This window comes from Malurus melanocephalus, unplaced genomic scaffold (genome assembly GCF_030028575.1).
Source record: "Malurus melanocephalus ecotype Western Australia unplaced genomic scaffold, MMel_1.1 scaffold_758, whole genome shotgun sequence".
In the NCBI taxonomy this organism is placed as follows: Eukaryota; Metazoa; Chordata; class Aves; order Passeriformes; family Maluridae; genus Malurus; species Malurus melanocephalus.
The window spans coordinates 1-69692 of record NW_026623990.1 but is presented as its reverse complement, the minus strand read 5'-3'; the positions used below and the strand labels follow the sequence as shown (position 1 = coordinate 69692).

At 45.5% G+C, this 69692-nt stretch overlaps 5 protein-coding genes across 19 annotated transcripts in view; 2 read left to right on the top strand and 3 right to left on the bottom strand.

The window, feature by feature from the left end:
• The window catches only part of ARHGEF6 (Rac/Cdc42 guanine nucleotide exchange factor 6), a 36658-nt gene extending 18145 nt beyond the window's left edge, over window positions 1-18513 (top strand). For 2 of the 5 annotated variants that reach the window (XM_057384932.1, XM_057384931.1), the window contains 14 exons: window positions 1-84; window positions 752-847; window positions 1660-1782; window positions 3093-3231; window positions 5051-5110; window positions 7196-7342; window positions 8178-8264; window positions 9252-9330; window positions 10185-10318; window positions 10599-10724; window positions 13487-13507; window positions 14328-14421; window positions 15518-15607; window positions 16318-16455. The exon at window positions 1-84 is cut by the window's left edge and continues 11 nt beyond it. In XM_057384932.1, the coding sequence (XP_057240915.1) occupies window positions 1-84; window positions 752-847; window positions 1660-1782; window positions 3093-3231; window positions 5051-5110; window positions 7196-7342; window positions 8178-8264; window positions 9252-9330; window positions 10185-10318; window positions 10599-10724; window positions 13487-13507; window positions 14328-14421; window positions 15518-15607; window positions 16318-16421 (1384 nt within the window). In that variant the 3' untranslated portion in view covers window positions 16422-16455. Of the gene's footprint in view, window positions 85-751; window positions 848-1659; window positions 1783-3092; window positions 3232-5050; window positions 5111-7195; window positions 7343-8177; window positions 8265-9251; window positions 9331-10184; window positions 10319-10598; window positions 10725-13486; window positions 13508-14327; window positions 14422-15517; window positions 15608-16317; window positions 16458-17247; window positions 17303-18224 lie in introns of those variants that run through there. The other 3 variants (XM_057384933.1, XM_057384930.1, XM_057384929.1) reach the window with 3 other exon arrangements.
• Window positions 18514-24379: 5866 nt separating this feature from the next.
• Window positions 24380-40117, bottom strand: CD40LG (CD40 ligand). 3 transcript variants are annotated; one of them, XM_057384935.1, is made up of 7 exons: window positions 33724-40117; window positions 30307-32988; window positions 28759-28896; window positions 27523-27565; window positions 27170-27226; window positions 26845-26907; window positions 24380-24947 (listed from the first exon to the last, which is right to left on the bottom strand). In XM_057384935.1, exons 2-7 carry the CDS (start codon window positions 30457-30459, stop codon window positions 24580-24582), a joined length of 822 nt encoding a protein of 273 aa, XP_057240918.1. In that variant the 5' UTR covers window positions 30460-32988; window positions 33724-40117; the 3' UTR covers window positions 24380-24579. The 3 variants fall into 3 exon arrangements, with proteins under 3 accessions (XP_057240918.1, XP_057240919.1, XP_057240920.1); XM_057384936.1 differs by having other exon boundaries at window positions 28792-28896; XM_057384937.1 differs by lacking the exon at window positions 30307-32988.
• A 1146-nt stretch (window positions 40118-41263) lies between these two features.
• Window positions 41264-49879, bottom strand: VGLL1 (vestigial like family member 1). Of its 8 annotated transcripts, none has more exons than XM_057384941.1 (6): window positions 49662-49878; window positions 47080-47143; window positions 46305-46533; window positions 45280-45699; window positions 43121-43180; window positions 41264-42324 (listed from the first exon to the last, which is right to left on the bottom strand). In XM_057384941.1, the coding sequence occupies exons 3-6, from the start codon at window positions 46513-46515 to the stop codon at window positions 42260-42262; spliced, it is 756 nt and encodes a 251-aa protein (XP_057240924.1). In that variant the 5' UTR covers window positions 46516-46533; window positions 47080-47143; window positions 49662-49878; the 3' UTR covers window positions 41264-42259. The 8 variants fall into 8 exon arrangements, with proteins under 8 accessions (XP_057240924.1, XP_057240927.1, XP_057240929.1 ...); XM_057384944.1 differs by having other exon boundaries at window positions 42259-42482; window positions 49662-49876; XM_057384946.1 differs by having other exon boundaries at window positions 42259-42482; window positions 46329-46533; window positions 49662-49876.
• A 1387-nt stretch (window positions 49880-51266) lies between these two features.
• HTATSF1 (HIV-1 Tat specific factor 1) lies at window positions 51267-65566 on the bottom strand. Of its 2 annotated transcripts, none has more exons than XM_057384953.1 (9): window positions 65203-65566; window positions 61606-61810; window positions 61243-61290; window positions 59927-60081; window positions 58726-58889; window positions 57046-57145; window positions 56482-56571; window positions 56204-56341; window positions 51267-55829 (listed from the first exon to the last, which is right to left on the bottom strand). In XM_057384953.1, the coding sequence occupies exons 1-9, from the start codon at window positions 65371-65373 to the stop codon at window positions 55545-55547; spliced, it is 1356 nt and encodes a 451-aa protein (XP_057240936.1). In that variant the 5' UTR covers window positions 65374-65566; the 3' UTR covers window positions 51267-55544. The 2 variants fall into 2 exon arrangements, with proteins under 2 accessions (XP_057240936.1, XP_057240937.1); XM_057384954.1 differs by lacking the exon at window positions 65203-65566 and adding an exon at window positions 63331-63520.
• Window positions 65567-66690: 1124 nt separating this feature from the next.
• LOC130584762 (DNA-directed RNA polymerase III subunit RPC3-like) lies at window positions 66691-68432 on the top strand. The gene is made up of 6 exons (XM_057384956.1): window positions 66691-66915; window positions 67000-67150; window positions 67345-67446; window positions 67885-67934; window positions 68018-68167; window positions 68246-68432. The coding sequence occupies exons 1-6, from the start codon at window positions 66794-66796 to the stop codon at window positions 68325-68327; spliced, it is 657 nt and encodes a 218-aa protein (XP_057240939.1). The 5' UTR covers window positions 66691-66793; the 3' UTR covers window positions 68328-68432.
• The last annotated feature ends 1260 nt before the right edge of the window (window positions 68433-69692 follow it).

Below are 69692 nucleotides of genomic sequence, written 5' to 3'. Positions count from 1 at the left end.
TATTCTGGAAACAGAACGAGATTATGCGAAGGAACTACAGTCACTTCTGGGAACTTACTTAAGACCCCTCCAGTCTTATGATAAGTAAGATACAAGGGCATCTGAGGTGGAGGGAACACTGTGGGAGCCTTAGGGTGTCACAGAGAGAGGGCACATATTTAGACGTCAACCAGTCAGAGAGATGGGAGGCTGGTATCCTAAGGCCTTTGTATTTCAGTCATTTTTTCCTTCCCCAAAACTTAATGTGGGAAAATTTCTTGTGCTCTCAGCCTTGTAGGCAGCAAATGGCCCAAATGAGGGTGATATGAGAATGACTCTAGGGATGACAGCAACAAGCACATTAGCTTTGGAAACATCCAGCCTCACTCAAGGAACAAAGCAGCCCTTACCTATAGGACCTTTCTCCCATAGGGCAACCCACAGCTAGAATCCCTGAAGACAAAACTGTCTGTGTCTGCGCATACACCTCCCCACCCCTGGCTGAAATCCCATTTGTCTATGCCTAATAGACAGCTAAATATCTGAGGAGATTAGTGCAATTAAGTGATTAAAATGCAATTAAGATAATCTTTGGCAGCAGACATCTTCTCCAGGAGACTGGTCTGTAGCTCACAGATCATGAATTTTGTGTTCTCTCTGATGGAGAAGGAGTGATTCTTGGGTCTTTTTGGAAGAGCTGCTTACAAATACTAAAGGGGTGCTACTGAGAGCAGCTTCTCTTTGATGGTGACTGGTGATGTGACTCTTGTAGGCTCAGTGCTGGGGACATCGCGGCATTGCTGGGAAACATGGAAGAAATCTCTGCTTTTCAGCAAACACTGAACCAAGCTGTGGAAGAAGTTGCAAAGTAAGTTTGTGTCGTAGCACTGAGGTTGTTAAGCTTTCAAACTGTAGCTGAAATAATAGAAAGACATGTTCATCAAAGTTCCTCCTGGCTACTGTCTTAGGCTTGTTAAATATAGAAAAAATAACAGGATTGAGGAAAGATGGCAGGTAGCGCTTTGGCAGGAGGGAAGGGAGAAGGAACTCTGACATATCTGGTGTTAAGGCATCTGCTGAATGAGTGTCACTAGACCTGACACGAAAGTGTGCCTAACCCAAAGATGCAGACATACGCAGAGATCTGTCAGGCATGAAGATGGAAATTTCCAGGGAAAAGAGCAAATTATTAGAGGTGATAATTTCCTGCAGGGAGGCTGAGAGACTTGTTTAGCCTTAGCTAAGGTCTGAAAAGAGATGGAAAAAGACTGAATCTTGGGAATATATTCAGGCTGTGGCTTCTCTTTCTTTCTCCATCTTTTAATACTCATGGGCAGCCCAGAGAGTGGGACCTCCCCCTGCATTGCCTGTGGTTCTTTCCAGCACATTCTCATCCTCATCATCCCCGCTGCAGTTCTGCTGGTGGGACGGATCAGTCTGATCCCAAGCTGATAATGGGTTGTAATGCTCATTGCACACAGAAACCCAGACCCACCCGAGGATCTACATCCTCCTCCTCCCCAGGTGGCAGGTGTGGGTATTTTGCTCAGTGCTGCAGTTATGACCTGACTGCAGAATGTCCCTGTGCAGTGGGTGGTTCCTTGGCAGGTCCTTGAGAGTGCTGTAGCTGCAGAGTGCGGATTCAGAGGCTTAACATGGCCGGTGTGTTGGTGCCTGTAGGCTCCCCGAGAACCAGCAGCGTGTGGGAGGATGTTTCATGAACCTGATGCCCCAGTTCCACTCCCTGTACCTGACATACTGTGCTAACCATCCGTCAGCAGTGAACGTCCTCACACAGCACAGGTGAGTGATGGAGAAGGATTTTCAGACTCCTTAAAAAAAGTTAACATTTGTTATTAATAGGCATGGCTGTTGATCTGTGTTTTGACATTAGGGCATGGGGATTTCCTGCTGCTGAGAAATCTGCTGGGGCTTTGGGCTCTTCAGCAGAGCTTTTCAGCTTCAGCATGAAAACAGTTCACATTGCTTGTGCTCAGAGCTGATCTCACAGGTCTTTTTTGCACATACAGTTCTCCCACCTCGGGTCAAACAGGTAGACTCAGCTCTGGCAGTAGCATCTCCTGTGATTGTTGCTTGCTAAAGGACCCAGATACTGTTTCATACCTACTGCTCAAGTGCTCAGGCACTGACCGATGGGAGGGTGTTCCCCAGTAGCACCGTGGTGGGGAGCACAATGTTGCAGAAGGAGAAGGTCATTGAGTCACCCAGAGTTGCCCAGTTTATCAACTGAGCTTCTATTCAACCAAATGGTTGATTTTCAGGGTCACTGGTGGRTCACACTAACAACATCTTTCTTCAATGTGACCCACTTGAGTAGACACTTGAACTTGTGTGATATCCTGCTCAAGTGTAGCAAGCCAAAATGCTACCACTGTGTCATCTTTAATGCAGGCTAGCTGCCCTCCCTGCAGTGTTGGGTAAGCCAGGACCACATCCATACTGTTTAATACTGTTTAAGTCTTCCTATTCTGCGATGGGAATTCGCAATGTGTTTAATTACCTGCTGAAATCCAGCTTTAACTCAGTGTAACCAGGCTGGCTCCAACCAATGGCTCATTCATTTGATTCCTCAGTCTAATTGCTTTTCCAAAATCGGCCAAAGAATCAGCTTTGGCAAATGTACTGAGGCACACAAGGCATGTTTTCCAGAACAATGTACTTGCAAGCACCTGCATCACAGCTTCCAGCAGAGTCCCAGTGCATTGCTGCAGCCTCCTCCCACACAGCACCCGCCTCTCCAGCTCCCACCGCTGCCCCCCATCCAGCAGACACCTAGCCCTGTGTCACCTCTCTGTGCTGGGGGACCAGCTGCTGGCACCGATGCACCCCAGGGGCTGTTCATTCCAACACCTGTGGCCACACAGTATTCTCTCCCGTTTCCCAGATGAGCAGGGTCTTGCTTGGCTGGAAGCTCCCAGCGCCCTGGCTGCCCCGTGGGGTTGGTGGTGGTGGAGGTGCTCAGAGGGGAGTCTGTGCCGCCTTTAAAGAGGCCCAGCTCAGCAGAGCCCCAGCCATCAGGAGAGAGTGGGAGGCAGCAAAACACAGCCCTCAGCTCTGAGAGCTCTCCTTGTTGTTGTTGTCTCTATTTATAGTGATGAGCTGGAGAAGTTCATGGAGAGCCAGGGTGCGGCCAACCCAGGCATTCTCATCCTGACCACAAGCCTCAGCAAACCCTTCCTGAGGCTGGATAAATACGTGACACTGCTACAGGAGCTGGAGCGGCACATGGAGGTAGGTAGGGTGTGGGGCTGYTGGGCAGGCTGTGCCCCTTGATGCTGCCAGAGCTGCTCCCTGAGCTCCAAGAGACACCTCTGCCTCCTGGTATTTGAGCACCATGTGGCTAAAAGTACTTAGTATCTGTAAGGAGATGTCTTACGTCTTACGTCTTTGGGACATTATCCACTTTTCAGATTAAAAGTGAGAAAGCTGGAAGAATCTGAGGAATGTTGAGGAAAGGCATTGCCTGTTCTTCACCCCAGCCCTTCCTCAAAGATGAGCCATTTCCAGTACAAGTAAAAGAGTCTAGGGTCGAGCTGCAGCTGCAATTTATTTGCGCAGCCGGGAATAAATGTGTGTTTTTGTTATCATTTGATGAGATTCCTAAGCCTGGCCACTCACTCCTGTGGCTCACAGGCATCTCCTCACTCCTTGCTCCAGGGTTGTGCTCCTGGATGGAGGCAGAGCCAGCACTGACATCGGAGTGGAGAGCAAGTCCAAGGGAGCAGGGAGAACAACCAGGGGCAGAGAGGCTTCCTTGGCAAGGAGCAGGTTTGCTTCAGGACATTTCTTGCCCCAGGGACTGTAGAGATCTCTGCCACGGGAGCTCTGCTACTCGCTGCTGGTGCATTCCAGTTGTGGGAAGGCAAAACTCAGGGGTGATGCAAAGGGGTGAAGAGAACAGGAGTAACGGTCTGGTTTTAACCAAGTTTGCTTTTCCCCCTCTTCCAGTTTTAATTGTCAGTTAATTCACCACACTTAATCATGACCTGCAATCGAGCCAAAGGATTAAAACCTCTATGCTTGAACCAGGGGCATTCTTGCATAGGAGAGGGCACGACAGCCTGCAGGGTAGGCACACTCCAGACCTATCTATACCCTCTCACCTAGTTGAGCTGAGCTGCAGGGACTGAGCTGAGCCTGGCTTCAGCCACCGTGCCYGTGCAAGGACAATATGCTCTTAGCAGGATATATGGCGGTTCAGCAGTGGATCTGGGACACACATATCACTTATTTCTCTTAGTTTCTAAGATGAGTGTGGGTGTTCTGTTGCATGAATCAGTAGGGCTAAGGTTTAAGCTGCGATGCTGTGGGAAGAGGATGGCTGTATGCAGTGTGAATGTGTGCAGTGTGGATCTATAGCGCAGCATTCCCTGCACTGTTGCACAGCTGCTGAGGGGGCAGTTGTTCAGGACTGCCACTCGTCCCACATTCCAGATGAGCAATCCCAGGCTGCAGGGACAGCTCCATCACAGCCTAACCGTCTTATGATTTGCTTCCCATTAGGACCTGATGGTGAGGAGCAAGGCTGTAGGTCCATGAGAAAATTCTGGGAGAGTACTAGCATACAGCTGTGGTTGGAGATAAGGGGCACCTACTGTGCTTTTACGTGGCCCAAGAGCTCTCTGCTCAGACATGTCCTCCCTTAAAGGTGGAGGTGAAGCCCACACTGATGCTCGTTGGTTTCCATCCTTGATAGGGCAGTGGCTGCAATACCCGGCATATCAATGCAAGTTTCCTTCCTGAAGGTGCACCCTGCACCGCTGCCTGTTTTCATTGATTTGTTTTCAGTCCAATCATACCTGCTCTTGCTCTGGCCACTTTACACTCAATAAATTGGATCAGTGAATTGAAAAGCTGCCTTTAGCCATGCCATGTCAAAGTGGATGGTGGGAAAGGTAACTGGGGGACTTTGACTTCCTCCTGAAGCCCATGGTGCCTGTACCCTGGGCCCTGGGTGTCCTAGGACAATGGGTGATGCTCAGGAGTGGGTGATGCCTCGGGTGGGTGTTGCTTCTGCTGGTGGCTGAGGGATTTGCTCTCCCTTCACTAGGAGGCGCATGCGGATCATGAAGATGTTTTGAAAGCCGTCACATCCTTCAAGTCCCTTGTGGTAGGTGGCAATTCTTAAAATAGAGTACTCCATTTCTGGTCTACATTTCATGAAGAATGAGTCAAGCCTGACATTTGTCTCCTCATTAGAAAAAACGGTCTTTTGAAATGTAAATCATGGGTTACAAAGAATCTTTATTTCACATTTCAAGCCTGGAGCTGCCTCTCCGGCCGTGTGTTTTGGCAAATGCGCACTGTCTCTCTGGTCCCAGAGCAGAGATGGTGGTTCTCTGAGTTTCTCCTATATTGATGAAAGCCACATGTGGGCCGTGGTGGCAGCAGCGTCCCTTTATCTCCTGTTGCCTCCATTCCCTAATCATTTGCCACCTGAAACTAGACCGCCTCTTGCTCACTGAGAAGAAGGTTAGCATGGCTGTAACTGACTCAAATGCTGGTGCCACTGGGAAGTTCCCCTCTGTGCCCATAGAGTAACTCTTGGTTTTGGTCCACGGACCACATTCCAGTAATTTGTGGCTCCACGTGCCATGGCTGTCAGTGGGGAATGGAGAGAAGGAATGAATAACAAGCTTATTTCTGTGAGCTCTGTCACCTGCACGCCTCAAAGTCCTGCTGCACTGAGATGTAATAGAAGGGGAACAGCCTTCCATGAGCACAAAGGTTTTACCTAGAAAAACTTTCTTGGGTTATTTAAAAAGCTGTAGTCTTTCTTGCTTTGTAGCTACTAAGAACCTTTCACTGTAACCACTCCAGATATGGTCCAGCTTCCTTCCTTTAGCACAACAGATGCAAGTTTTCAGTGTTTATCAGCGCAGATAAAAGATGGGGAGGAGAAAGTTCATAGAAAACAGGAAAGGGTGATTATGTTGCATTTACTTAGAAACTCAGCGCCCTTTCCATTTATTCTGGTAGTTAATAGGGACATAACTCAGTTAAATTATAAGGTGTCATTAATCTTTAGGAAATCTCTTAAGTGCTGGATGGTTTTACTTGAAATGTGTACTTGGGTGATGAGTAATTTAATGTCATCATGATACGACTCATGAGGTTCATTGTGGATTTGAGGTAAGACAGGCAGAGGACCCTTGTGATGGCTGCTTGGTCGCGTTATAGGACCAGGAAGGCTCATGAGCAAAGGCAGGGAGGGACCGCAGAGCTGCCATTATTCACAGTGGTGCCTCTGCACAGACTGTGATGAACTCCTGTGGATTTTACTTGGAATTTTATCCTCAGACACTTGGGGATTCAGACACTTGGGGAGCCATCAAAACATATAACAATTGTAGAACCAGAGCAACCCACCACAGTTTGGTTCAAATGCATATGGTTTCAGACTAGACCCAAGGCAGCCTCTCTTTTTGAAGAGCTAGATAGCCAAAGAGTTGGAAAGGAGGTAAAGCTCTATCAGAAAAAAAGGGTTTGGAAAAAAAACAAGTAGTTGGTGAAAATTTAGCCCTGTTTTGACTTTGGCACAGTTTTCCCTCTTGTCAGAGGGGTCAGTTTAAGCAAGTTTTGCTTGGGTTTGCAGGACTGTCTTTGTTCAGTCAGTGTAGCCCTCTCTTGCTGAGAGCTAATGAAGGGCTGGTTGCTCTGTGGAGCTTCTCTAGTCCTCAGCCGCCCAGCAGTGATGCAGTCTTTTCAATTACAGCACTTTCAGAAGATTCTTTTTTGTGCTGCTCTACAGCACCACCCAGTCCTCCTTTTGGGTTTGCAGACTTTGGTTAGAAAATATCCACCATCTGATTTGTGGGGGTTTTGTGGTGGTACAACTCCACTGTTTGGAAAAAATGGGCAAAATGCCTCTAAGCAGTAGCAAAATTAGAGACATTTAACTGCAGCTGTCTTGGTTTAGAAAATATGACCCTGTACTTTCAGAGGTAGGGCTGGTTTGCAAAGAAAAGTTTTCTCAGTGCTATTTGCAATTTCTTTGACATTTGAATGTAATCATTACTTCATAAATCCCTAGGGTGTGGTGTTTTTAACAAAGGTGGTGCAATAGATCCAAAGCAGGCTCTCCTGACACGACCAGCCCTGAGCCCACAGGGCTGTGTGAGTATTTTTGGTGAAAGTGATATGGTTTGGGTTGGCTCTTGTCCTTCAGCTAACAAAGCTCTGCTGTGATTCCCAGTCTCAATGCCAGGAGCTGAGGAAGAGGAAACAACTCGAGCTGCAAATCCTTTCTGAATCCATCCAGTGCTGGGAAGGAGAGGACATAAAAACAATGGGAAACATCATCTACATGTCCCAGGTTATGGTGCAGTGTGGGGGAAGTGAGGTGAGCGTGGTGTTCCTTCTTCTTGTCAAAGACCTCATGTCCACATACCTGCTTGCTTCTGGGATAAGTGATGCAAGGCAGCAGCTCCTCTCCTTCCAGGCCACAAACTGATGACAAATAATGCTGATAAATTATTTTATGTGGGGAAAAGCTGTGCAATGGGACTGTGCATGTCTTTGGAGGGAGTCAGGCACCCAGTAGGCTTAGCTTCAGATCTTTGGTGACACACTTTTAGAGCAAAATAATTATCTCAGTGTCATACAGCACATTAATTTTCCTCTTTCTCTCCTGTAACTTACTCTGAGAAAAGTGCAGCGCAGGGGCTGCTGTGATGCCTCACCTCAGAGCTGACCATGCTTCGGAACTAACTGGAGAGATTCCGTGCTATTGGTCCTAATGCATCACACCAGTGCCTGCCATAGACCTTCCCCAGTGGTGCTGAAGCCATGTGTGCTGCATGCTTGGTGTGGGAAAGTGCCTGTTAGCACTGGATTGCTTGCTGTAGCAACTTTTTCCTGGGAAGGGAAGATCTGTAAAACGAACCTGTGCAGCATCTTATCCCAAAAGTCTTTCTTGTTTATGATGTGAGATGCTGGGGGACATAAGGCCTTCTGAGGCACTCTGCAATGATTCGCATAGGATTAGCAGGGTGCAGACAGAAATTTGTGCAGGGAAAACTGGTACCTAAATGAGATGCTGTAAAGAAAAAAACCGAAATAGTTGGTTTGGGATGATCTCACAGGCTGTGATTCCAGCTGCAATACATTCAGTTTGCTAGAGGCAGGTGCTTGTGATGCATTGCAGACTGGATTAACTTAAATTCTTATCCCCTCAGGAAAAAGAGGAGCGGTATTTCTTGTTATTTTCCAATGTTTTGCTGATGCTGTCTGCAAGCCCACGGATGAGTGGGTTCATCTATCAGGTAGGCATGCTTAATTTGAAGTTGCAAGGTGTTTGGTGTAAAAAAGGAAATCAGATAGCTCTTATCAAATTCAAATCCTCTGCATCCTTCAAACTGTCTGTTGTGATGCAAACGCCCCAGGCTGGGAACCAGGGCTTGGCTTTACCATATGCCAAGATAGTCAATGCCTTTGTCCTGATAATTGGTCAAGCAGTATTTCGTAAGTGAATGTTGTGAAATTGGAAAAAAATGAAGAAAAACCTCAAAACCTGTTGTTCTACCTGCTGTTCTTGAGATGTGGGTGTGTAAGGTGTCCTGACCCAGCTGTAGAGTTTTGACCAGCCTGCTGGCTCTCAATCTTGTGTAGTCTCTAGAAAATACTTATAATGCCCATTGCAAAGAGCTCAAAAATTCCACTCCATGAGGTACTACATATAACTCTGCATTTCTTGTGTTTCACCTTTTCCCATATCTTCCAATGGCTGGAATCAGGCTGTTGAGCGCTTGGCCTTTCTCCTGCTGTCTGAAACCATCAGTACTGCCAGGAAAAGGATGCTCTTGTTCTGGTGTGTTATTTGCCATAGCAAAGGAGATGAGAAAGATTTGGGAAAGATTTGACTGGATTTTCTGACTTGACCCACCGTTGGGAGTAAGATGAGTAGGCAATTTCACATGCAAATCAGAGGGACAGGGAAGGCTTTCAGAAAAAACAGGGGAAGTTGATCCTTCTGACTTGACTGTAAAAGGGGTTTGCACCTACTGAAGGGAAAGGGCAGCCGATGAGCCAGGGATGACTCAGTTGTTATGGGAACCTCATCTCTGGAGTTTGACCTAGTTGTGCAGGGAGATCTAGATCCATAAACTAAAGGAAACTCTTCCTGCAGTCTGAAGCCTTTACAAATTAATTTTAAATGGCCATTCCCAAAGAGAAAGGAATCAGCCAAAACAAGCAGAACAGCACCTGCTGGGAAGCAGATGCAGACACTGACTGCTTTTCAATTCTCCCAGGGAAAGCTGCCTTTGACAGGAATGACGCTGACAAAGCTGGAAGATGCCGAAGGGAGTGAGCACATGTTTGAAATTGCAGGTCAGTGGGACGCCTGCCTGGGGATGTCCTTCCAGTCCAAACGGCAGTTGCTGCTGGAAGTCCCCTAACCCCTTGCCGTAATCTCCCTCCTGCTCTTTTACCGTGTGTTGTGTGAGCTTTGAGTGCCTCTGTTCTGTTTGAGGCAATCTCCTCCCAGTGCCCTGGAGCTCTGCCTCTGTCTGCCGTTGGAGAGTGTAGTGTTTCATATGGGACAACTCTCCTGCTCCAGTAGCACTGCTCTGCACTGGTGTAGTCTGTCTGCATCTAGTGGCTATCCCTTGTACCTCTGAACACCTCGTTTAATGACTGATTAATGGTTCTGGTCATCAGGGAGCTTTCCTAGATTTCTCCCTTCAATTTATCTCATTACTTGCACAGTCATTTCATACTCACTGCCTGGGCTGCACTGCAGCAGTTTGTGCTGGTGGTATTAGGTGGCAGGATCCTGTTAATCATGGAAATGTTGTGTTTAATGACTTTTAACATTAAATAATCCTCACACATTCATCTCACCAGTTCCCTTACCATTTCTTGCAGCTCCCGTACTGTCAGTGGTTGCCCTGAGCAAGATGGGCAGCCACATCATCATTGTAGATGTGCTGCCTAGGGACRTGGTTCAGTGGTGCACCTTGCATTACAGAGTTAATGGTTGATCTTTATGATCTTAGATGTCCTTTCCAACCTTAGTGATTCCATTATTCTCTTTCTGTCTCTGCCCTGGCCTTTTTGCAGCCACTGGACTGTTCAAACTGAGGGATTGCTTCTGGCTGTGCTGAGCTGAGCTCAGCTCACCCTGTGTTTCCTCCTGAGTCTCTACCACTTGCTAAAGACATTTATTTAACCCTCTGCCACAGGGAACATGATGGAGCGGATCACTGTGTCCTGCAGCACCAGCCAGGACTTGCATGAATGGCTTGACCACTTACAAAGGCTGACCAAAGGGATGTGCAGCACCATCTCCAAAACACAGTCCTGGAGCCCTCATTCAGTAAGTGTCACCTCTTGGTCTCTGCTGCCTGGGTTCCTTGCTGCTGCCTGAGCTCTGTGTTTTGGCAGTGCACCCTGACACTGAGGTAACCTGGCAGCTGAAAGACACATCCTGCAGTTTGGTTTGTAACCATGTTGTTTTGTACCATTGTACATATATCCTGTTCTATTTTTGTCGCAACTTAGACATGTCAATGTCTCAATGCTTGCCCATACCTCTCYACTTCTCTACGTTGTTTGGTGGTTAACAGTCTTGGTTTGCTTCTCATCTATTTTCTCAGACATTTAGTTCAGCTGGGCAGATCCGTGGCCCTCTGGAACCCCCCAAAATCCTCAAGCCCTGGAGCTTGAGCTGCCTCCGTCCTGCTCCTCCACTCAGACCGTCAGCAGCACTGAGTTACAAAGAGGTAATCATCCCACCTGCCTGTGCTGGACCCTGATTTCACACAATCCCTGGACTTTGTGTCCAGGTTTCATATCCCATAGTGAGGGCACAGAAATGTAGGTTCTTGGGGATGTTGAGAGAAATTACTCTGTCAGCTTGGCCCCAATCCTGCCATCAATGTTGATTACCGTGCTGGGCTTCWTTGTTACAAGGGACTCGAGTACATGTATTTACAGTGTGGATGTTTGCTGTTGGCTGCTGTAGCCAGCACCCTCAGCTGCTGGATGTCACCAGTCCCACATCTGGGTGTCTCACTGAGCCTTGTCCTTTGGCAGTGCCATGGTGGAGCTGCCTCCTCTCCTCCTCCTGCCTTGGTCTGAGCTGTGGAGGGGTGCCTGCTCCCTGCTGGGATGTGTTCCAGCTCCAGCTGTAGCAGCAGCTCAGTGTTACTGGACTGAGAAGCAATACTGCACCACAAGGAAGAGGCAAAAGGCCTGCCCACGTTTCTTGTGTCTCCCACACTGTTTTGGTGGCTGGAGCAGGATGTGGGGCTTGACCCTCCTTTGCCACTCCCCAGAGTGTTACACAGCAAGGTCCTGCTGGGAGGCTGCAGTCCAAGGGATGGCTTCTCCTGCAGGAACCCCTGCCTATGAGTTGGGAGGTGGTGTGGGAAAAACCAAATAGAGCCCGGCTCTGACTCTCACCCTGCACCGCAACTGCAGTGCTCTCCATCCTTACCTCATGTTAAACTTTTCGGATTACTCACCAGTAACTCAGGTAACGTTCCCCTTTCTGAGTGAGCGCTCTGGATCTGAGTCAGGTGCATTTCTTGGTACAGCAGCCCTGGGCATGTCACTGCCCCAGTGGAGATGGGGACAGGGAAGGGGCTTGGACCCCCTCAGCTCTCCCAGCACACAGGGATGGAGAGTGTGGCAGCTGGCAGGACTGTGGGTCTGCTGGTCCAGGTAGAGATTATATGTAACCTCACTGCATCTTCTTCCATTTATTTCTTAAAATTTGTAAAATAATGCTGTTCAGTTGGGAATTAAATTGTTTAAATACCAACTGAGCAGACTGAAAATGACCCATAATCTTTGCATGTTCCAAGTCCTTAGTGGAGGCTAAATAATTTCTTACCTGCATGGTGAATTAGAAATATAGGTAGAGGCTTGAGGTAGAAGAGATGTTGCTGTGTGAAAAGCCACAGACTGAATGAACTCATTAATACCGCGGTYCTTTTCAGTTTCTTGTCCCCTGCCATGCGTAACAGGAATGAAACTCTCTTTGCCAAAACCAGAGGAGAAATTTTTGCCACTGAGGCTTAGCCCGCAAGTCCTGTGCAGTGGGATGCTGGATGGTATCCTGTGAGGTGTCAGAGGACCAAAATGTGGTTTCCATGGGAACAAGCTGTGCTGACTGTGTTGGTAGAAACCCAAGGCCAACCTGTCCAGCAAAGCTGGGCAGGCAAAACCTGGTACCTGGTCAATCCAGTCTGAGCCTGGAAGAGACTCATGGACTCAAGCCTGCGATGACAGATTGAAAATAAATTTGATTTTTGGCCCAAGCAGATCCACATCTGCCTCATCCCTCACTCTGGGATGCTTAATCACTAAACAGAATCTCTATTTCACAGAATTTCGGGGKTTTTTTTGTTTAAAGTAGAGCACAAAATATACAATGCTAACAGCTCCATGCAAGCACCTTCCTATAATGAAGATATAATGAAGGAATACAAATTTCAAAAGTTATTTGTTGGGAAGCGAATGGGAGAGTTTGAGTAAAAGAAATTTTCAGACATTCAGTGTTACTTGTCTTCTCATAGTGTAGGACGGGGTGGCACAGTCTTGTGCGTTTCCTTGTCCCCAGCTGGTCTCAGGAAACCCCAGACCCTGCTTGTGTACCACACCTCACTCTTGTTATTTCCATTGAAATTGGGTCATTTTTTCCTGTTGTGTTTCCAATAATCATTTGAAATGACAGAATATGTAAGTTCTGTGGGTAAAGCGCTGTGTCCAAATTCTGTTTAGCGAAGGGGAAAAGGTTTACAGATCATTTCTTCTAGTACTTCTTTTTTTTTTTTTTTTTAAACTGGCTTCTTTGCATTAGGGGAAAAGGTTTATAACATCAGAGTTCAGGATTTTGCTGGGCAGACCTGCAGGAGAGCCAAGTGGCTCCTTTATTAAGCATCCTAGAGATGGGATCCAAGGATGGGACCCTCCACAGGGTGTGTCGTGAGCTCCTGGACCCTGCCAGTGGAGCAGGGAGGTGTTGCAGCACTGATGCGTGACATGGTCAGCAGCAAGGATGACAGGTCCCCTTTGAGAAGATGGAGCCCTGGGAAATTGTCACGAGGGTGGGCAGGGTGTCGTAGCATCCTGACTGGGCTGGGTTGTGGCCCTCAGGACCAGTGTTGTGCACAGAGCCCAAGTGCTCCCCAGGGCTTGGATGGAGCCAGGCATATGGGGCTCCTGCAGTTGCAAGCACCCATTGAGGCAACCAGCATCCACAGACACCCACTTACTAACTGAGGAGGCATGTTGTCTGTGTGTTTAGAGTGTATTAATGCCCACTCACCCTGCATCTCACATGTAAATTTTCAATTTTGCATGACATGGTGCTCCTTTGCATGTTGATAGTGTTTTAAAACCAGTATGGAGGATGTGCTGCATTAATCACAGGACTAACTTTGAAATGTATTTCAAAATTATGGGTTTAATGGACTCGGTTGATAAAAATCATCAGTCTCTCACACCCATCTTCTCTTTCTTTGCATATTCATTGTAGAGGATGTCTTATATCTTAAAGGTAAGGGTAGATACATCTCTTCGGATTGTCATGGCACAGAATGCTTGTTCCTATTCATGCTTTTTGTGCTTGCTTGACCCTAATTTTGCCTCTCCATATCAGTAAGTTATTATGAGAGTCAGCAGCAATTGGCAAATATACTTTGAGATTACTCTCAGAAAGGATTTAGTATTATGTCACCTAAAACCTCCTGGCATGCCTTTTCTCCTGCTTTAAATCCTTGTTGCATTTAACCTACTAATACACTAATTCTCTCCAAATCAGCAAGACTTGCAACTGCATGAAGGAGATAAAAGCTTGTGTTCCTTACTCATTGAGTCATAGCAAACACTAACTTTGTGTGTGTTTGTCTGTTTTGTGTGTATATGTGTGTGTGTGATTTATACTCTCAAATTGTCGGCATTTAGAAGCAGAGATATTTGCCAACTCTTTCATATTAGAAATCAAGTCAATGGAATAAACCACATTTTCGGGTTTTCTAGCACAGATCACAGAGTTTGTAAGCAGACTAAAATGCTATGAATGTATTTGAATTCTTTGGCTAAAGGATTTTAGAGAAGAGTTGAATTTACTAGAGGATCCTGTCCTGGCCCAAAGCTGCAGGTGGAATTTCCACTGCCGTTCCAGGGAGCAGTGGGCCACAACCGGCACATGTGAAGKGCAAAACACATAATTTTCCCCACGTTTGTCATTGTCTGCTTTCTAGTTCTTTAATGTGCTGTGTGTAGCATGGGTAGCTGCACCAAGCAACACCATGTGTTGMTCCCCGCTCCCAGCTGCCTTTGTTTCTGGCTAAACACAAGAGTCTGTTTCTCTGCAGGATTCCAGCAAAAGTCCAAAAACAATGAAGAAGTTTCTTCCAAAAAGGAAAACTGAGAGAAAACCATCCGATGAAGAGTTTGTTATTCGGAAAAGTAAGTGTTGTCCAGAGAAGCTTTGGCTGCCCCATCCCTGGGAGTGTCCAAGGCCAGGTTGGACAGGGCGTGGAACAACCTGGGATAGTGGAAGGTGTCCCTGCCCATGGCAGAGATTGGGACTAGATGATCTATAAAGTCCTTTCCAACCTTAACCATTCTGTGATTCTATTTTTCTTTCATTTCTGGAGATTTCTGCATTCTCAGTGATCTTCATGGGACTATGAGAATGCCCTTTCTTGCAGTGCAGGATGTGACAGGATGCTCCCACTGTGAGCCTGTGTGCTCCTGAGCATGGGAGGCTTCTGGAAGTGCACCGGTCCTTAGCCTCTCTCAGATCCCTCCTCCCATCCCAGTTATGACTGCCAGACATACCACCACCCTCCTCAAGATTGCTAGTTCACGGTCGTGGGTTGTGGGTGGTCTTATTCTGGGTATGAAGCCAAGGAACTATTTCCAAGTAGTTAAAAACTGCATTAAACTGCACTTCAACGGTCACCAAAATATGTCTGACAGCTGGGAAAAACCCTTACCTGGCCATGCCCAGCAAGTCCTAGGACAGTTTCCATGGGGAATTAGGAAACAAAAAGGTCCCCATCCCAGCAGGGGTGTTCACCTGCAAAGAGGGGTATCCTGACAGCTCCCTAAAGCCCTCTTGGCACACTCCTCAGAGGCTTTACTCAAAAGGCCACGGTCAAGCTGCTGTGCACAGCTCCATGGTTAACTCACTCCCTTGAGAAGATGACATTGAGCAGAGGCTGGAAATAAACACTTCATGTTTCCAAGTGTTGCTCTGGTACCAGACCCCCCACACAAGGGCTGTTTTTCCTGCACATCTCCTGGTGCTGCCTGCACCCAAAGTAAGGCATCCCCCCCTGAGTTTTGCCAAGTTGAGCTTTCACACCGTTTGGTTATGGTGCTCAATGCCACAAATGCCAGAAAATGAAAAGGACCTCGAAAGGGATTGGATAAAGTCCCACTGACAGTCAGCCAAAGAAACAACACGGTCTCTTAAGGGGCCTGTGAGCAAAGACTGATTGAGACAAGACCAGAGTACCTTGCTTTTGTGGCAGCTATTGTTTGCAATGTCTTATAGGTACTGCTGCGCTGGAGGAGGATGCTCAGATCCTGAAGGTGATCGAGGCATACTGTACTGGGGCAGGCTTCCAGCAAGCTCTCAGCTCAGGTGGGCACACAAGCACATTATTTAGCTCATACTCTGCCCATAACACTGATAACCCCTCTGGGAAAAAAACCAGATGTTGCATCATACAGCGCCAAGACTCATGCTGGGAAACTGTGGGGTGTTCAATCTTCRAGATAAGGTAGCTTCATCTGCCTAGTGGTTTAGTTGCCATTGTTTTTCTTCTAAACACAGAGCGAAGCAGGTAGGAGGGCAGATGAGACACTTCTATTTCACCAGTGATTACCTGATGGTAATCTCAGGTTGCTTGTAGCTTTAGAAAGGAAGTGTGAATATTATCTCTCAATCAGCTGTGTGTTTAGGAGCAACCTGCCTCATAAGAACCTATCTAAGATCTTCAGGTCTGGAAATATAACTATTTATCATTGCTAGTGAGATGTCAAATGAAATCACTGAACTATCAAATAATGGTACATAGAAAAAAAAGGGAGCTCATGGTTCTTCAGGGAGCTCTTGACCCTATTTGAATGGTTTCATTTATAAGTCATGATGTAACTATAGATGCAATGAGTGCTCTTGAAAATTTTCCACTTGCTGCTTTTGCTCTGGGTTAGTGGGACGTAGCCGACATCCCTAGACAGCCCCAGGCTGWTGGTGGAGCGGGAAGAGTGAGAACTTCTGTCTCTGGAGTAGCATGGGCACCAGGAAAGATTGCCCCTTTTTTCCCCCTGATGAATAATTCTTGTACCCAGGCTCCCGTAAAGACTCCATCCCCCAAGTCCTTCTTCCTGAGGAAGAGAAAATCATCATAGAGGAAACGCGAAGCAATGGCCAGTTGGTCACAGAGGAAAAGTAAGTGTGGCTGCTCTCCACTTCCAGATAGACCCCTGTGTTACTTTTTGGAAGGGAGTTGAAAACCAATGCCCTCTCCTGCTGTGTCCCCACAGAGGAGTGGGGCTGGTGTCACTGACTGCTGCCTTAGTTTCTGGCAAATAGCCACCAGATGATTTCAGCTGCTATTTTGTTCCTATTAAGGACAAAGCCGCCTTTCCTGTTGCCCTGACATGACTGTATCCCTCTGGGAGTCTGGATCCCCAGTTTATGCCTTATCCAGATGTAGCTAATGGGGTCAGCAAGGACAGAACCAAACAAGTGGCTCTTATTTTTTTAACTACTGATGTACTGGCTGCTGCTGCCCACAGGAGCCTGTCTGGCACCTGCCTGTGAATGCTCCCAGCCTGTTCTGTAACTTCCTCATCTGGATGTGTGATGTGCTGAACCTCTCCCTTTTCAACCCAATCAGTGCATTCCTTTCATGTTTGATTTTTTGCAGCACAACCTCAAGGAATCAAGGCTGCCTCACAAAAGATATTCAGGCATTTTCACCTTTAAAGTCATTGTTATTTATTGCCACAGCAGAAACGAGGAAGCCAAAGCCACAGACTTTTGCGATAGCTTAAAGCAGGACAGGTGTTGAGGTTTGATAAAACAGCCCTGGGTTTTGGACCAGTGGCCTATGAATGCTCCTGGGCTGTGTTTCCAGAGTCCCCTCACAGACAACAGCCTGATGCTTGGGAAGCAGAGTCTGGATGCCACTTTCCTGTCAGCACCTCCCATGCTGTTTTCCTGCACACCAACACTTCTTAGTCCTTTTAATTTTTTTTTTTAATTTCTCTTTTTAGGAGTCTTGTTGACACAGTTTATGCACTGAAAGATGAAGTCAAAGAACTGAAGCAGGTAATTTGGTTGGGTTTGTGCTGGCAGTTGAGTGAAAGCCAACCAGCCTGTGTTGCATCATCTTCAGCTGGTCATTGCCCAGGAAAAGTCTTGCTGATGCTGGTCCAATCCTGCAAATTCCTGGATGAGCAGTAGTTTTCTTCTGGTTTACTTCCCTGAATCACAGAATCATAGAATCTTGAAGTTTTGAAAAGACCTCTGAGATCATGGAGTCCAACTGTCAACCCAGCGCAACCATCATATTCACTACTAAAACATGTTCTGAAGTGCCATTCCCACACATTCTATGAACACTCCCAGGGATGATGACTCCACCACTTCCCTGGGCAGACTGTTCCAGTGTTTCACAACCCTTTCCATGAAGAAATTTTTCCTGATTTCCAATATAAACCTTCCCTGGCCCAGTTGGAAATAACTTCCTCTCATCCTTCATGCCTGAGTGCCAGAGCCAGCAAGAGGAAAGGAGTAGTTGGTCTTTGTGGTAACATGAAACTTTCCCCCTATTCCAAGAGCTCTTCTAACTTGTCTGTTCATTTTGTAGTGTTCTGATGGACATTAGCTCTTGTAGACTCAGAGGAAATATGTCCTCTTCCCTTCAGTCCCAAGTCTGGAGGTGGGAGAAACCGTCCCAGGAGAACAGGGTCCTTCAACCCAAGCTAAAATTAGGTTTCCAGGAGGACGTTTCTGCTTGCTCAGTCGGGGAACTTATGTGCAGGTCTGTGAGGTAGTAAGGTTCTGTTTGGATTACTTGTGGTCTGATCCACTTACGTGCATTCATCTTCACTGGCACTTATCAAATGTCCCTGATATTTCATCACTTCTGAGGCGATGCGCACATGGCATCACATGCATGGGAGTATCTCACTGCATAAAGTGCATGCACATTAACGGCCTCTTTATTCCTTTACTTTTCACCTTGCAGGAAAACAAAAGGATGAAGCAGTGTTTGGAAGAAGAACTTAAATCTAGGAAGGACTTGGAGAAGCTGGTGAGAAGGCTGCTGAAGCAGACGGACGAGTGTGGCAGGGAGGACACAGGGCGCAAGTCGTCTCTGATTGCCTGAATTCATGGATAATCTGCTGGCAGTGGTGTGTGACCTCAGGTGTTTTTTTGGGGAGTGGAACTTGATCCTTTGCCTCTTCTTGCTCCTTATTTTGTTGGTTTGGGGAACTTTCTTACCAAAAAAAAAAAAGAAAAAAAAAAGAGAAAAATAATAGTTTTTCTTCCATCCAATAAGGAAGTAAAGCAGAAACAATCAATCACAACTGCACCAATAAACAAGCGGTCCATGATTCACAATTCATCTGCAGCAACTAATACCTCATCGTACCTGCTACTAGGAGCAAACACAAACTCTGCTAAGTGATTGCTGCAGGTTTGAGCAGCAGTTTCCTAGAAGAAGCTTAAGCACTTTTTAATGCTTTCATTCTTCCCAAAAGCACTGGCACCTATTTATTGAATGAAAACATTATTGAGGTGGCATTGAGCAGAAACCAAAAAAAACGTTATGCTCCTCTTTTTAGAAAATCACAACTGGGGAAGCTTTTCCCATCCACCTTCTTTTTCCCCATTAGTTGACTGTAGCGAACTAGAGCCCAGCGATACTGTGGTTCCTGTGTGGCCTTGATACTGATTAAAATGTGCAATTAGCATGAATACATTTGAACTCCTTGGGGAAGCCAGATCTGGAGCACCTGTCAGAGAGTATGGGAAGGTATTTTGCACAGTGCTGCCTCCTTACAACTCATGATTARCACAATCATGGGGGGGGCTGTTCTGCCCCCCATGCCGTTTTTTATGCATGATGTAGAATTCCTACCCCCTGCTTTATTTTCACATCGTGAAAGGTATCTTAGGAGATTATAGTTTTGCTGTGTTTCCTCTTGCAGGACATGCTTTTCTCTGTATGAAATGTAAACACTGCTTGACAACAAAAAACAACCCCAAATGTGCTGGTCCCCTGCTCCCATCTGCCCGTGGTAGGCTCTCATTCCCAAAGGCTGGGAATGTAGCCAGCAGCAACTTCTCCCCACTTTACCCCAAATGTGCTTTCTGCTAGGGTAAAGGAACTTTCTCTTGGGATAGGGAAGGTATTTATGCTTTGACAAGAGGTGAAGCACTCCTGGGGCAAGGATATGCAACATCCTAGCAGATCCCTGCACAGCTCCTCAAACACAGCACACAGGCAACATGCATATGTATCAGCTCTCCTTATCTTATTTGGTGTTATAGCCTAGTTTAGAACTGATGTTTTCCTTCCTTCCTTAACAACATTATAAAAAACCCTTTCTGTTAAAGTAAATGATAAATATTATTTATCTCACAGGGCAGCATGATCCCAGGGTGTGCAGGAGCACCACAACTCATTACAGTCACATCATTACATTGGCCATGAAGGCCATAAGAGAGGCAATAATCACAAATCCCTCCTTGCCATTAAAATTTATCCAGTATATAGAAAATGGTGTTTAGGGAAATGTAGACTCAAGGTGTGTAATAAGAAACCATCTTGAAGTTATTTCTAGGGCAAAACAGAGTTCTGACTACATTTACCCTCCCCAGAGCATCTCAGCTGGATGGCAGCCCCCCACACCCCTGCCCAGTCACAGCTGGGTGGTTTGGTCAGCTGGGCCCTGCTGTGCTTGTGAATTATTTTCCAGGAGCAGGACCTTTGCTGCACACTCTGCTGCGCTGGGAGTCCATGCCCAGACCCCTTGGYACTGCCCAGCCCTGCTGCCTGCCCAAAGCTGGGCTGGGGACCAGGCTGGTGACATGCCGAGCAAAGCAAGGGCCAGGGACGCTCCAGGAAGGGGGTAGAAATGTGTCCTCGCTTCCCCCAGGCTCTGTTGAAACCCGTGCTGTGTACATATGCATGTTTGTGAGATGTAATGTGATGGAGGGCACACTGGGACTTTTTGGATCAAGCATTTGTTAAGAGCTAGAAGCCAAAAAAAGACAAGAAAATAAAATAAAAAGGAAAAGAAGCCATGCCAGATGGACAGCAATGTTTCCATACTTACTTTGTTTACAGTGCTTTGTAAATAGGTTCCAGTGAGTCTGTCTTTAGATGGATGTTGTATCAGCTGCCTTCCAGTTTATCTTTGTCATGTAGGTTTATTTACTGTAACTACTTATGCAAGCTCAACTTTTCTAACATGTTTTTATTTTGAACAGTTTTTTAATTGACATTTTCAACAAATAAAGAAGGATAAAAGTCACTTCTTAGTCCTTGGTGCTGCTTCCTTTTTTTTTCTGCCATGAAAGCGAAGCCAGTGCTTGCTGTGGGCATTACTGATTTGCTCAAAATGCTGTGGCAGCATAATCCCTCTCTAATTGACTGGTGGGAATACTCCTGTGAATGGTGGTGCTGGTGCTTGAGCTGTTGCAGGCCAAGAGCTCCTGATCCCAGGGCAGGCGATACATTTCCATCCCTCGAGTCCCACACACACTCTGTTCACAGGGATGCTGTATGGAGAGCAGGCTGCAGTGCTGCACCAGGCAGTTACTGTAGATAAAAGTAACTTCCTGCCTGTTTGAGATTTTTTTTTTTTTAGTTAGTGTGTGGTTTTTTTTCTGGCAATTAGGTGTGGTGACAGGATTTCCTCTGGTCTATCACTTGGACGGACAAGACCTCTCCTGCAGGCTGGGGTTTTTTTTACCTCTTTGTTAGAGACATACTACAGTCTCAGCCCACAGCAGATGTGGAGGATTGAGGGCAGGAGGGCCGGACCGTGCTCTCTCTCCCCAAGCACAGCACTCAGAGCAGGAAAAATAAAAGAGAAAAAAGAAACACTGGCCATGGGTGCTCATGGAAAAACACTGAAGTCCTAAACTGCCAGAGAGTAGGTTTAAATGGATATTGGGGAAAAACTCTTCCCTGTGAGAGTGGTGAGGCCCTGGMACAGGTTGCCCAGGGAAGCTGCGACTGCTCCATCCCTGGAAGAGTGTATATATACATATATATATATATATACTTATACATATATACACACACACACACACACACACACACACACTCATATCTCTACAAATATATATATGTATGCATACATATGGTTGAGGTTTTTTTTTTTCAGTGAGCTTAGTGTGTCTTGAACCTTGCAAACACCTCTCCCAGCAGATGACTGTGCTGCTGCTTGCTCCTGCCACTGCTCATCCATGACCCCCTGTGCCACTTCTGCTGATATGTTCCACAAACTCATCACCTTCTCAACCCCTTCTTAACTCAGAAAGAACAAAAATCAGTTTGGAAACCATAAAATCCACAGCCTGAGGACTGGCATAGGGGCCTCACGTCAAGGGAAAATCAGTGTATTGATGACCTTTAAACTTTCCATGGGGAGAGGAAACTGTGCCAGCAACAGGCAGGGTTGAGGAAGAAGGCTGCAGCTGGATGGCAGCAACTGTATCTTATCCCCTCCCACACACCACCTCTCCTCTGAATCCCACGGGCTATTTTTGGCAAGTGAAGAAATAGAGGCAAGAAACAAAAGCCCTGAAAAAGGCAGCAGTGTAGGCAGGGAACAGGGTTGGTCAAGCAGCCCATGGGCAGGGGAGGTGACAGTTGGCATCTGCTGCCCTTGCTGCAGAATGTATGGACCTGTTTTATGACTATTTTTCTTATCTTTCATTGTTTTTCCCAACCATGCAATTTACAGCTCCTGGACCCCTGCTCAGTGATTTGGGCTGGGGGTCACAGCCCAGTCCAAGGTCTCCTGCAGGTCCTCCTGGCCACTGAGACTGGCGGCTACAGGGGGCTCCGAAGTGTGCCCTTATGACTGTTGCTCCTTGCCCATGATGAGCAGTTTTTCCACTCCTGGAAGTTTTCGGCTGCACACACGCTCCTCACAGCTCGCTCCTCCCCATCCACTTGCCCCCAGCTTCTTCCCCCATCTCAGACAATGCCAGTTTGCACCGTCTTTGGTTTCTCCTGTGGCTTCCACCCACACTCCCACTGTGACCGAATACCTCCGCCTCCCCTGTGGAGGTTTATAGCTCTTCAGGCGGGCCAGCACTGCCTCAAGAAATCTGGTCCACAGGGCTGGCTGTGTTTCAGCAGCAGCAGGGATGTGGTTGGACCCACACCACCACAGGGGACAATGGGACGGAGCAGCTGCCCAGCCCCACAAACTGCATGAGCAGCATCCATCCCTCTGCTCCAAAGCAGAAACATCACTGCAGGCTCCATGACCTTACGACAGACAGGAATAATACTCTTTCAGTCAGGTGTCCTAAATCCCCACCCCTCGGCTCCACAGTTGTTCCAGGGGACTTCAGTCCCAGTGTGTCACTGCCCTCCCATGGCAGGGGCTCCCTGCTTCTTTCTCCTGCCAAAATGTCCTCAATGCTGGCCTGACCCTGGAACCCCAACACATCTCAAGGAGCACAGTGGAATGGCTGCCTCTGGAAGTTTCTGGGATGGGCTGTCCCACAGACTCCCAGTGCCATCTCACTGCCCTCTCAGACCCCAAGCAGAATCCTGTGAAATCTCAATCTGGGGCTGGCAAGAGTGAGTGGTGTTCAAAACATACAGAGCCACTGTGTCTTAATTGATAAATTGTATTAACTGTGGAGTGATCAGAGGAAGAAACCCCATACTGTGGAAGGGGAAACCGCAAACATTAACATATGCTGCAAAATACAGCTACAGCCTTGCACAGTCTTCTGGCACACATCTCTCTGRTTAAAAATATAAGATGGGTTTGGGTAAATAGTCTTTATACAAGATGACAGACAGAAATGGTCCATCCTCTGAAAAAGTTGGACAGTTTTGGAGAACAACCAGAAAATAATTATTAAATTATAGTGGAACCAGACTCTAAGCTCTGCTGACTTTGGAGGGGACTGTGGTGGGCACCTAGCACTGCAATGGCCTGTAACAAAGACTGTCCCTTCTGTCCCACCAGTGATGACATTCAGGCACTGTGTTAGGACCAGACCTACAGCCTCCAGCACAACAAAGCCTAAAGACTATCCAAATCTGGAAGCACTTCCATTTGCAAACTTGTTGGCTTCGAAAATTATTTCTAAACTTTGGCACTCTGACAATTGTGACCTGTGTAACCAAAAACCCCAGGCTTGTCACTTGTGTCATCTAAATGCTTTAAAAAWATGTTGTATCAGCATCCTCGTGCTCTGTTCACCTTCCCTGCAGGCCAAGCTGGAGAACAGGGCTGGGAAGACCCTGTGTGCAGTGTCACCCAGGTACCCCCTGCCCAAGAGGGCTTCTGCCCATCTGCACCATCCTGCGGTCCCGGAGCTCCAGGTAAAGTGCCACTGTGGACCCATCTTCACTGACGTCAGTCAGAAGAAACTCTACGCATGTGTCCTGGAGGGAAAATACAGGTAGTCCTACCACTCCCATGCTTTCTTGGTCCTCCTTGGGTAAGATGGGGTCTCTGGAGAAGATGCAGGCCCAATTTTGATGGCGGTACCCAGCGCCCCTTCCACAGGGGAGTGAAACTGTGCACGGACAAAGTTCCTCTTGCCTGCAGAGGCAGGAGGACAGTCTGGTGAGCASATTCAGGTCATCAAGAGCAGACCACCACTGGTGTCCTACCCTTTCTCTGTCTTGAAATCGGCAGTCCTCCCTCAGCCACCAATCAACCCTCTGGTGCGGGGTGATTGTCACCAAGTATGAACTCAGCCAAGGCAGTGCCACCCTGAAGAAGCTGGTTGAGTTTCACAGACAGAYGTGGATGGAAAAAAGGGGTTTCTCTGCATACAGCAGACAGTTGCAGTGGCAACATTGCCTCACCAACAGCTGCCGTGTAAAGGCAGTGCTGGGCTTCCTGATTCCTTTAGAGATGTTCCTAAGCCTTTTTATGTTTTTCCATTGATGTTGTCTGTAAGCAGATTGGTGCTGGAGATGCGAACGAACCCTAGCTTGACTGAAGTACTCTGAGCCATCCTACATTTCTAGGAAAGAAATGTTCATGGTAGAGTTTGGTAAACAAGGCTCTTGTGACATAACAGGGACATTGACCCTGCCAGGAATGGGGGATATGGTAGACCCGGACACATAACACCAGCATGTACCTAATCACTAGCTGTGTAAGAAAAAAATCTGAGAGCAAATTTTTGAAGCAAAACAGCTTCAAATTTTGTTTCATTTTTGTTCTCAAGAACCCTTGGGCCTCATTAATAAATAACAAAATATACAAATTAAGAAAGAAGAAAAACAGAGAGGCAGAGGAACATAAATAAGGTAAACAGGGAAAGGCACTTTGCTCCAGAAAGTTTGGTTGGATTCTCAGCTCAAGACAGTCCTTTTCTCACTACAGCTTGAAGATGCCAAAGTAGGTGTTGCCATGGCTGTATTTCACTTTTGTGGAGTCTGTCACATTGACAAAGACCATGTCACCTTCCCGAAGGCTGAAGACACCTCCCACCCGGATGGACTGGAGTTCACAGAGGGACTTCAAGGTGCTCGGTGTCTTTTGTCCCTTCAGCAAGAGCCGGTCCTCTTCCTTGGGAATATGCAAATAAATATAGAGGGTGAAGGGTGCCAAAGACACTTCCTTGGTGCAGAAGCTGACTTGGGAGTAGATGTAGTAGAGCCCTGCTTCCTCCACCTTCAGTTTCCCCTCCTTGTTGGATATCAAGCTGTTTGTGGGGCCATACATCGTCTCCTTCCACTCCAGCACTGTAGGGAGAGAGCAGGGCAGGTGAGCTGGGAGAAGAATTCCAGTTTGGCAGGCTGATTTGGGGGATCACCCTACAGACATCTAGTCTCACAGCCTCTGTCTGTCTGTGGGGTGCAGGTGGCAGGGTATGGAGCCCAGGATACCATCCCCACCCTGTAGGAACAGGGAGCCCTTTCCCAAGGCCAAGGCAGGTTTAACCCACTGTCACTGGCTTGGTCACCCTTGAATTGATATGTGAGTGGAGGAGCATTTAGCTTCCCTCATCCAGCCCAGTGGAAATGTTCAGGGAGGAAGATTGCCTGCGTTTACCGCAGCAGGCCAAACACTGTGTTACTTCCATTTGCTGGCTCCGTGGATTTTAGTGGGACACCCTCCAGGTCCTCAGACCACTACCAAAATATGCTGCAACTCGGCTTTTCAGAGCCTCCCATCCCAGTTTTTTCCCAGCTGGGGGCTGCCTTTCCTCCACGGTCCTTCCACCACTTGGCCTCTGGAGATGGTGATACTTTACCAAGGAAGCAAAGCACAAAAATAAACATCCCACAATTGCTATCCCCGCCTGGGTGCAAGGCAGCAAGGGCTTTGTACTCTGAGTGCTGCTTCCCACTGCCAGGACCATGGGCCACACAGTTCAGGTGCTGCCGTGGATTTTGGGACACTTTTGGTGTCATCGGAGTAGCTCACAGAGTTGGTGCACATAAGCTAATTCAGAGACCTGGAAACCATGGCTGTAGGGGCTGAGCTCAGCTATGACCTCTGGAATGTGGACCTCTGCTTTTCCCAGTCTACAGAAACATCTGCAAGGGTAGCCACAGGGAGCAACCTGGATCCATGGGGAATAATGGGTTTGACCGCCCCAGCCCAGAAACACTGTGCCATGGGTGGTCCTCCTMCCATGGGAGCCACACAGCCCATGGGCCCCGACCAAGCATCCCACAGGGACATTTTGCTACAGAGGGCTGAGTCCCAGGCATCTGCTGCTCTGTGGATCCTGCTTTATACGTTCAACAAGTGCTTGAGCAGAGAGTTTTTAAAATGCAACTTGTTTCACACTTCTTTGATCTTATCTAACACTAAGCTTTCCACAGGTAGACTGAGCTCTGGGTGAAGTGCTGCGTCAGAGATGGTAAGAGCAGTTGCCGGTTACTGTCAGTTACTCCAGAATAAAATCAGAAGTGCTCAGATTGTGAAATCCTTGCCAGATGGAGTGACAGACCTTGCAAGCTCATACTCACTTCAGTAATCCTTGCTCTTGTGGGATGTCCTTCAGCTAAGGTTATGCTGGGGGACAGAGCAGCAAGAGAAGCCAGTCGATACTGAGGGATGCACAAATGCAAAAGGACTCAGGTATATCTCTCAAACTTAATGTGGCCATAGCTGTGAATAGTTGCAAGTGGACTAAATTTGGAGCCACCTATGTTGCTATTGGCGGTAAAGCTCTCAGCCAGCCCATATCGCTGTCAGGATCACTATGGGTGAGAAGAGGATTAAATCAACAGAAGCAAATGTGAGCAGAGCCATCCTGCAGCAGCCATCACAGCAAGACATGGCCAGGAGAGCAAAATGTTCCATTTTAAGAACAAAAGTGGGACCTTGTTTTCTTTAAATACAAAGATAAAAAAAAACACTGGAAAGATTAAGGCACTGTGGTGCATTTCTACGAAGGCACATACAGGGCTACTGAGGACAGTGGGGATGTGTGAACCCCTTGCGGCACAGGTGCATGTGAGCATGTGGCCACCGGGAGGTTTGCTGTGTTTTGGGGACACATTTTCATGTTGGCATTATTCAGTCCCTGCTCCTGCCCTCAGAGAGCCACAGGGCAGGATTGGGAATGCACACTACTGTGTCTCTCTGACTCCCTGGTCGAGACTGGACCGAGTGAGTCTGCCTTACCTGAGCCTGCCTTGTTGCTCTGCTGACCTGCCAGGTGGACTGCGATCGGCTGCCTCTTCTCTGCTGCAATTTAGAAAGGACAGTGGTAATGATGCCTTGGCACCCACTGTCCCCTCAGCGTTCCTCTGCAGGGACTGCCGCAACTCCTGCCCTTGATGTTTCTCTACAGGCCAAGACACCATCTCCCAATTCCACCCCCAGCCCCGAGTGAGGCAGGACATTGCCTCTACTCAGCAAAGACCTGAGGGTTCCTCTGAGGTGAAACCTCTGATGGAGGCCACCTTATTCGCTGTTGGAACAGGACTTGGATGTGTCCACACCTCACCTGCCACAGACGTCTCATTCTTGTGCAGCAAACTGGGGTGCTCATGGTGCTCAGGACCTGAGGTGCAAAAAGGCCACAGATTTAATTTTGGTTTGATTTCAATGACTTGAGACATTGGGGCACCCAGAACTGCCTGCCCTGGGGAGAGAGCCATGCTAAGTGTCCCCCTCTGCCAGCCCACACCCAGCACAGTCCTACCCCCATGGGGATGCTTCAAGCCCCAATCCATCCCCTGCCTCCATGCCATGCCCTGAGACAATCACGGTCTGTTGAAGGAAGCTTCTTCCCAGGCCAAGGAACTCCTCCTGCCCAAGCGAGCCATGAGTGTGCACTGATTACATCAGGAAACTCACCTCTCTGCATTTCAAACTTGGGCTGCTCCTTTAGGGCTCCATCCTGTAACAATAGCAAAAATATCCAGGGTGTTTTTCAAAATCAATGATTTTGAAAGCTTCTATATAAAAGATGCTCTGGTCACTGCTGGGGTTGGTGATATTTGTCTCCAACAGCACTGTCAGCTCTTGACAGAGGGTACCTGAAACCAGCAAGCTCCTCCAGCCCCTTACCAAGCCTCACACGTGACCATGGGCTGTTTGTAGCACAGAATTTGTGGGGTTTATGATTTTAGGTTTTATTCAATAAAAAATTATGTGAAGGGTAAATTTATTGAAAAAAATACGATAAACAAAAAAAAAAAAAAATCTCCTCTTCCTATGGGAGAGCCACGCTGCAAGCGCTGCCGACCCACATCCCTGTCCTGCAGTGGAGGTTTTCAGGACTTCTGAGCCAGGCCTACCTCATAATATTTGGTGGTCCGTTGGCTACTGTTGCAAACCTGAAGGTTTAGCTGAAGCAGGTTTAGCTGAGGCATTTGTTGTCATCAAGCAGTGCCAATGAGGAAGAAATGTTGCTCYCATGTCTACTCTGGCCAGCACAGCCACTCCTAAACAATTAATTCAGGGCTGAGCAGGATGAGAGCCACTCATCCCTGTTTGGGATCAGTCACACCAGGAAGATGTTCCAATGCGAATTGGCTCTTCTGCACTCAAATGTGAGAAGCCACTGCTCCCACTGGAGATGCCATCCCTGAGTCCATGGAGCAGCATTTGCGCAGTACGCTCATGCTCCTCCTCCCTGGTTGCCAGGAGCACTGTTTCCTGGCCAAAGCTTTGCACTGTCATTGACACCTGGGTAAACTGTATAGAAAAGTGTCACGAGCACACTCACAGCCACCCAGCACAGGACTGGAGCAAGGTGCCAGACAGCAGAAAATCAACACTTTTCAGATCAAGATCAGGGAGCAGGGCCAAGGTGGCTGCAGTTCCATCTTGCCCACAACAAACCCCAAACATACATGTTGCAGCCGGATGTGCTCTGATCATCAGCAATTTAGGAAAAAAAAATGGACAAGATTTTTCAATTATATCAATATAGTGTAAAAAGAATATGGTATTAAAAATAGCACGTGTTACACAGCCCTAAAGTAAAGGGCAGCCATGGTTTTAAAAAAAAACTTGGGGTGAAGGTCTGTGTGCCTGGGAGCCCCTCTTCCACATTAGTGGCATCTTCATGCACCCGACAGCACATACCTCACACTGGATGTTCTGGAAGCCCTTTAATACCTTTTCGCAGTCCAATAATGTYGACTTGTGACCTTCTGCTGTCTGACATTTCTGTACTTTCTTCAGGAAGATATAATCTTCATTTAAGCTCAGCACCTCTTCCATCTGCCCACAGAGGAGAGAAGGGAGGGTGAATGGGATGTTAGTAGGAACCTTGCAACAGCAGGCGGCAGAGCCATGCTGCATTCTTGCCAGCAATAAATCCTGCCTGAGAAGCTCAGGGATGAGCTGGGGAGACAACTTGTGGGTAGCAAGAGCTCCCACCAGGCACACAGCACAGCATCTGTGCCCTCATCCACTGGGAATTGAACCCATGGAACTCATCCTGACTGACAACATTAGCTGAGAGGAGGATTGCTCAGGATATATTTACTATCACCTTGATAATTAATTTAAAAGTCCTTCTCTGACTTTTCCTAAAGGCACAGAAATCCCAGTGGGTGGCTCAGGGTCTCAGGGTTTGCAGCTCCTTTCCGAATGGTCCCAACAGGGACCTGCGATGTTCACTCAGTCCCTCACTGTCCTGCCCACAAAGAGGGGCTTTAAATTCTTGTGCTCGGTTATTGACTGAAAGTGCTGCCACGAAAACAAAATGACGTGTGGGAGGGGGCTGAATTGTGTCAAGAGCTTCAGAATACAAAAAAAAAAAAAAATCAGAAAGCCATTAAGAATGTAATTAAATGCATCCAAATACTGATTTTTAAATTTATACCCCTTTGTTTTTTCATTCTTTTTTTCATTGTAAAAACAAAACATTCAGTTAAATGGTAGAAAGAAAGCGCAGCCATGACATGAGGGGACACAGCCCAGCAGAGCTCTCAGCACAGGCAGCACTAGGATGCGGAGGGTCAGGTTTGAAGCCCTGCCACAAGCTCTGAAAGCAACTGAAATTCTAGTGCCACCTGTGACTGCATTTCAGCTGCCTCCGATCCTCTGCCATGGCCCCTGCAGTCACATTTCCCTCTGCTGGGAAAGAAATGTCTATTCACTCTTTAACCTCATGCTGCAACCTCCATGCAGCAAAGACCCCCTTCCAACTCTCTAACATTAAAGACCCTCTTGCTCAAGATTGCTTTTCCAGTCACTGAAACACTGAAAAAAATTATCATTTCTAGACCTTTTATCCTCTCAGTTAGTGTCAGAGTGCTACTAAATGCTATGAAATCAGAAAAACCACCACCAAGCCTAAAATAGCCACTTGAGTGTCTAAACCACACCCTCTTGTCCTCAGACTGGCCATCAGCTACCAGGTTTATTCTTAATGTCTCTTCTCAATTGACCATTCTCTTCTTGCTAGCAAAGGGAACAGATCTCTCCTCTTGTATACATCTCTGTGGCAAATTAAAGCAGAAATGAGAACACAGGTGTGATAAACGTTACTGCTGCCTCCATCCAGTGGTCAACACCATCTTCGGTCATGTTTACCCTCTTGCTGAGCAGATCTCACCAAAGCTGAAGTCAAAGCAAGTCAGCAATCAAGCAGAGACAGAGACAGTCTTCACTCTCTCCACTTACCTTATCCATCTTCATGTGAAGATACAAACAGAACAGCACAGTCCCAATGGTCTGCACTACAACAAATACAGCGAGGAAGCCCATGAATATTTTCATGGTGCCAGATGTGCTGCTGATGGCACGGGGTGCCTCAGGGCCATAAGGTTCATTCATCCTTCACGCACGTTGCTGGGGCTCTTCCAAATGCACTGCTTGCAAGTACCATGAAAACTGCTGCACGAGCACCTYCTGCTCAAGGGATACAGGGTATAGCAACCTACACTTCCTGGAAAAAGCTTTTCGCAGTGGGTAGSTTTGTTCACTACTGTCTCCCACAACAACAACAAAAATTTGCTTAGACTTTCTTCTCTGTTAAACTTCCATACTTTTTCCTACTGTTCTTGCAGAAACAGAGAGAGGTTTTTATTTCATATATTCATATTTGCCCTTGAATCACTCCAAAATATTCCATGGTGGGTTTTTTTACTGCTGTGGATGAAAGTTTTGTGGCAAGTTGTCTTAAAATAAATGAAGACTGAATCCAGGTGCAGAGCTGTTCAGCAGTACTGTGGGCTGCCAGGGGCTGGGAAGCACTGAGAAAATTGGTTGCTCGTCAAAAGGGGAAGAAAAGCTTTTTGCTCTTTGTTTTCTTTAAGGATGATTTTGCAGTGAAGATGCTTGGCTGAGGAAGGTTGGATATGCTGGTTTCTGCTTTCCCTTGTACTCCCCATGGGTTACCTCTGCCTGAGCAGGCTAGACATCTGGGAGAAAAGACTGTCTGTACAGACACTGTAACCTTGGTCCTCAGCAGACAGTGGGACTTTGGGCTCCGTGTTTGGACATCAGTTTGGGGACACAAGTTTTTAGCAGTTTTCTTGGTACCTTAGTGAGATGCTCACGCTGCACCCAAGGGCACAAACCATCTCAGACCCTGCCTCACTTTTCCCTGTTGCCTGTTTCTATGTATCCAGGCACGAAAATAGCTGTTGGGAATGCCAGACACTCCTGCCAGTTTCTGACCTCCCAGCATCACTGCTGTACAACTTTGAGAAACCCATGTCCCCTCTACACCCTGACCCCTCTTGATCTGGCTGCAGGGAGGTGAGGTCTTGCCCCCCAGCTCTTCAGGCATCCAACAGTCATGAGTACATGTGACACTGCTAAATAATATATGGTAAATAGCAAGGGTCCTCATTGTTTGCAACAGGGGACAGACCTCTTTTTCCTCATGTAAAGAGAATAAATTTGGGGGTTCATTGGGGTACAGAGGAGAAAGGCCGCAAGGCTGTATTGAAGAGGGCTGGGGCACTGGTTTAAAGGCATCATCGACCACCATGTAGAATTGTTTTGAAAATGGTGTGTTAGAGGAGATGCTCCTATCAGATGTGCACACAGCCAATACAGCTGAGGCAGGGGACTACTGAGCAGGTGCTGCTCACCAGCTGGGGGTCTCCTCAGCATCTCAGGGCTTTGGACTTTGTCCCTTAGGCTTGCAGGGGACCAAGCCCACACACAGCCTGGGGTCACTGCCAAGTGCCTGATTTTATTCCTTTTGTTCTTAAAATTGTCATGAACTTTGGAGAGGCCAAAACTGGCTTCCTCTCAGGCATCTGGTGTGACATCAAGCTCCTACACAGTGTCCCTATCATAGCAAGCTTGCCACAGGCAAAAAGACATTTGAATACTCCCAAGAACACCCCAGACAGCTGAGGGCCATGGCACCACAGTGGGGAGCAGCACTAGCTCCCCAGAGTCCTCATGACATGCCTTAGCCTCATCACATTCACCAGCATTTTCCAGGGTTCTTCAGAGTTTCCTCTAAATGTAATACATCTGGGGTAAGTCACTACATGAGAAACAAAATGACATGACAAGTCGTCATTTAATACGGTTCCTGAATGCGTTGGGACAGAGGCAGCCAATGACGTGTGAAACCACAGCTCTGAGTGTTGCAGTTTTTGCACAGCTATTCCTGAGCCCTGGCTTTCTGCAGCAGACAAAACCTCTTCAAAGCCATTTTTGTATAGTCACCTACTTCATTGAAATGAGAAGCACCTGTAGGAAATGCTGAAAAGCCCAAGTACATCACTGGTCCCACAGCGTGCACCTTGGTGAAGAGGCTGGAGCCTTGGGCGGGCAGACAGGTTTATTGAGGAGGGTGGAGAGAGGCTCCAGTTTGGGTATCCAGCACAAAACATGATCAAAGAGTTGGCCAGCTTGTGCTGCAAGCCAGGAAATTGGGTTCCTCTTCGGCAGCATCCTGGTAGTAGAAACCAGGTGGAAAATATGACAGTGGGGATCCTGGCAGTGTTTTTGTCATCGGCAGCTCCTCTTCAGGAAACCATTGCTCCACATCAGCAGTCCAGTCCCTCGTTGCTGTGGCTGGCAGGGAGCAGCCCTCCCTTGGGAGCCATGCACCCTGCAGCACCTGGTCCTGAGGCTTCTCTGGCTCAAGCTGGATCACCATGGCTGCTCTGCCTGAAGCATTGGATCAGAGAGGAGGTACTGACCAAGTCCTGTGGAAGGCAGAGCCCCAGTGGGCCGTTCTGGCACCGCTGCTGTTCAGAGTCAGGCAACCCAGGAGGAAAGATCTGCTTCAGGGTGTGTGGGGTTGTTGGCCCCTCAGGACATGCTCTGTTGCCACCTCATTTCTTCACATGGATAGTAGAGATGGGGTGATGCACATCCCTGACTGTTTGGATGCTGTAGGAACATGAGGGAGCAGAGCAGAGTGGGGAACAGTCTTTAGGAAAGTGGGGAGTGATCCAGAGAGATGAGGGGTGAGGAAGAGAGGACCCAACACCAGAAGGAAGAGTCTGCCATCATAGGACAATCCCAGGGGAGATGAAATCACATCTTCACCTGGTGGCGAGCCCATAACCAAGAAACCAACTGGGTTTTCTTTCACCTCCCACCAAACTCTCTGAATGTAACCATGCCCACCTGCTTGGGAACCCAAACTGGCACAGTTCCTCCAGCCAGATAACCCTTGGGTGACATGATAGGAAAATGTGATCCATCGCTTGCATTGGATCAACCAATACCAACCCCTAGTTGTGGTATTTCCGCTGATCAGCAAATTGTCTCCACTTCTACTTGGGGCTCTGAGTCTTGCTTACTGAGAAAATATCCGGTTCCCTGCCCCTGTGATCTGTCAAAGATGCTGGGAGCATCTCTGAAGGCAGCAAGGTGAAAGCTGCTGAGAAGAGAGTGATTTTTTCGTTTTTTTTTTAATGCTCGCTGTGGTTTCTTGACTAACTTTTTAAAATGTGCTGCTTGCCCCATATGCTCTTTACAATTAACAGAAGCTGGGTGTTGTGCAGTGCTAAGAACAATACACTCAAGAAAGATTTTATTCTGAGTCAGAAAAGGGGTTTGCCTGCAATACTGTGGGAGGGATGCAGAAAGGAACCTATGAGAGAAACCTAAATTAAATACCTTTAGCACAGGGCCAGGCGCAGAAGGGAAATTTGAACTTTTCCACCATTTGCTTCGTCGCTTCTTTAGATTTTTCGTTCTCCTGTATCCTCTGAGCTTTCACATCTTCAAAGCAACCCTGTCATCAGAGAGCAAAAGAGAACAGACATAGCCAAAACACAGAACGCCAGCACATGGAGAAGGAAAGGTTATGTTGCAGTTTCTGTTTGTTATCTGCCTCAGTACAAATAAGAGAAAGTTCTTGGAGTCCAGAGCAGTGAAAAGCAGTTTCAGGGCGACGAACATGTCAACACTTTTGAAAGTTGCATCCCCCTGTTGAAGAGAAGAGAATATGGTGACCACCATGGTGACAACGGCAGGCAGCAGCCCCATTGCCAACATGGTCCTCAACTGTGAAGATCAGCAAAAGTTCCAAGCACGAGCAGATGTGAACACACGTGGTCCCAGCAAGTAGATCAGATCAGATGTACAGTGCCATCTCCACTGCACTTTCCCTGCAGATGTGAGGGGATACCCAGCCCTCCAGACATCTTCTCTGCCACTCCCCAGAGCAGCAAAGAACAATGGTAAAGAGCAGCAGGGGGTAGTAGCACTGGGGTGCTGCTGTCCCTCTGAACGACCTTGCTGCAGGGGTCACTGTCGCCTGTGCTACCTTCTCTCCTTACCCCTTCACCTCTCTGCCCTTCCGTATGACCCACAGTTGCACCCCCAAGCCAGGCTTTACCGCAGGGGACTGAGGTGGATGGAGAGCAGGGAACAGCAAAGAAACAAGCCTCAGTGACTGTGCAGAGGATGAGGGGCCCCTAAGGGCACGTGGCTTTCGTGCCACATGTGGGTGATGTGGATCACAGCCTTGCTGTGTTGAGCCACAGAGAGCACCTGGCCTCGAAACTGCTGATGCTGAGCTTTGCTAAAGCTGTGAAACCACAAATGGCACTAGAAACTTCTTACTGTGAAGGCTGCACCTACTTCTCCCAAATTCCTAAAAATAGATTCCAGTGTGGGGAGGCCCACGGTGCTGGCCCTGCAAAACAAGCCCCTCTTGCCTGAGTCACGGCGGAAGGGAGCAGAACACCCCGTGCCTCCCCCTACTCTCGCTCAAGTGTCGAAAACTGCGCGGAGTTAGGGGGTGGGGAGTTGCTGCGCCCATCAAAACCGCAGCGAACCGCCCCGGCGAGGCTCTGCCCTTTCCCTTTGTGAAAAGAGAGGGGAGGAGTGGGGGAAAGCAAAACCCGGGCAGACTGCAGGGTTGACGATGCCAGCGCTGCCTCCCACGGCGCGGAGGGATGGATGGGTGGGTGGGGAGGGTCCTAGCATCACCTTTACAACTCTCCTTCCTCCCTGCTTGCCCCTTCGGGACAAAAAGGCAGGCGGGACTGCGTGCTTAGCATCAGTGTGGGGGACAAACAAAACGAAGCCCTCGGGAGGAGAGGGAGGATGCTCCCGTTCCTCCCCCCGCTGTGGGGCTGAGCCCTTGGCAGCCGCGACTTCAACTGGCTCCAAGCACTTGCTGGGCTCCACAAAGAAGCCTCACCACTACCCAGCCTTGCCACAGCAGCGCCACCTCAGCTCCCAGCACCCCACCAGAGTCCCTGGCCACCCTGTGGGATATGCCCATGCCCGCAGACAGCGGGCACAGCATTGGATGCGCCAGTTCAGCATTCCTCTCTGACCTTTTCAACACAGAGGATATACATTTCCAAGACGTGGCTCCAGCCCGGGTGAGTCACAGCCCACAAGGTTGTGACATGCAACCAGGGCATCTCCAGGAAGAAGCTGCAACACCGGCTCCTGTGTCCTGCTGATGCTGGAAGCAAACCCACCGCAGTTTTTACTCACCAGTAGCTCTTACTGGCAGACACAGAGTGCTTCTCGGAGCTCACTGCATATTTACAGAGGCTGAGAGACCACAGCTCATCTCACATTCACCACGGGGGTCAGTATGCAGCCAGGCAATGCCCACACAGAGCCCTGCGCTTGATCCCTCTCCCACCACACTGAGGCTGCAACGGGCTGGTGGCTGGAACCTCCTGAATGTRTCAGCTGCTTCATACTTGCCAGAGCTTTCCCAAAAAATATGTTAAATTTGTGTAGAAAAACCAGAAAAACACAGCTTGTTCAAGCACTCTGTTTTAGGAGATGATGAGGCTGAAAACCATACAAAATTAAGATGATTATCCACATGCAGGTCCCCCAGAATGAAGTCACACCAGAGGAACAAGTTTCTCGTGGAGAAGGAGAAGACTCCTGCAAACGTATCTCATGCTTAATAAATCAGACACAGAGCCACGGGCCTCATGAGTGGGTGCTACTTATGGGTCCAGGGGACAGATCACCACATCAAATTGCAGGGCCAATGGGATTTCAGCTTCTTTGCTGGTGCCCAGGCTCATCTAGAGACCCCAGCAACACTTCCCTACACGCACTAAGAACCACCATGCTCTTACTTTGGCTGATGATACCGTAGCCTGATGAGGAGCCATCTTTGTGGTTTCTTGGTCCCATGCCCCCACCACCAAAAAAACAGACTGAGCAAAACCAGGACACCACCCGGGGATACACAGATGCTTTTCAGGACACACATTTTTTCTTTCCAGAGAAGCTCCTTATAAGCCCAGGCTATTGGACACATTTCTCTTCACTCTCTTGAGTGAGTCACCAAACCTCAGAGGTTGTAATTCCTTTTAGCAGAAAAGCAACCTTATTGTAAAGTGGAAAATCTTTGGCTTAAAACCCTGTGCACATCTGGAGGGAAGTAGTACGTAGAGGTGATGCAGTCAGAGAGGCTTGAATGCTGGAATGGCCACTTGCTGCAAAACACAGTGAAAGGGAAACCTCGAATACACTGTTCAGGGAAAATACTGCTGGCCTTAAGCCTAAAGACAGGGGAAAAAAGACTATTTCTCCCCAGTGTTCAGGGAGGGGAAGACAATCATTCAACAATCACCATTTTGCTGAGCCACAAGAAAATCTACCCACATAAGTATTGTGTTGTCATCTSTGACAGTAACTGGGAGAACCATACCGGAAACCAGGTTCAGCAGCGGAAGAGAAAGGATAGCAAACCTAGAGCACATCCCAGTCGGTTTCCTCAGCATCAGCCTCCTTACACTCCCCTGCAGGCCACGAGCCAGCCAGCATGTGGATCCTGTTTGCCTTTGGGATATGGTCATATAGCTGGAGAGATCTGGAAGGCAGGACACTCACTTTCTCCTGCTGTCCGTGTCAGGTTGCTTATGATAMCTCAGAGAAGTCAGCTGGTCTCAATTTCATCGCTGGTGAAATGAGGCATCTCTGTTGCCAGGACGGCTAAAGATCGAGAGATATAAGCAGCCAAGTAGATTCCGTGTATATAGAAAAAAATCACCATGCCAGCTCTAATCCGCAGAGCAATATGATTTCAGAGTGGATTTTATCTCAAAGTAAGGTTGCAGGATAAGCAAAACCCTTTATTTTCCCCAGATGAGTCTGTTTTGGACATGCTGGTAATTGCAGAGTGATACCCAAGCACTTACCTCAAGACTTCTTCATCTTACTTTTCTCCCCTGTCTTGTTGAGTGGTTGGGTGGGCATCTGGCAGCCAAGTTCAACCCACCACAATGTCCCAGCCCTCCCACAAGCTATCCGTAACTTCCCGCTGTGCAATGCAGCCTCCGAGGATCATCACTGCCCTTTCCGGCTTCCTTACCCACAAACTCACCCTAATTTTCCAAGAACTGAGCTGAATCACTAGAGCTACTAATGATGTCGTGCAGTGCTGCTTCTCAGTGCTGCCACAAGCGCACTGTAAAGCTCTGTTGCAGTGACACATGATGCAGAGAGTGTCTCTAAGTCACAGCCTGGATGCGGTGCAGGAAGACAAATTTCCCCCAAATTCCTTTCACAACATGCAGCATGCAGCCTCTGGTGTGGTTGTTTGGGTCTTTGAAAAAAGGACGCAGGCAGGTTTTTTTTAAGTTTTGCAGGCCAAGAAAATAATAGAACTGAAAGTGGGTTTACACCACAGTGCCCAGCCGTGTAAAACTACCAGGAGCCACAAAACCAGGCAATTACACAATATCCTTCTAGTTTTTACCAGGTTCATTTTTCCAAGCACTGGCTGCTGCTTAAAGCAGCCTCAGAAGACTTTAGGCAGAAAGGACCTCTTGGTCTGCAACAGCCAGAAAACCCACTGAGCTTGTCCTAGAGGGTAAAAGTACGTGATTCAGGTCTCTAAGGATGAGCCTCAGTCTTCAAATAATCCTGAAAGTGCTTTGTACAAACTCGGAGCTCTCACATCACTTTCCTTCACTTATCTGAGATTACAGGGGCAGGATGCAAAGCAAGTTTTCCACCCTGCATGGTGAAGATGAACAGGCATCTTCCAGAATAGAACTTGAGGTTCAAGGTGTCTAGAAAGGACTATATGTGAAGGCCAGGTCAGATTGACAGCAGGCATCGGACATCTCTAAGACAAACTATGTCCTTTTAGCYAATTTCAGGAGCTGCCAAGCACTATTCCCACTGAAATCCAGACCAGGTTCTCCAGGTTCTCTTTGGTCATGGCTAAAGACACTATCACACAGCAAAGAAGTGGATAACCACACCTTGTTCTAAGCAGACTTACCAACACCCTGAGATATCCCTCTCCAGGCTTGGGAAGAAGTGCGATTTACAATCCCTTTGCACAGACGGGAACGTGCCACAGGGTGGGGACCCATCTTGCATGGTACTTGAGCAGCAACATTCCCTGGAAACCTCTGCTCCCCTGTCCTCCCACAGCCTGTGGATAACCTGTGTTCACGCGATGTTTTGGGGAACACCACATCTAAATTAGCTCAGCCGGCTGGATTATGGCTCCAGTCAGCTGGAAACATCTTCTGTGTTGCCCTGGAGAGTCCAGTTACTGCCTGCCCACCTCTCAGCCACCTTTGCACCTCCTCAGTAAATAAAAACTGCGATCTGTAGGATGCAACCACAGCGCAGGTGCTTGTGCAGCATTATTGTCAGAGAAGCAACACACAGCCCTCTGACATGGCCTGTGATACCAAAACCTCTCCCAGATAATGAGGCACCAAAACCTCCAGTTTGCACCAGTTTTCTGCTGAAATCCTCCAAGTGTAATGATACATGCTAGCTCAGAGGAGTACCAAGCTCTCTGTGGGTCAGCAGCTAAGCGGAATGGAGCCCTGAGCCCAATGTTTTAAACCAGACAGTTCAGGAAAACAGAACACAGAGCCAAGTGGTGCAGCAACACTTTTACCCTGGACCAGGACTGCCATGTTTGGTATAGCCTGCCACAAAAGAGCATTAAAAACCACAAAATGGTGAAAAATTCCAGAGATGAGTGAAGGTTTAACAAAGGCTACCTGCCACATGGATACATGAGATGGCCCTTGCTCACCTGGGATGGGACAAATTAATTGACACCTGAACAAAAATGAGAGCAAATAAAAGCTTGTGTTCCCTTTTTTGAAAGGGATGAGCATTCCTGCTTTTATACACACACACACACACACACACACACACACACATATATATATTTATGTATATATAAACCTTCAGGTTTTTCTTTCATAGCAAAAGAATTTCTCTTGTTTGTCACTGCAGAGTCTGGGACTATTTTTAACACTACTAATAAGTGACTAAAGTAGGGTGGAGTAGCTACGCCAGCTTGCTGCTCCCAGCCGCCCACAAGGTTTATCTGACCGTCAGAGGAGGACCTGGACCAGGGCCAGCTCATGTGAGGAGTCAGAACAAGACAGCTGCAAAGTGTGTGTCCTGGGACACACATATGGTGAAAAAATGCACACCACTTTCTGCAGCTGGGGAAAAAAAAGTCCCGTCTCCACAAAGGGAAGGCACGTCCGATGTCTGACTATTTCTCTGCATTAATCTCTTACCAGAGCTCATAGAGCATGCAGTTGGCATCTCATTTGCCCATCAGAAAGACAGGAGGAAAGCCTGTCTGTGAAAACAAATTATTCCCGGACTAGAGGACACACAGTGGAAGGCAAAAAGTGGATTCTCACAGGGTCAGAAAATTAATAGAAAATTATAAAATCATGAAGGTCGGAATCATCTGGACTTCCCAGATGACCAAGTCCAACCACTAACCCAGCATCACTATGTTCAGCACTAAACCACATGCKTAAGAGCCACATCGATGAACTTTTTGAACACTTTCAGAGATGTAACACCCTACACCAGTCTATCCTTTGGAGCGGTCTCTGCAGAGGTCCATTAGTATTCAGGGAGTCAGAAGCTCTTGAAACAGGAACATCCAGCGTGCCTTCTCCCATCACCACCAGGATTGCTGCATTCAGAGGAGGGACAGAAAATAACCGTGGGAAGCACCAAATGGCAGCTGCTGGATGCAGTGTGCCAGCTGCCAAGTCCTTACCAGCAAGGAGATCACACACTGAATGGGAACGAAGGCACAGTCACTGGAGCATGACAGCAGCAGGGTAGCACAGGAACCCAGGAACAGCCTGTGCTGGAAAGCAAGAAACACTTCCCTCTAGACAAGCAATATTCTAGAGGAGCATTTATATSTATCTATCTTTTCTTATTCTATACACATATAAAGAAAAGCCAACTTGATGTAGAGACCTGCTCTGAAATGTTCAAAACTCTGTTATACTAAATCATTAAAGGCAAATCGCAGTGATGGGTTAACTATGTTTATTGCAGAAGCACAGTGAGATGCCATAAATCCAGGCACGCTCTGGTGCACAGTGCTGTGGTGATTTAAGACAAAATGCCAGAGTAGCAGAGCCTTTGTGCCCCAGCTCTCTTTCCATCCTCATTCTTCTAAAACACAGGGAAGAGAGCAAGCACCTGTGTGCCCGGAGTGGAGCCTGCAATCATCAAGGAGTCCAGGGACTCTGGGACTCCTCAGACACTTGTTCCCTTTCCCCAGATCTGCCAGAGAGCTGGACAATGAGAGCCAAGATTTACCAAACCTTGCAGCAATGGTTCGGAGCATTACCCTGTCAAAGCAGAGCTACTGATGCCTCATGCTCTTGCAATAAGGGACATGCATTTAAAAACAGGGGTTCTTTTCCCTCTCACACTATCCAGCCCCACTTGGCTGATTCACCAGAGCCAAGGGCTTCATAAGTCGTTTTGAATATTACCAGCTCCAACATGCCCAGAACCAAATTGTTCAATGAAGCGCTACCTTTAAGAGCATTTAAATAGACTGCCTTCTCAGACCTTTAAGTGAAATTATCTAAGCATTTTCCTTTGGAAGGGAGGGAAGAGAAAGAAAAAAAGATTTCAATATTTCGAAGCAATAAGTTCGCGAGAATTATAGCACATGCCAGTAAGACAGGCGCATGCACAGAGTACAGCTTGGAAATATTGGCTTCAGCCCATAGAGGAAGTCAAATTACCTTGCCATGTCGCCTTAAAAATCAGAAAATTAAGTGATTTCAGACAACAAAAGAAAACTACTTGGAGAAGTATTCTTAAATTTAGAAGAAAAGAAAGGGATTTTTGTTGAAATATTAAAAAGGAGTGGATTTTTTTTTCAGTGTTCATCTATAGTGAGACAGGATATTGGTGTATCTTTTATTAATTTGGTTAAAAGTGTTCCCCTTGCGATTTCAGATTGATCTAGAACGTGTATCTGTTAGAGCAAACTTCCAAAAAAATCACATTCTTTTTAAAATCTCAGTTTGTAAGTTACTACCATAAACACCCGAACTTGCTATACTCATATTACTAATAAAATTACACAATGTGTTACAACTGGAGCAGTTGCAGCAGAGATATCTGGTGCGACAGTTACAAACACTTATACCAGCTCAGGATTTGTTCTATAAAATCACAAGCTTAGATTTCAGAAGTCAAATTGCTTTCAGTAACTGCATAGAGCTGTCAGAAAAAGCTAATCATTATATTATAGACATTATATTAAATTAATGTATAGCCAGCAGAGAAGGAAAAAATAAACCCGCAGAGTTTATTTAGAAAAATAACCTTTTACACCTGCAGAGAGGATGGGAAATAGAACATTCCAGCTGTTTGCTGAATAGTATTTTAATTACATCCAGTGAGAATCCAGGTTTCCTCTCAGAGCAACTGTGAATTCACTGCTTTCTAGGGGATGATTACGCATTAGTGAGAGGGCAAAACAGAGCCTTCAGGCATAAGCATATTATAAGAGTTTCTGAAGAGTATCCCCATTGCAAGTATGGTTACAAATTGCTGCACTTTCAAAACATAAACACAACAATGTGTGTTGCTGGCCTGTGGCTGAAGTCCCTTGCCAGTGACTAAGACTATGTTAAACAATATGGAGATATCAAATCAAGCAAAGAAGCTGCAGCACTGAATTTATGCTAACTGCGTCTGTGCGCTTGTCGGTTAACAGCTGCATTGGTAAGAATTGTGCTTCTTGTCCGTAGAAGGTAAATGAATAAATGCAGCAAGATTAAAAATTACTAAGAGTACTTTCAAGACAGCTACATGAAAAGCATTAAACAGACAATATACTCCACAACAAACATACTGTCATACTGAGGATGATACCACAAACATTAGAAATTATTTACTCTCTAGAGACAGATGATTTTTTCATTCCCCAAACAGTAAATAGTACACGTCTTCTTCCAGCTGAGAGAAAAAAAAAGAGGATGGCTGCAGTTCATTTCTTCTTGATTCACATTTGCAAATAATAGAAGTTCACAGAAATACCTTTCTCTTTCATAATAAAGTAGAAACATCAAATTACTAAAAGTATAAATCTCGTCTTCTGTCATGAATCTGAATACCTGAAAGACAGAGCAGCATCAGGACGGTCAAACAGCACTGTCCTTGCAATTTCTTAACATGTTGTGCAAACAAAATTGCACCTTTGGGTCTGGTGCGAAAGAGCCCTTACTAGAATAACCAGAATGACCCATCCAAAGTATCCCCAAAACATTGCACACCAATGAAGCAACATGGGGTATGACCAGTCTCAAGAGACTATGAAAATACTGAAGCCTGAATGCTTTGGGAATAATTTCTTCGAACAATTCACCCAGCAGTGGGTTGGGTTTGTTGGTGCTAACTGCAGCAGTGCTATCCTCATGGGTGCTTGAGGTACAAAGCGAGGGCTGTTATATCTTTCTGGGATCTGAAATTTGGACAGCGAGTGCAAAACAGGCAGCCTGATGGTACAAGCACAGAAACAGAGGTACAGTGACTTAAAAAAAATCCTGTATCTAATTGTAATATAATGTAATTATTTTCTTTTTCTTTGTTAATGCAGTTATGGGAGGTGGTGGTTCTATCTGGGGGAAAAGCAAGCTTTTGAAATACAGTCCAGAAGCAAACAAAGAATCATTTTTAATTCTGCATGCACAAGAAAGGCTGCTGTCTTGTTTGTCTTGCAGATTTGTTCCAAACCTGCCGTTTCTTTACTCACCTGCAGCGGCATGGCTTACACTGGGATTTTCTGAGCCTTGATAAGAACTTGTTCTCCTCTCTTAAAAAAAATAAAAATACTGGGAATGAGCAGAGATTCAGCACAGAGCTAAAAGTAGATAGTAGTTACTAAAGAAACATTGCGCTTTTGCAGCCTAGCCTATAGCACAGGTGCTGAGGAATTTGTGCTGTCTGGCACAAAAACATACACTTCCATAAATGTAAATATCAGCTGTTCTTAAACATGACACAGCACAAGAAGTATATTTTACTGACAGAGCCAGGAAACAGGGACTCCCAAAGCCAAACTAAATGTACACATCCTAGGGATTTGCCAGACTCCTTGAGAACGTGGACCAGCCATTTCTTATCAATCCTCGTTGGGTTGTTTGATAATCACATGGATGGTGTTACATGCGTGGTGCTTCGAAGCTCCCTGAATATTCAGAAAGGCCCTGTATACATCCTGAACAAAAAGGCTTTAATTGGTAATGGCTGGGGAACACTGAGCTGTTTAATTTCCATTCTAATTTTTTCCTCATTCCTTTTCTCTGTGAAGTTTTGGGGGAAAAAAGACCACTATGGTTAGCAGTGCTTCCCTATTTTCAACACAAGATTGCTTTCATGAAATATCTCATTTTCTGAAGGAGTAATTTCCTGGGGCTCCCAAGTCTTGATAGGCTCATATTGCCCCCTTGGGGGAAGAGGGTACCTTAACTTGTTCTTAAATGAAATCCCTGAAGTCCTGACAGTGTCTTTAAAGTAGTTAAACCGTCAGGCACTACCTACATGAAGTCAAGGTTGAGTGCCTGTGCAACATATACACAAAACTTCTGCTTATACACCACGAGCGGAAAGTCTCCATTACTGCTGAAGATAAAGACACTTTCCCTTTACCATTAACAGACACAGGCATTAGACATTCTAGCAGGAGTAAATGAACAAAACATCTACAGTCAGTGTCCTCGCAACAACATTGCTCTGTTGTATCCTCAAAAGAGGAACTGTAGATATACTTCTGTTTATATCTGCAAGCAGTCTTTAGTCCACATTTTGCCAAATTCCCGCTGATGCACTTTCAAAACTGGGTAAACAGGAGGTATTTGATATTTGCTTATTTTTCAAAACCTAAGCCTCAGGATTGTTTCTTCAAGCACTTGATCTTTTTTTGTCTAGAAGCACCAGGTAGGACACGCTGTATTTTTCCAGCAGACTCCCCAAACCATTTCACAACCGTTTTCCTTGGAGACCAGCATCAAGCTGCCTGACTGGGGAACGCCCAGGAACAGCAGTGCAGAGGAAGCCCAACAGGCATCAGAGATTTGGCCAGGAACCCTTACCCCAGAGAGCTTCTCAAAGGCAGAATTACTTGCAAGGGACCAATACTATCCAGCAAATCTAGACACTGTGGGGACATAAATGGACTTCAGGCATCTTTCTGCTGTTTGCTGGCAGTATCTAGGATTGGGATTCCTAGTAATTGTGGATAATAAACAAGCAACAGTCATCACTGTGTGAATTGCATTAGCTCTGGGAAATTTGCAGGGAGCAGACACAGCCTTTTGCAGGCAGGGGAACAATGGTTCGAGGCAGGGAGCTCTTAGCCAGGAGACATGGCAAGGCTGGTCCACCAGCCTGTGTACCCTCATCATTCTAGCTGCAGAGAGAGAATGGGAGGAAGAAAAACCCTCGGCTGTGATGGTAAGGGCTATAGCTTCCCATCCTGTATTCAGAATATCACTAACACGCTGTACAGTGAGAGAGGCTGCTCAGGGATCTTTCCCGAGCACCGCCGTCTGGTCCCAATGAGGGGTCATCTGGTACGTGTCACTTCTAATACCCTTGGGGTAGAGATTGTGATAGCACTATGAATATGCGTATATTCACTTAAAATATCTCCTCAATGTAAGCCAGAAGGTAAAAAATTGCGTGAGTAGGCAATGCACTTTTTGGTTAACCCATACTATATGGCTAACTGCAGTAATACCACAGTACATGTAACGCATGCAATACTACAGTATTTATCAGGGTTATCTACTGTAAAAGATTTGTGAGTTTGCCTGCAGTTGTGTCCAGCTTGAGAAGCTCAGGTACAGACTGTGTTATTCTGTCACTTTACACCAGATCTCATCAAAGAATAAAGTGATAGTATTTTCTTACCTCTCTCAGGAGCTGAACTTTGACTCACATTTTGTAACCTGGCAGGTCCAGTCATACAAGCGGAACTTGAGTGTTGCTTCACGGTGCATTCTTGCGTGGATGTTAAGCACCTTTCCTGTTGCAGAAGGCCAAGAAGAGAACTGTATTTCCTGTCAGAGAGCGGCTCATTGGCTGCATGCAGGTCGGGGAAGGTGTGAGGATACGCTGAACTGGTGACACTGGGAGTCCCAATCGGAGGGAACGGCCATAAACCTGCAGATTGAGCCGGATGACTCCGCAAAGACGATGGCTGGTACTGGCCTGCCACACCAGCAGCAGAAAAATTCAAAGTGCAGTTTGCCACGCTTGTCACAGAAGAAGACTGATATGGTTTGTAGCAATGTGAAGAAAAATTCCACTGATGGGGAGACATGCTGTCTACTTAGAAAGAGAAAGAAAGCATCAGAAGTCTTGTCAATTCTTACTTCTTTTCCCAAGGCAAATTCCACTGGACTTCTAAGGGAATGCTACCAGATTGCATATTCATTCTTACAGAACGATATATTCACTGTAGTGCCACTTATCTTAAAAATCATATTACATAAATCATAAATGAAGCATAAATTCATATGAAAAGCAGATTAAAGCATCACCGTCAATGTTTCTACTAAGTATTAAATGTGTACTACATGGCCTCCAGCCTAAGCAGATTTTTTGACAGCTGCAAGCTTAGACAAATCCATTTTTGTAAAGATGACAACTTAATTCATAAAACACTTATTGTATCCAGCAGCGATGGAGACACTTTGCTGTAAAATTATGACCTAGCCCTGCCAAGAGGCCCATGGAAAACTTGGGAATCACTCCAGCAATCGCAGGGATTTACCCAGGAGGTCCCAACTACATAACCCAGGGCTTCACAAGTATGATTTTCTTGCTTTTTGTTTGCACACAATTCCAAATTTAAGCTCAAGGGATCTTAAATTCCTTAGCGAAAGCCAGTCACCCCCATCCAATACCAGGCTCACATATGGAAAGCAGCTCACCATTTTTCAGGACAATGGTCTCACCCTTGTGCTTTGTGCTCAAGTCTTGGGGGTTCTTGGTGTTGCTAAGAGCTCTAGAAAAATGTTCATCTATCACGCTGTTAATGTCCCCTTGGAAATAGGTGAACACCACACTCTGAGATCCCCATTCTGTTCTCACAGGCTCTTTGCTTTTACTCAGCTTTGGGGAGAGCTTCCTTGTTTCTTCCATTTCAATGACCAACAGGCCCTGCAAAAAAAACACCAAGAAACCTAAACAAAAAAAACCCAGACAGGTCAAAGAGACAATATTCAACTTAAAGTGCCCAGTGAGTGGCGAGCCCAGCTTCCTCCTGAAAATAGTAGGGCCAGAAGAACGCTTACTAGCAGGATTAGATTCTCTGTGTTTCTGCTTTTTCCATGCACCTCCTCTTTACCGATTTCCTGATTAGATGCTTCTAAAATGAAATACTTGGGCAAAATGGACACATCTATACACCAGCTGTCATTTGCCACACTGCCTTTGTAAGCCTGGGCTTAGCACCTAGCAGTGTTCTAATGTGCCCTCAGGATGGAATTGTGCCGGAAGAACGGAAACACAAAAATAATTTGGACATGGCACTATCCCTGAACGAAGGTCAGGGTGAACCGACCATAACGCTTTGTCCGATTTTGGTTTTGGCATTGTTCAAAAAACATAATGACAGAGTGAAAAAAACCCAAACCAAACAAAACAATACCAAGAAAAAATTCAAACCGCCACTATATTCATTAGTTAAGGTGAAGTCTGAAGTACCTTGATCACTGTCAGCACAGATCTCCAAAACAAAAAGACTTCTAAGAGGAATTAGTTGCTTCACCTGTTAGAAAAAGACACTCAGATTAAATTACTGGAAATTCAAATAATGGCAAAGTCAAGTAAAAAAAAAACAACCAACAACAAAACCAAACAACGAAAGAAATAACCTTTTCTTCGGTTGTTTGAAACAACTTATCTAGGTAAATGGTGGGTCTACCAGCTGCTTAAGATTTTGGGAGCAAGACTGCTAAAACACACTGTAGGTCGAACAGAATTCACAGGTTTAAGGCAGGAACCACACTAAAATAGTTGGCAGGAAGTTAACGGAAGACTGTAAGACTCCTTTTTGTTCTCTTTAAAAATCTCTGCTGCCAGATACGTAAGGAGTAGGACAAGGAATGCCACCGCTTGCCCTGCAAAAGCATCATTTTCATGCATTTGTACAGCCTCTGGCCGCAGCGGAGCAAGTTCCCCGGCCAGAGATCACAAGTCCTTCTCTAATGAAAATCATATTTAGCAAAACTCAAGCTAGAAACGCAGTGGAGYGCCTGCTATTTCTATTCAAATTTCCAGTCTCATTGTCAGCTCATGACACTGCATAGCATAATTGATTTACCTTGGTAGCAAAAGGAAGGCTGTTATTTTTCAGAGATTGGGGAAATCTTTGGCTAATACACAGTTGTACGGCATAAAACATAATGAATCATTAGATTTTCATTTCCATTCAACTAACCCTGCAATACACAGCACTGCTTAACACATTTATCTGATTTCTCTCCTAATCATAAAACCCTCAATCCTCAGAAGTGTTCCAATAAATATTGCACTCATCTGTGTCTCAAAGGATACTCGGAAGTGCCTGTGAAGACTACCTTCAAGTGGTCTCTCAGAATTTTCTTGCACATGAAAGAAAACTGTTCAGAATGCAAGACCGGTATCCAGATAGTAAGAAATATGAGGATTAATGTTATCAAACTGTAATCTATCCCCATTTTAATGCTTAAGCCTTCACCTACAAACTTCGTGTCCATGTTCATTATTTGCTTCCCTGTCTAGTTTTGCTTGTTACCTCCACCTCCCTCCGGCAAGTGGTGTGTTCAGTTCTCCCCGCTTCATAGTCACTCGCTCAGCCAGCCCGGTTCCTGTCACCAAATACCAACTCATCCAGACTCAAGAGGTCCTTAGCCCCGCTCTTAGGATTTCTACTGCTTTGCCTCCAATCCACCTAAACATAGCAGTGGGAACAGGATTGCAAGTCACACTCCGACAGTCATCCGAATCAGAAGGCAATCTTTCGCAACTTTAAAACTGACCCAGCTTTCCCAGGCATGGAAAACTTAAACAAAAAACCACATCCTCCCGATCTACAGGCACTTTCCCAAGGCTCACGAGGTAAAGCAGGAATCCTAGCACAGTCCAGCCAAACAACTGGAAGGACTTTGAGCACAGGAAGAGACACTGTTTTTTCCCAGTCTTGTTTTAGAAAGCATCCTGCTGTTTAAGTCAAGGAACTTCCCAGTTGCTCTGCTGGGGGCCAGCAATTGCCACTAAAAATTGCAACCCAAGGAGTAAAAGCTTGGCAAAGACATGAGGAAGCACATGGCCAGAGAAAGGACAAAGAGTCATCTTGACAGCAAGCACCAAAGCAGCTCTTCCTACTCTGCTCCAGCACTACACATCAACATACAATTTAGGAAGCATTAGCCCTGGCCCAGAGGGGCTAATGGATCACTTACCCTGTTCTTCACTCAGTACAAAACATTGTGTCTTTGTATCATTTTATTATCATGCCTAACTGTCTCCCGACATTAATTTGGGCCTGCTTTAGCATCTTTTATTGTTGTGAGGCAGCTCGTGTGATTGTTGATCACAGTTACAATGCTGGAAAAATAATACATGTGAAAGAAAAAAGGTCATCTATTCATTTTTCCACCTTATTTCCCTTGGAAACCTCTTTTGCTTTCCAACAAGCAGCCAGAAGAAGGCTGGGTATAACCTAGGTTACATCTCAGTCCTCTCAGTGATCGTAAGTGCCTAAGGATTATAATGCCCCAGGAGACAGGACCTAAATTTGGAGCACTTAGTTTGCAAAAGGCAGAAATCCTTCCAACTTGTGTCTACCACACACCATTGTCCAAATAGAGTGGAAGTGGAGCTCAGGATGAGAAGGACTCGGCTCACATCACACTACTCTCAGAATAGGTTGATAATGGCAAAAACAGTGCAAGTAATTGTCCAAGTTATTTCTCCTTCAGGTGGACAAGGACCCACGGTCAACGCCGGCTTAAGAGAGGTGGCTGTTGACAGCTAACCACAAGCGCTATTACTTTACAATGTCTTTCGCATTCCCCACCCTTACCATGTGGGGATTGATTTCCCATCACTGGAGCATCCAACGGGGAACTCTGTTCTTGATTTCATATCACTCAAAGCAGTTTTAAAAACAAATTTTAAAAATTCCTGCTTCCCAAGTACTAAGCCACAATTAAACAAGCCCTCTCATCAAGTTATCCCTCAAATAAAGGAACATTTGAGGAAGTTAGTGAATATGGGTTAGAGTTACTCCCAACTTCTSCTACCTTAACTCACTGTCGGCAGTGGTGTCACACCAGTCAGATTTTCCAGATGCGGGACGCTCATGTTGCGTCCGGCAGGTCGTGATCCTTCCCAGGTCCGACTGGCCCCGAGCGCGCTGCAGCAACCGCGGCAGGAGACGAGCTACGTTCACGAAACTCCCCACACTTTCTAGCCTCCAGCTGCGCAGAACGAGGCGTTTCCTTCAGCCTATCTGCTAAGAATGCATGAAATGCACTCCAACAAGTCAACCAGGTTAGGAGGTTTCAGGAATGAGGAAAATAGTCTTGTAAGTAGGTTTGGGGTTTTTTTTATGACAACGCATGCACAACAAGTAAGACAGTGTGGACTTTGGAAGAGTTCGGAATCGGATGATAAACAAGTTATGTTAGAGAACCAAACTCGGCCAGGATGATAAACGACTTTTCCTCTGCCGTGCTACAGAATATTCACTATTAAGTTGGTAACTATAAACACCTGTGAGAAAAAGATGACCTGTTCCCAACTCAGATAAACCGGATAACCAATTTTCTCACTTTTCTTTGCTGGACGTGTTTTAATAACTACATGAAAAAAAAAAAGAAAGATCATTCTTGTTCTGTAAGGACTGTAGAAGGGAAGAGTTTGAGGTTTTTTTGTAGACAGTTTGCCAAAACTAGGAAATTGCAGCCATTCCAGAAATGCCGAAACAGGGTCAAACTTGCCAGTCTCAGCTGGAAAAAACACACTGGGGAACTAGCAACCAAAATGGTGACATTATGTCTTTTTTAGAGCAGCTTCGGAGTTTGTTTACTCATCCAGAAAGCAGGAGAGCACAATCCAATTCTCTCTGCCTAAATAGGTATGAATCCGCCCTCTGCCATTCCCAGAACAACTTAACTACCGGGCTGTGAGAGTTCCCGAGTTCCCGTGTCAGTGCTTAGTCTTTTATTGACACACACTTCGCATAAACACATTTTCATTGTGAGACAGACTGGATTCCAGTCCATCAGCAGGGCAAGAACCCTCAACATTTCCCCTGCTCCTTCTCTGACACCCTTTTCTAAATTGTCTCATATGACTGAGATTTCCTCAGCTAAAGCTTTTCAAGAGCTTATTTGAGATCTTCCTCTCAGGCTGTCAGTTAAAGCACTCCTCAGGTTATGATGGCATCAGTTTCAAGCTCCTAGAAAGAACTACAGGGTGAAATGGGATCTTAACCCCTGTTTTTCAGTACAGGAATTGAATGACTCATTTCCAGTGCTTTTGAAGCATATTAAGTGTCTAATCTTGGAAGAAAATAAATTTCTAAAAAACTTTGAGATGGAAAAATTAAAATTCTACCTGCCCTTATTAAAAACGTCCTCACAATCTCAATTTGAACTACAGTGTCTGCAGCAATTCCTCCCGCTCCTTTTCTCTCCATGCAGGTCCAGTAACACCCCAGGGCAGGAAGACGGCTGAGAGCAATCCCATAAACAGGAAACAAATACCATATCCCATTTTCAGTTACAGCAACACGTGTACGGGGTCCAGCTGGAAGCTCTGGCACGCTAATGCACGTGCTTTATAAATCGAAGCCCCTGTGCACCAAATGATACGTCATTTTCTGAGGGAAAAAAGGGAAATACATTATGTCAAAACTAATCAGCAAAGACTTGTTCCGTTCACGAGTTTGTTTATTAAAAAGGTAGTATAAAACACAACCCCTTTAAGAAACAAATTGAAAGCAAACAAAGGGATTCTCGGATGCTGTCACAAGTGTAGATACTATTCAAATACAATTTGCTTTTTTAATGTTGCTTTTCTAAAGAAAGAAAACGACCTGTCAGAAAAAAATTCCAAGTCAACTTACTTAAAAGTTTAATCTAATAATTTACTCTCATATTACAGAATGAGAAAAAAATGTTTGCAGCAAAAGGTTTCATAATTTTATAAATATTTTACAGAACTCTTAGAGTATCCTGACAGTAAGATGTCAAGCTATAATGAGCACTGAAACACATACAAGTCAAATCAACACAAATACACAACTCACAGAATTCATTTACCATACAGCAGCATGTTTCCTCTAATTCAGAAATAAAAATTTTAAAATCCAATTAAAATCTATAGGAATGTATTTGTATTTTTTTCCAAATTGGGTTTTGTTTAGGTTCAAGAATTCAGCCAAAAAAATCAGAAAGCCAAGTTTGGGTTTCTATGAAGCATTTGACACCTTTAAGTTTTCTCAAGTGAATTGAGGTAATTAAGCTAAATATTTGTAATTGTTAACAGATTAACCTTACCTGTAGAACCTCTAGGACATGGTTTAGCTAAAATGCCCTGCATGTAACGGACTAAAGATTTTAAGTGAATTGCAATCCTTACACAAAACCGAAGCTTTCCGAGGGATGGAAATTAAATTAAAAAAATAATTAAAAAAAATCAGCAGGAGAAACAGATAAACATTTTGATGCAAAATGAAACTAATTCTCCCTTTACACCTGTATATGAACATTCGAGAACCTGCAAAAAAAGAGAAAACTTTCTAGAAAGCCTTTTGAGACTTTTTCCAGGCGTCCACCTTGGCCATGCTCAAGCCACATCATCTCTGGCGAATACGTTAACTCCATAAAAATTCCTCCCTAACAACCCACTGAAAAGCATTCGATTCTAAAGCAAACTACCAATGTATCCTGAAGCTAAGCCATGATTTTGGACGGTTCAGAAAGCAATTATACCAAATTATGCTGAAGGATCATTAATACTCTGTCCCTGCTGTTGTATTCAGAGCGGCTTCACATCCGTTACACTGCGAATTGGTAGAAACAACCATTTCTCTAGTTGAAAACAGAGCCAAAAAAAATTACCCACAAATTTTTCAGTCCACTGCTAGTTATTGTTTTCATCATATACAGAGGGAAGGTCACAGATTCTCTTAAAATGAACCGCTCACCAAAAGCATAGGGATGGAAGAACATGCAGTATACCGGAACACAGGAACGGGACCTAAAAAACCTTAGAAACGGAGCAAAAAGGTGGGTTTTGTCACTTCTAATAAGCAAGAAAAGTAATTAGAAAACATTTCTAATTGAAGAACTAATAATGTGAAAATTCCATTAGGGCTTTAATGTCTTACCAATTTATGTATGATCCCGTTCAGTAAGGAAAATATGTATGTTTAAAAAGCAACTCAGCCTGTTCAGATTCGTTAAAATTTTGTATTAAACATTACTGCTTGATAGTGTGAGAATTTCATAATCATACTCCAAAATAGCTCTTTGAACTTCTGTGAACTTTTTTTTATTACTGTTCAGTTTGATTTATAAAAATTTGCATAATTTCAAAAAGGAAAACATCTCATGAATTCAGTCTCAATGACAATCTGCCGAAAAGTCACAGCTGCATTAACCTCTCCTTGGAGTACTAAATGCCTCAATAACTCAATGAATAGTTTACAAAAATATATTTTTACATTTTACTGGGGAAAAGTAGAGGTAGACAAAAGGAAAATATGAATTTGAGCATTATGTTCAGAACAACGTATTTGCATGGAAAAAAAGGTTTTATTTTTTAAGAATCCTAGTTAATACGAAAGCCAGTAAAGTATTTGGTCTCGGTCTTTGTCGGTGTTCTACTTTAGCGTGAAGTCTAAAGGAGGTTAAAAGACAAAGATCACATTGGATTTCTGCAGCAAGTCAGTTAAATTTGCATATCAAATGCAAGAGAGAGCGAGGTTTACTGCACATACAACAATTCTTTATTTTTTGAAGTCTTATTTCAAACACTAACCTTGTTTTCCACATCTCATACCACGATAAGGCATTATAGAACTTCACATATTTTATACATCTGTCCACAAGTTTCCCTATATCAGCTGCTACTCCACTGTAAAACAGATGATTTAAGTGTGTAGTGTTACACAATTGGGCTCCCTTAAAAAAAAAAAACCAAAAAACAAACAAGCAAACGAAACACAGGAAACCTAAAGCCTGGAGTCTAGAAGCTGGAATAAAAAAGGAGCATAGAAAGCCACACTCACCACACGACATTACACTCCTCATATGCAAACACTTCTAGTTCTCAAAGGTCTGCGGTGCTTATTACTAATAAAAATAACTAAGGCAGAACCAACGCAACCCAGAAACGTATCTGAATACGCCACTACGCACAGATACTAACCAGATTACCTGAACTCTTCAAACACCTACTTTGCCGAAACGCACAATCCATGCGCTCGGAAAGATGAGAAAACGGACTTTTTTTAGCTGGCAAGAGTTACACCTCTTCTTCATAATGCAACTCAAAATAGGGAATTTGTCATAACARCACATTACAAGCCCCCAGACTTTTTTAAGCCCCGAATTCAAATATGACAGCTAGTTTTGTCACAAAAGATGCAATTTATAACCACAAGTGGCAAGTGATAACTTAGATGCTTTGTTTGGCATAGACACCCACACATACTGACTACATATTAAAAAAAAAAACCCCACAAAATAAACTTAGAGAGCCCTACAGACTTCAGTAAAAAATACACAATTGTAATATCTGATGACAAGGTCTGAAAGTAACATCTTCAGAGTATTCCGATTACCTCATGATGGAAATAGAAGAATTAGCATCTATAATTTCTTGCAATCCGATACGAATCAAAAAATTCCACAGATCCTCTTTGCAAGTGTATACTGGTAACCACCCATATGAACAGCATGCTATGAGTTTTTAATTGTCTAGTGCTTAAATCCATGTTCTTCTATCCTGATTTATCAAAATAATGGAACTCTAAATGAAGAATGACTACGCCCAAAACAGCTACCACAGTTATTTCCGAAAGCCTGCCACTTACTAAGGTATCTAAAATTAGAGTATCTTCTAAGTCTTTGCTTTGGGAAATATTTTGAAGAGGGCCAGCATTTGCTTTTTCCATGTAAGAGCATTATCTAAAAACTTACTTTAGAGCATTTTAACTTTTGCACAACAAACTGTCGTTTGAGCTGCCCAAAGCATTTAAATGTTATGAAACACGGAAGATCCTCCCCACTCGGGGGAGCATGCAGGGCTAAACTAAAATTTTGAGGAGAACTTGCATCCATTGTGCTAACAAAGCTGAACAAAAACCCTTATTGTAATATAAAACCAAAAACTAATAAAGCCACTGCAAAAAACAAAAGCGCGCTTCGATACCTACTGCATGCATACTCCTGTGAGTTTAAGATCAATCTTATTATGGCCTGGAACGTGTGCTCATGCATTTCTAGTCTCCTCGATATAATTCCAGCCTCTATCCAACATAAACAGAAGATCTAAACGGGGGGAAGGAAAAAATAATTTGCTGGACGCTGTGATTTAATAATCTAGGTTCACTCAGTTTGCCTTAGGGTCGCTATGGCAACATTGCCACTTTCTTTAAGCTTGTGACTTGGTGGTACTCATCACTTGCCACCCAACAGATAGCAACGCATCCAACGCATTCACCCGACGTGTATCGCAGCACCCGTTCCGCAGAACGATGCAACGTACAAACCATTGAAACACTGAGTTCCGAGTGGTATAGGGAAATTAACAGTAAAATACACAAATCTTGCAAAAGCTTTGCATTACTTAAGTTACATACAGTTACATAAACTTAAGGGTTGGAACATGTTTCACACTCACAGGATGAAACACTGACAAGCACAGTTAGAACAAAAGAAGCCTCATGAGTTTTACCGCGTTCTTAGCAACTTGAGTTACTTTACCTGAACGGCCAATTAATCAAACTTTGAGAACCTCATTAAACACTGCGATTAATGAAAACTTCAAAGCACACGCTTGATGACATTCTAATATGCCTATATTTGTATGAATATTATCTGCAATCACCCTGAAGAAAGGGAAACACTCAAATACCACTCTGAAAATCTTGCTTTCATACGGCATTAGTGTTATGTATYGGCTTCATCATCGCTGCCTGCGAGGCTGCTGTCTGTGGAGGGGGCTCCATCTTCATTAATGCCTCCACACTTATTCTCCCTCTTATGAGCTTCATCATTTGCATCCTCCTTAGGTGGGTCATCAACCTCTGGAGGTTGTTTCCCTTCAGCCAGTTTAACGCTACTCGACGCGGAATCTGAATCAGACGGAGTTTGCTGCTCCTTCGCATCGGGATCCCCTAAAAACGACTCCCACACCTTGAGCCTTTCTTCTCTTTCTCTTGCAGTCTCCTCCACCTGTTCAAGTGTTTATACACATAATTGCAGTTACAGTTGTCAAAATGAGTATTTACCCAGACAAAATAAAACAAACACTTATATTACAGAAATATCTCAATGCTAACTAACGATCTGTACATCCAGTGGCTAATCCTCTAACATTTACTAGTTAGAGTACTAGCTAGTACTCAAACATTTACTTTTTTGCTAAGCTAAGTAATTGAGAATGATTTTTGCAGGCATTCTACAGCTTTTGAAGAGAAGCAAGATAACGCAGGGATGGGCACGGGAAGGGTATGGGGATGGGGATGGAAACRCCAAGCACTCCTAGAATGGAAAGAGATCTACTGTTTGGAAGACGTATTTGAYAAAATAGAACCATGAAAGGCTACCTGATAGTCTGTTACACCATCCCACGTTTCAGCACTGAGCTGACGGCCACCAAACCACCTTCCATTTAGAGTCAGCTTGCAGAGATCGGCTTCTGTTGCTTCTTTAAATGACACAGAAGCCACGCCATCAGGGTGCCTCTGTAAGGACAGACAACTTATATTAAACAGGTGGTTAGACATTAAGTTCCAAAAATTTGAAAGTACCGAAAGATTTAAAGCAGCTTGAACGTTTTGCACATTACACCAATTCTGCCAACACAACATGTAAGAATACCTACATCAAATATGAGAACCTTCTTTACTTGACCAAACTTTTCACACTCAGTCCGCAGATCTTCTCTTATCTCATTTAGTACTAAAGGGTCCTCCTGCAAAGCAATCACACAGCTTTCATTACACACAAGCACTCACTGCTCTCAGCTTTACTTCTGATTCATTGCCGGCAGCACGCATCTGCCAATCTGGTGAAGGTTCATGAATTCGGTGCCGTATTTTCAAAGCCACCTGGGAACTGACAGACAGCTCTCATATTTGAATAAAGCTATTTTATGTTGGTTTCTCAACTTTAACGATTAATGTTGTTTACCCCTCTTTCCAACTCAGAAAGGAGTATCGCCAGGATACGGACAACGAAAAACCCTGATTTGCAAAATACGTCCTTTACCAACGTTTTTTTCCCTGCGTTTAGAGAGGAACGAATTTTAAGCAGATGTCTGGCCCATGGAAAACAGCCAGGTTTGTTTGCATCTGCTTAGAATTTTGCTAAAATCTGTACGGCAGGAAGTTCAGACAACGTTAAATTTTAACAGCACCATCTACGGCAGCAAACCGCATCTTGTTACCTCAAAGTCCTTGGGGTGAAACATGTTCCTGATAATAACAATGCGTTCATGCCGCATTCGAGTTGACCCATCTTTCTTCTCTGGCCTCCAATCCAGCTGTCTAATGAAATGAAGCAACAGTAAGAAGATATTCTTGCGGCTCTCTTCAGTTTCTACAAGTATTTGTTGAAAAAAATCATTAATTTGGCACTTCTTGCAATACATCAACACATATTTTGACAAAAAGAGTCAAGTTATTAGTCTAAAAAAATGCAGTAATTACCGAGGTTTACTACCGCTACAAAGTATTTGAGGTTTTAATGTACCTAAAAGCTCACAAAGGGAATCCAAATAATTTTTCCAAGTAAAGTGTTTCTTAAAACAGTGAGAGAAAATTTATGAAGTATTAATTCCATCCTAGTATCAGCTAAGATAAAGGAACCAGCTGCTTTCAAGGACAATTAAAGTGCCGGTATTTTACCTCTTTTTCCTAACTTACTTTGTAAAAAAGGAGATGCACTACTCCCTTTGGTAAAATTTAACTGCTTTTCTTTAAAATACACTTTGACTGTTACGGGCATTACTACAAGATGTAGAGCCACTAATGCAAAGTACCCACGTAACSCAGCACATTTGTTTTGGGACTTCCCCTTCTCACGGCAAATCTTACTTCTCATAGACACACCTACCTCGTATTCTATTACGAAAACCCTTGCACGTTTACTTACACTTTTAAATCTCAAGATCGTACACTGGAGGGGAAAACTTAAGTTTCTTCCTGTACCTGCTACTTTAGCCAAAGAAAACTTGGATTTCCAATGAGAGTAGTTTTACCGGTAAATTATGCTCTTCAACCCAAAAGGAACACGGTCCTTTTATTCACACAAATTGCTGTCCCACGCAATTTCATTATTTCACGCACCTGCCTACACACCGGACACTTTTTCCAGCAACAATTGTCAGTCTATCTGCGAGGTAGAAACATTTTGAGCTACTTCTGGTTCTAACCGATAAGATATCAAGTAGCCTTTGCGGCCTTTAACTACGGGAAAACATTTCTGCATTAATATTTACAATGCTTAGTGGAATGTTGCTTTCATTAAAATATCAAAAGCCTTATAATCAAACTGCTTTCCTCTTTAATCTGCATCTTCTTGGTTCCAAAAGGCAGAAAAACCATTTTTAAGTGACAAAAGCAACGAATTGAGGTACAAGTCAAACCCCAGTATATTTTATAGCAGAGAGAGATGTCTGGGGGAATCCAGAGAGACATTTTAGTATTTGCTCCCGTGGCAGGCAGCATTTCTCGCCCTGTGCAACCAGCGCGGTATGGCACTAAATATATGTGAGCAGCCAGAGCGTTACAACCTTCCAACGGTAAGCCCAGATATCGTGACATGACTTGCACCCTCTTACCCACTGAGGAAAAGAATCTTATTTTCCCACAGCTGTAATATTTTCTCGAACATCTGAAGGCACCGTTGCTCCCTATGTATTATTTTAATGTGCGAATCACAAAGTTTATTATATCAACGCTTACTCCAGGAGACCCTCCCCTTCAAATGTGCAATAGTTATGCTAGTGCACTGTCAGAAAAGAATTGAAATTTTGCATAACCTTGCACTGCATTTGAAAGAGAGCACCACTTCCCTAACAGCAGTTAGATTTCAAGCAAGATTGTACTGAAATAAAAATACAAACTTCTGCTGTTGAGATAACTTCTTCTTGTAGTCTTTACATTTCTTCTTCTTTTTGCTTGCATCGTACTCCCCCTTCAGTTGGAACTTTGCAACCTCCACGTGCAATTTATAGCCTCGTATTTCTGCTTCATCCAGAAGCCTCAAAGCAAGTTGAACSGATTCTCTCTATTTGAAGATAAAACACAGCGCAAGCTTCAAAGCACATGGCAAAGTCAAATTATTTCAGTAACATGTCATTAAGTATATTGCGCTTAGAATCAAGTCCCTGTCACAGAAAACCATAATGCCAAGTCTTCTGACACACAGCTGACAATGCTTTCTTGATCAAAACCCAGTATTTCTTCACTCCTGCTCTAATCGATTAATGCTTCCAAATACATGTATCTCATTTAAATATGTCACAGGCACTAAACTGCAATGTCCAAGGAAGCTGATSAACTTAAAAGCAAGGATGAAAATATTTCAGGGGACTGATTTCCTATAAAACTTTTATTACTTTTCCAAGAACAGCCGATGTTGAGACTTGAGTAATTTGTAGTGTTTTCTTAAAAGTATTTTAGACCGAAGACCRTATTTACGCTCGTGCACTCCACAGGCCTAACTACTACAATTAAAAAAATAGCACAGACTACAAGCCATTTCATTTAGTACCGCCTGGTCTCTCTCGCAGAACTAAAGCAGGCTGCGCTTGCAAACACCAACTTTCTCAGTTGTTCACAAGCGAAACACCTAGGGAAATAGTACTGCAGCATGAACTGTTATAGCTTAATAGAGAACGCAAGTATAGTTCTGAAGGACACCAGTTTTCAAGTAAAAGTTGTAAATACAGGACTACAGTATGTTTCTTCCTGGCTTCTAACTTTTGTATTCTTGGTCACACAGTGGCATATTTTCAAAGTAAAAGGTGAGGAGTCCTCCATTTCAGCCCATAATCACTGGCACCCGAGACAGGAACGCGTAGAGAGACACGTTCAGCAAGCATTACGGCCATTTCCAGGAGAAGGGCGGATTTGGATACAGGGAAACAAATGAGGTAAGCGGGCATTTCTGGAGCAAATCTTTAAAACTGACATCTATTCTAAATTGCTTGCATCATAAATCCAATGTACTTTGGATTTTCAAGAGCCTTCCGAAAGTGATTCTGAAATCGGCCATATGTACCTTTGAAGGGAAGGAAAACTGCATTTCGGTGCATCACTGACCTTCAGATAACAACAGAGGCCATCTCCTTTAAGATTTCCTTCCTTATCTTTGTACAGTTTGATCTTGTGTTCTTCTGTCTGAGGATCTCGCATGATGATACCGCACTTTGACATGACTTGTATAAATTCATTTTTTGTAATGTCTGGAGGTAAACCTGCAAAATAAATTCAAACGGAAGGCTTTAGTATGGTCTATTTAAGAAAAAAAAAAAAAAACCCCAAAACCAAACAACCTCATTAGAACAAATCTTCCCACAGTGTTTCTTTAAATGAAAACTATCAAAATAAATGACAACATTTAACACACATTCCAAGAAACTGCTGCCCTTGGGCATTACCTYTTAAGTGTTACTTCATACCGGTATTTTGAACATCCTTGTACTTTTTCATAGGTGTAATGCACAGAAACATCTCTGTGCTCCCTAATATGCACGCCTGGAGCTTTATTGTCTGTCCTACACGTCATCAATGCTGCAGCAGACGCAAAGGCCTCTGCAAATGTAACCCTCCTGCACAGGCTTCCAAATTGCACTGTACCTCTAGGTATCAGAGAGAAAAAAAMCTCCTTAAGAAGGCAACCTATAAACGGACAACTGTTTTTGCCACTCATAAATCCGATAAAAAGAGTAACTTGTAATGTATAGAGATTTTCTAGTCTGAACTCTCAACTGAGGATTAGAAAAAACCCAAAATGGATGAGAATATTATGTCTAGTTTGGCCAGGACAAAGATTTTTGAAATTCCAAGTACGTGCCTTCCTGTGTCTGCTCACAACCACCAAGTGTACCTTAGCATATGTATCCAGATATCTCCCCCCCACCCCCACCAGCCAAAACAGGCAGAGAAACATCATAGCAAGGGCACAGATAATTTCATTTGAGTTTCCACATTATGTTCTCACGCTGTTTTAAACTTTGTCTATAGTGTCTGTTCCTTTTTACCTAGTAAATTAAATATTTATTAGAGCAAACAAAAACTATAGATTAAGTGATGTGTACACTTGATACACTCTCTCATTCTAAACTTGTCATTATCCTTTCCCTTAAAAGTCTGCACAGGCTGCCTTTCTGAACAAATTAGTGGCTCAGCTGACAGCTCACAGAATAGGACATTTAGCAGATAAAAGCACGGAGTATGTCCCTCCTGCTTCTTTGTTTCCCACATCTGCAATTTAAAGGTCACAAAGACATCATGAAGGAAGGAACACAACATTAAGTAGCTGGCAAGTGACAGACTGAACAGAAAATACTGGAGATGTAAACAAGTCTCTTTTACCATCTTTAGCTCAAAGTAGATAAACAAACACTAATACTTACCTGTCACATAAACATTTGTGTTTCTGTCTTCTTCAACATGAAACCACCCTAAACACAAGAGTTTTAATTCAGTTATGGCCACATATTAAACATGGGAGCATACATTAATGTTTATACTCCATCAGATTTATAAGAATTTTTGCTTGCTCACAGGGAAGCTCTGAACATGCTATAATTTGTTTTTTTCCCACTTGTATACAGATTCAGGATACCTATGAAGCATCATACAATGTTAGAACCATTCCAGAAATTTCCAGCACAACCTTATCTTTGTTGTACCGAATGACAATTAACAACTGCCAAATTTTCCCTTGGTATCATACAGGTCATAGCCTATGCAGAGGGAAGGGCTTTGTCACTTACCTGGCTCTAGCTTCCTTTTTTCCGATTTTTGTTTTGGATCCGTTTGTTTCGGTCCCGTCTCATTTGCCGATGACTGCGTTCCCGATGTCTTAGAACTTACCGGTTGCTTACTTTCGGTGGCTGTCCCAGAAGCAGACGAAGTGTCTGTCTCATCTGCACGGAAGCCATAGTTGGCATGATAGGTTGCCAGGAAATCTTCTGTTATCTGAAAAGAAATTAGGAAAATGCACCTAAAATTTCAAAGAACTATGAATTCACGTTTGTATTTTAACATTAGTTAGGTGATGGCGATTTTCTAACCTGGCAACATGGAAAATGGTAATATTTTTAAACTTTGTAAATTATCTTTGCCAAGCCATACACACAAAAACAACCACTTCGGGCATTACCTGAACTAGACCGAGGCAAGAATTCCACACAGCAAATGTGGAATTTCAAAGTTCTGCCATTTTTCAAACAAAGTTTTCTGCTTTCCACAAGAAACCAAGCGCTCCTGGCCACGGTTAAGAGACAAAGCAGCACTGAAGGTAAGTCAGCAACTTAACCACAGATGATGAATGACTGACATTTGCAGGCATCTGCCTTTTMATGGAATAATTTCCAGGGCTGACATATATTTCTGTTGACAGACACTGAATATTGCACTTAGCCCGAAATGGACATTAACTGTTTCTAAGGCTGTTGGCTTTACTTAAGATTGGCTAATGCCTATGTTGTGGAGGTCAAAATTTAAAAAAAAAAMCCCTAAAAATTACATCCAGTACTTCCAGCCACTAGCGATCGCATGCAAAAAGCCACGCACAGCTGCTTTTTTTAGCATTCCTGCATTATGAAGTATTTTCTGAAGTGACACATACTGAAATATTTATTCTCAAAACTGAACCTTACCCTTTGAGAATTTTACCTGACTCGTACCTGTGCTACACTTGCTTCATCTGTATTCAAAAGGGAAGAAAAGTTAGTGCCATCAAGCCATTGTATGAGAGCAATTTCAAGGGTCAGGGATGAAAATGTAATCTCTTATCCTCCACAGCGATCGGAGGCTTGACGTTTGAACTGTAAAATTTCATTGTGACAAATCAAAAATGCAAAATTGACAGTAACGGGCTTGTCGGGAACCATGTGAGAYGTCACGGAGCCCCATAAATTTGAAAGTTACCGCAAAATATCTCTTAAGATAAAGATTTGCCACACACCTCGATAAAGAATGTAAATTGCTGGTCTTACAAGACCGACATAATATGACGTCAGAAGAAAAAGTACAACTGCGTTCATCGAACAAAAGAAGACTCCGTGCTCTAATCAAGTTCATTGTATTTGACACTGGCAATCTTAGCAAATTGTTAGCGTCACAGTTGATGAGATCCAGAGAATTAAGAAGCTTCTATACTTTCTGGTGAATAGCATTATTGATTTTCATCAGAGAACCTACTGGTAAACTAGCAACTAAACCTGCAACCAGCCAYCTGCCTGCAGCAGGATTATTTTTCAGCTTCAGAGGGAACTGCATCCTGTGTAAATCTCCATTTATTCCTAGCAAATTACCTATTGTGGACTATCAAATTTTGCCACTTGGTAACAAAGATGTTTTTTGCATAACATGCTATCATCCTCCCGTATCACTATTACCACTGTATTTCACTTCACAATGTGTTTTTGCAAGAACAGAGGGGTTTTATACCCTTTATACAAGCATAAAGGCTTTTATTGGAACTTATGTCATACCATGTCTGCATGAGGAACAAGCACTCACAGAACCGGTTACTTGGAATTGGGGCTTCAATCCAGTTTTGATGGAGAACATCACACAGTGATCAATCRCACCTGCACGCCCACACAGTTGTGCAGCTTGGGGTGGTTATAGGAAAAGAAACACAATAATATGGGACACGTGAGCATGTAAGTAGCTGCCGGTCCCACTGAAATGGGAAGGAATAGATTAACGAAATGRGGAACAGATACCCTACGCTTGCAGATGACAGCAAATGTCTGTAGTTTCACGGAAAGYGATGCAGGCAGCAGATGGACTGCACGTGTTATTTTGCGCTCTGTCTATGAAGCACTAAAAGAGTTGGTATTCATCAATGTAGTACCATTGAAAGAAAAAAAATTAAATAAGAAATGACATTAAAATTGCTTCTGTTAAATATTTGATTGTCGCAAAATTTTTCTGGGGAATGCTGACAGTTAGTATCCACTTTTGCGTCCCTTTGAAATATGCTTTAGTGGGAGTTGAGCGAACGGTTTATACCTGAAGCAGAGCAGCAGCGCAATCCCAGTCTGTAGATACAGATTACTTAGACCAGTCAGAATATTGTCATCTTTTGTCAAGAAGCAGAGATAAAAAATTTTATTACTGCTCATGGAGAAAGAAGTACAGTTTCCGGTTACAACCATCTCCCCGGTTTATTTGCACAAAACATTAATAATCATCAGCCAAAAGAAGTGGCCTAAGAAACAGTATGATATCCAGCTGGGCAAAGAATCTTTGTGCAGCATATGGGTCACGGTCACGTCATCGACTTGTACTATACATCTTATTTGCTAATGAACTTTGCTGCTCCTATTTAACCTGTCCAACGCTTAATGTTATCTCCTCTCTGAGACAGAACATGGAAGAAAAGCACTTAGGAAAGACAAGAGACATATTTTAAAAAAGCGGTGAGAAGAAAGGGAGGAAATGGGGGCAAAACTAGTAGAACTCCTTTATAATTTACTGTGCTTACTGGATATAGCACTCCACAGGGAGCCAGGGACACTCAGCTCCCCACTRCTCTGCTTTGTGGATTTTTCAGGTTTTTACCCCTCCATAAGCCATCTGCTTCACAGACACCTTCCTAGGTTTACACACATTGAAAAATTCACAGTCACCAGCTAGAACTGGTACATTACATCCATGGAGAACATGCCATAAAATGTCTAAATATTAAACTGATCGCTCTCATTCATGGCTACATAATAACAAAACTACTCTTCCACTTGTAGCTAAGTAAATTGGCTCAACATAGTAAATCTGCGTTCATTCTCCCCTTGAAGAGCCATGTTATTATAGCAAGCTCGTATTTGATACTTAAAACATTCCATGCTGTGGAATGCCACTAAGACAAATACACTACTTGTTTTTCAAGTGCACTTTTACGGCTGAAGGAGACAGAACAACACATCTCTCACTTGACATAATTGTAACGTAATAATAAAAGAGGGACCATGGTACTCTATTCTCATCTGGACCTCAAAACATAATTCGTTTCTACACCGACCACAAAGAGATGACCACAACTACTATGACAGAGACCTAAACACGTCCCAGGCACCTCCGATCAACATCCACAAATATAAGCGTGACTTCATCCCAGGCCCGAGCGACTCTACAGATTCTCCGCCACGGCGACTAGCCAACCCACAGCTCATCGTGAGAGCGAGGTCGGTCCGTGACGGAGACCACGCCGCGGTCGTGCCTGTAAAAAAGAGCGTTTTTGTGGCGCTGAGACACCGCAGCAGASACGATGTGGCTGAACGCGGACACCTCCGTGCCGAGGAGATGAAGCATCGACCGCACCTCCTTCTCCCCCTTCCTCGGGGCTCCCCCGTACCCACCTTGGGGAACCAGGCCTTCTTCTCCCGGTCCCACTCGTAGGCGGCCCCGTCCGCCGGGTCCACGTAGGTAAAGGGGTCAGASTCGCCCTCGCCCTCGGCAGGCTTGGCCTCGTACTGCTGCTGGAGCTGGAGCTGCCGGTAGAACTCCTCGTTCCCGTCCTCGCCACTCATCCCGCCCCGTTCACCGGGCCTCGGGCACGCGCGCTCCTTCCGCCTCTGCCTGAGGCACGCCCGCCTCGCCTCGCCCCTCCCGTCTCGGTGGCGGGAGCGTGCGCGGACAACGCCCCACCTGACGGGGCCGCCGTCACGGTGCCAGGCCCCGCCGCGCACACAGTACCGGAAACACTGCGCCCGCCGCCGCTGCGCCTTCCGCTCGCCCCTCCTCTGGACCCTGCACCGTAGCCAATGAGACGAGCGCTGGCGGATGACGTCCGGAGCAGCGCAGCCAATGGGGAGCAGGGCGGGCGGGACCGGAGCCTTCCCGGGGAGGGCGGAGCGGGCGGGCGCGCGCGCAGCGCGTCCCAGCGTTTTTAGACGTTTTTCCTGTATGCTCCTGGAGAATTACGCTTGTATTACCTTGGGGTTATTTCGGTTATTTCTTAGGAAAGTACCTGGATTTGCGACACTGAKAAAAGATTGCAAAGGAAGCAATCCTTTTACCTTGAATCCAGTTATGGTAACATGGAGAYTTTTAATGGATAATGATACGGTGGAGAGCAGATGGAATGAATAATAACATATTGTTTAGATAAAAATATATGTTGACTCATCCATCATTCCAGTACATCATTGTCCTGAAGATTTGATTATGCTTTCAAAGCATAAAGGACACAGAATAATTAAATTGTGGCTTGAAATATTGCCAATCTTTCACCAGGATGTATGCAGATTATAGCAACACCATCAGTTTTGTAACAGGATATATTAGCAGTAGATGTCTGACCTGTGGGCTGCCAGCTTCTCCAGGAGTATGCTGTGAGAGACAGTGTCAAAGGCTTTGCTGACGTCTAAATGGACAACATCTAAGCAGCGTTTCCTGCATCCACCAGGTGGGTTACCTGGTCATAAAAGGAGACCAGGTTGGTCAAATATGACCTACCCCTTCTAAACCCATGTTGGCTGGGTCTGATCCCTTGTCCATCCTGTAGGTGCTGTGTGATTTACCTGTGCAGGTAAAGGCCTGGTCTGACCCTCTACAGTGTATAATATATTGTAGATATTAACAGATACCATGGTTATGTAAAAAACAGCAAAGGTATTTTAAGTATTTAGGGCTTAATTCAAAGTCAGTAAAGCTACCTGTAATTCTGACACTGAAGACACTTAAAAGATATGAAAGGTATTTAAAAGCCTTTGGAACTCTCAGTAAGACCTGGGCCATGCTTTTAGGCTGTTAAAGTCCTAGGTATTTTTTCCCTAAAATCTTCTTACTCTTCCCACTCCAGATTTTAAGGAAGAAATCAATATCTTCCTTCCTCCCAGGGATGTCATAAACTTTTCCCTTGTCTCTCCCTGCAGCTGGAGTTTGTGGGGAAGTTGGGGGACAGYGGTGGGGGCACCTACACCGTTAGTATCCTTTGGGGGTAAGTAGATGTTGCCAGGCCAGAAACATTCCCAAGCTCTGGAATTGTYCTTGACTTCAGCCCCTACCGACCTGCACAAGGCCCTGGTGTCCCTGGCCACGGCCACACTGGAGTCCATCGTGGAGGAGAGGTAACATGGGGACCCAGAGCCTCCTGGGCTCCTTCCACCCCCTTCTGACACCCCCCCCCCCCCCATCCCGCTTTTCCTGCACAGGTTTGGGTCCCGCTGCGCCAGGATATTCCGCCTGCTCCTGCGCAAGAAGCACCTGGAGCAGAAGCAGGTGGAGGATTTTGCCATGATCCCGGCCAAGGAAGCCAAGGASATGCTCTACAGGATGCTCTCAGAGAACCTGGTGTCCTTGCAGGTGAGGGAGCTGTAGGATGCCAGACATTCTCCCAGGCACTTGTGGGCACTTCCAAGTGATCCCACCTAGAATGTGAGCATGGGGAACCCTTGGAGGAGGGGGAATCCTACAAGCGAGGGGACACAGGGACACCTCTGGGGTGGGTGACACCCCCACTCGGTTCCCATCGCATCCACCCCTCTGCCCTTCCACAGGAGATTCCCAGGACTCCAGACCATGCTCCTTCCCGCACTTCCTACTTGTACGCAGTGAATGTGATGGCTGCTGCTTGGATGCTGCTTCACAGGTGCTACAAGGTGAATCCCAAGGACCTGCTGGGCCTCAAATATCACCCATCCCAGTCTATCCATGCAGTAATTCCCAGGGAATCGGGGCCCTGCTGCCACCTCCTGCTTCAGGGAACGTGTGCAGCCCCCAGTCYTAGAAGTGCCATTCCAGGTGTCACAGCCCCCTTGTTCCTGGTGCCACAGGGATGGCAGCAGTACTGTCCTCTGTGTGTCCCCCTGTTGGATGTTTGGGAGCGTGTGGTCCCTAACCCTAACCCAATACTTCTGGGCTGGGGGCTCACGTGGTTCTGTCACTTGAGAGCTCCTTCCTACTCCAGGGTCCAGGTATCACAGCCCCCTCTGTTGTGGTGCCACAGGGGGTGGCAGTGACTGTGCCCACATCCCCCCATAGGGTTCCTCAGTGGTTCTCAACACATCGTGCTGGGGACTCACCTGTTTCCCCTCCAGAGTGTGGCCAACCTGATGGAGCGACGGCAGCATGAGATGCGGGAGAACAAGTGAGCGCTGTGGCTTGGGGTGGCCTGGTGTGGTGGGTSCGTAGYRKCTAYSGCCCTGTCCAWGTGTCYGTGTTCCMTCCTAGGAGGCTCCTAGAGAAGTCACAGCGCGTGGAGGCCATCCTGGCCTCCATGCAGGCCACAGGTGCTGAGGCGGCACAGCTGCATGAGGTCGAGGAGATGATCACAGGTCCTGAGCGGCAGCAGCTCGAGACCCTAAAATGCAATGTCAACAAGTGAGAGGGGATGGAAAGAGGGATGGGGATGGTGGTTGGGGACCCTGTGGGGGCTGCCCATTGCTGTCTGTCTTGCAGGATCGATGCCAGTGAGAATCATGTGGATGAGACCATCTTTGTGCTGGAGTCATTCTTTGAGAGCACCGTGAAGAGGCCATGAGGAAACAGGATGGGAACAAGGATGCGAACACAGACGAGGACAGGAAAATGGATGGGGGCGTGGATGGGGAGAGGGACCAGATTCCTCTGCCCACAGAGCTTGTGCTGCTGAGGAGAATAAAGCAATAGTTGCTAATGCACCTGCGTATCAGCTGGGCATGGGAGCACACAGAACGCGGGGTACACATGGGACACGGGACAGGATGCACAGGACATGGGGGGCACAGGATATGGACACAGGGAGGATGCAGGACACATGGGGATACGCAGGATGTAGATGCACAAGGACACATAGAGGGACACACAGGACATGGACACACAAGAGGACTCGCAGGACATGCAGGATGCACAGAGGGCAGCGGATGCGTGGGGACACACACCCGACATGGGGTACACACACAGGATTGTTTTTGTGTCCCTCAGGACACATGCTGGTGTTCTGCAGCTGCAAAGGGGTGCTCTCACTGCAGAAGCATCGCTGCAGAAGGATGGGACATCTGTCTGCCTGCGGCGTAGTGACAGAGGAGGAACAAAGCAGAGAGGAGCCCGAGCAGGAGATGAGTGGCACACTGCCCCTTTGCTGCGGGGTAGGCGCTAGCCTGTGAGACAGGAGCTGGGGAGGGACTTGAACCATGTGGGGGGCCGCCCTCCCTTATTTTTGTAGCAGAGGTGCCTTTTGGGTCCTGGTGCTGATTTTGGGTTGGTTTTTGGGCTTTTGGGGTCCTGATGCCATTTTTGGGGTGGTTTTTGGGGTTTTGGGGTTGTTGTGGTTTAGAACCCTGGCCAAAAGCCAGGCAGCCACAACACCTGCTTATTCGCTGTCCACCACCACCACCACCACCACCACCACCACCACCACCACAGTGGGTAGAGAAGAGTGAAAGTAAAAAAAAAAAACTGACGAAAGGGTTCATGAGTTGAGGTAAGGAATGGGGAGGAAAACACTTGATGGACAAAACAGTCACTACTAAAATAATCAGGTGAGTTTATAAGTAACAAAGTGAGAAGAAGAGAATGAGAAATAAATTAGAGCCCTGAAAGTCACTGATCTTCTCCCTACTCCCTTTTCACATACAGGAAAGCAGCAGGAACGCACCCAGGGTGCCAAAAATGCTGCCMCGTGAAAGACACCGATCTTCTCCCCACTGCCTGCCCCCTTGCCACATCCAACAAAGCAGCAGCAAATGGAACAGGGGGGCAAAAAGTGCGAACACAGCAGGGCAGAAAAGGTGCAGCCCACCCCAAAAAATTGTAATATACTATGTACATTGTAAACATAATAGAAATCACTGAACAATAAAACCTCTTTACCAGTATCTCAAAGCACAGATTGCAAGCACAGGTCTGTTAAAAGTTATGAAAAAAA

What these genes read in the sequence shown, in the direction of transcription:
- VGLL1 (XM_057384938.1), bottom strand. Translation starts at nt 46,515, where the DNA reads ATGGAAGAAACAAGGAAGCTCTCCCCAAAGCTGAGTAAAAGCAAAGAG. An exon ending in GACCATTGTCCTGAAAAATG is followed by an intron (nt 45,700 to 46,304) that starts GTGAGCTGCTTT and finishes TCTCTTTCTAAG; the next exon opens with TAGACAGCATGTCTCCCCAT. An exon ending in AAGTTCAGCTCCTGAGAGAG is followed by an intron (nt 43,181 to 45,279) that starts GTAAGAAAATAC and finishes ATTTTTTTTAAG; the next exon opens with AGAGGAGAACAAGTTCTTAT.